The sequence below is a fragment of the Hevea brasiliensis genome, chromosome 18 (assembly GCF_030052815.1).
Source record: "Hevea brasiliensis isolate MT/VB/25A 57/8 chromosome 18, ASM3005281v1, whole genome shotgun sequence".
NCBI lineage: Eukaryota > Viridiplantae > Streptophyta > Magnoliopsida > Malpighiales > Euphorbiaceae > Hevea > Hevea brasiliensis.
The window spans coordinates 40,044,714-40,116,802 of record NC_079510.1 but is presented as its reverse complement, the minus strand read 5'-3'; the positions used below and the strand labels follow the sequence as shown (position 1 = coordinate 40,116,802).

At 33.0% G+C, this 72,089-nt stretch overlaps 5 protein-coding genes and 1 non-coding gene across 12 annotated transcripts; 3 read left to right on the top strand and 3 right to left on the bottom strand.

Moving 5' to 3' along the window:
- The first annotated feature begins 13,461 nt into the window (after positions 1-13,461).
- Positions 13,462-14,969, top strand: LOC110636886 (protein RADIALIS-like 1). The gene is made up of 2 exons (XM_021786763.2): positions 13,462-13,887; positions 14,654-14,969. The coding sequence occupies exons 1-2, from the start codon at positions 13,641-13,643 to the stop codon at positions 14,656-14,658; spliced, it is 252 nt and encodes an 83-aa protein (XP_021642455.1). The 5' UTR covers positions 13,462-13,640; the 3' UTR covers positions 14,659-14,969.
- A 13,194-nt stretch (positions 14,970-28,163) lies between these two features.
- On the bottom strand, positions 28,164-28,826 carry LOC131175875 (uncharacterized). The gene has a single exon (XM_058140556.1). It carries the CDS (start codon positions 28,824-28,826, stop codon positions 28,164-28,166), a length of 663 nt encoding a protein of 220 aa, XP_057996539.1.
- A 1-nt stretch (position 28,827) lies between these two features.
- On the bottom strand, positions 28,828-38,222 carry LOC110636883 (uncharacterized). Of its 5 annotated transcripts, none has more exons than XM_058140868.1 (4): positions 36,429-37,794; positions 36,149-36,334; positions 35,968-36,063; positions 28,828-28,852 (listed from the first exon to the last, which is right to left on the bottom strand). In XM_058140868.1, the coding sequence occupies exons 1-3, from the start codon at positions 36,525-36,527 to the stop codon at positions 35,971-35,973; spliced, it is 378 nt and encodes a 125-aa protein (XP_057996851.1). In that variant the 5' UTR covers positions 36,528-37,794; the 3' UTR covers positions 28,828-28,852; positions 35,968-35,970. The 5 variants fall into 5 exon arrangements, with proteins under 5 accessions (XP_057996851.1, XP_057996850.1, XP_057996852.1 ...); XM_058140867.1 differs by lacking the exon at positions 28,828-28,852 and adding an exon at positions 34,879-34,891; XM_058140869.1 differs by lacking the exons at positions 28,828-28,852; positions 36,429-37,794 and adding an exon at positions 38,019-38,222 and having other exon boundaries at positions 35,801-36,063.
- Positions 38,223-40,384: 2,162 nt separating this feature from the next.
- LOC110636885 (protein RADIALIS-like 1) lies at positions 40,385-41,407 on the top strand. The gene is made up of 2 exons (XM_021786762.2): positions 40,385-40,777; positions 41,128-41,407. Exons 1-2 carry the CDS (start codon positions 40,531-40,533, stop codon positions 41,142-41,144), a joined length of 264 nt encoding a protein of 87 aa, XP_021642454.2. The 5' UTR covers positions 40,385-40,530; the 3' UTR covers positions 41,145-41,407.
- Positions 41,408-44,876: 3,469 nt separating this feature from the next.
- LOC110636884 (uncharacterized) lies at positions 44,877-47,343 on the bottom strand. Of its 3 annotated transcripts, none has more exons than XM_021786761.2 (3): positions 47,194-47,343; positions 45,229-45,414; positions 44,877-45,142 (listed from the first exon to the last, which is right to left on the bottom strand). In XM_021786761.2, exons 2-3 carry the CDS (start codon positions 45,400-45,402, stop codon positions 45,050-45,052), a joined length of 267 nt encoding a protein of 88 aa, XP_021642453.2. In that variant the 5' UTR covers positions 45,403-45,414; positions 47,194-47,343; the 3' UTR covers positions 44,877-45,049. The 3 variants fall into 3 exon arrangements, with proteins under 3 accessions (XP_021642453.2, XP_021642451.2, XP_021642452.2); XM_021786759.2 differs by having other exon boundaries at positions 47,112-47,313; XM_021786760.2 differs by having other exon boundaries at positions 47,106-47,311.
- A 17,157-nt stretch (positions 47,344-64,500) lies between these two features.
- On the top strand, positions 64,501-64,607 carry LOC131176147 (small nucleolar RNA R71). The gene has a single exon (XR_009146272.1). It is a non-coding gene; the product is annotated as a small nucleolar RNA R71 (small nucleolar RNA).
- The last annotated feature ends 7,482 nt before the right edge of the window (positions 64,608-72,089 follow it).

Here is a 72,089-nt window from a genome sequence, read left to right as displayed (position 1 = left end):
AGTCAGACAAGAGCGCAGGCATTTGAAAAGTTATATGAGAAACTTGGAACTAAAGAATGAGAGAAAGATATTTATAGATTAGCAAGGAGGAGAGAAAAGAAATGTCAATATCTCAATCAAGTTAGGTGCATTAAGGTTAAAGAAAGAAAAGTGTTGGTGAAAAATGATGACATTAAAGAAAGATGGAGAAATTATTTTGATAATCTCTTTAACAATAGTCAAAGTGGTAATAGCATGAATATAAACTATATAACAATAGAAAAGAATGTAAATTATACTAGAAGGATTAGATTTTTAGAAGTAAATGAAGCACTTAAGAGAATAAAAGTGGGTAAAGCCTGTGGACCCGATGGAATACCAATTGAAGTGTGAAAGTGTTTAGGAGATATGAGAGTGTCATGGTTAACTAAATTATTTAATAAGATTCTAAATTCAAAGAAAATGCCTGAGGAATGGAGGAGGAGTATTTTAGTACCTATTTTTAAAAATAAGGAAGACATACAGAGTTGCTCAAACTATAGAGAAATTAAACTCATGAGCCATATTATGAAGTTGTGAGACAGAGTTGTGAAATATTGACTACGTCATGACATTTCTATCTCTTCCAATCAGTTTGGCTTCATGCCTGGTCGTTCAACTATGAAAGCGATCTTTCTCATTAGAAGCTTGATAGAAAAATACAGAGATGTGAAGAAAGATCTACACATAGTTTTATTGATTTGGAGAAGGCTTATGATAGTGTTTCAAGAGATGTCTTATGGAGAGTGTTAGAACAAAAGAGGGTATCTATTAGGTACATACAAGTATTGAAAGATATGTATGAAGGAGCAACTACTATTGTGCATACAGTGGGAGGGGACACAAGAGATTTTTTCCTATCTCAATTGGATTACACCAAGGTTCAGTTGTAAGCCCTTACCTTTTTATATTAGTTTTAAATGAATTGACAAAACATATACAAGAGAGTATCCCTTGGTGCATGATGTTTGCAGATGATATAGTTCTGATAGATGAGACGCAAGAAGGAGTCAATAGAAAGCTAGAGTTTTGGAGAAGTACTATAGAGTCAAAGGGTTTTAAGTTAAGTAGAACGAAAATAAAATACATGCATCGTAAGTTCAGTGAAGGCCGAACTAGTGATAGAGAATAAGTTAGTTTGGATGGAGTGGTACTGCCCTAAAGTAATCACTTTAAATATCTCGGCTCAATCCTTCAAGTAGATGAGGGATGTGAGAAGGATGTTAGTCATAGGATTAAAACCGGATAGTTGAAGTGGAGAAGTGCCACGAGAGTTTTATGTGATCATAAAATTCCCAATAAGTTGAAAGGAAAATTTTACCGTATAGTTATATGACCGGGCATGTTATATGGTAGTGAGTACTGGGTACTGAATGAGTTGTATATATTTAAGATAAGAGTTGCAAAGATGAGAATGTTAAGGTGGATGAGTTATACTAGATTAAATAAAATCCGTAATGAGAGTATTAGAGAAAAGGTAGGAGTGGTGCCAATTGAGGATAAGTTGAGAGAAGAGATATTGAGGTGGTTTGGTCATGTGAAGCGTAGACATAAGGAGGCTCCAGTTAGACAAGTAGAGCATATTAAGTTAAATGATAGAAAGAAAAAATGGTTAAACCTAAATTATCTTGGAGGATAGTAGTACAATATGACATAGAAGCATTACACTTTTTTGGGAATTTAATCCAAAATTATTTATAACGGATAAAGAGAATCCATATAGCCGATTCCAAATTCTTGAAATAAAAATTTAGTTGAGTTGAATTGAGCTGATAGTAATTTGATATAAGATCTCCTCTTTTTAAATGTTTTTAGGTTATATTTATCTGTTGAATTTCCTAATTTTCTTTATTGTTAGTGGATTAATTTTTGATATGGAAATAATTATATTGTATTAATGCAATAGATCTATTTATGCATAGATTAGTTGGTGTAATAGATTAAATATTTAAATTTTAATGATTGCATTAATTTTAATATATTAATAAGTTAATATCTTGCATATACTTTTTTGTTCTTACACTGGCAATTCTATTAAAAATTTTCAAATATGGAAAAAAATATAAAAAAATTATTATTTAATTTTATATTTTAAAAAATATATTATTTAATTTATGTATTTTGTTTCGATTAATCTATTAAGTTTTTTTGTTATTTATATTATTTAAATTATTATTTAATTCTTATATTTTAAAAAATATTATTTAATTTTTTTTATTTCAATAAAATTAATTAATTAATTTATATATTTTAAAAAATATTTTTATTTATAAAAATTTTACCATATGAAAAATATATATATATATATATATATTAATTTTTAATTTTTAAACATTATTTTTATGTTTTTCCTATTTAAAAATAATTTTTCTTAAAGACAAATAAAACTTAGTACTTGTACTTTCACGCTTTTTCTTTTTTTCAATTCAATGATTAAAGAAAATTTTATGATAAATTGAGAGTCGAACTATCGCTGTTTGCAAATTAAGGGAAAAGTGATTAGTGTCATTAAGTGTGTTAATATGTCATGCTGATATCAGTGTCATGTTTGATGTGATATGCTAATATCAATGTTGCATCAAATTATGGTTATGCTGATATCAGCATGTCATGTCAATAAAATGTGTTGACATCATTATGCCACATTAGCATTACGTCAACAAACTCAATAGTGTTAACTACTGAATCTCTGAAGTGTTAACGACACGATAGTTCAATTCTCGATTTATTATAAAACCTTCTTATATCCTTGAATTGAAAAAACATAAAAATATAGGTACTAAATTATATTTCATCTTTTTTTTTAATTATTTATAAATTTAAAAAAACTAATTAAATTTTTTGTGCAAATAGTTTATACAATTTTTTATCAATAGATAAAAACAAAGAGAGAATGAGGGGGAGATGGGTGTAGTTGTAGAGGAAAAGAAACATGGAGAGAGAAATAAGGAGGAATAAGAATGAAATAAGGGGGAGAGGATTAGAATAGTTTATGTATAAAAAATAATTATGAAATTAAATAGTAATATTTCAAATTACATAAACTAATCAATATGTTTTTCTAAAAATATTGAGATTAATTAATTAATTTCATTAAAATAAAATGATTAAATTGTACGTTAACCAATATTAATTAATGAAAAAGTTGACGAAGGGATTAAATAATTTAATAAAGGTAAAATGTATATATATTAAATAATATATTTTTTAAAATATAAAAATTAAATAATTAATTTTATTAAAATATATAGATTAAATAATAATAAAAAAATTGGAGGTTGAAACTGGAGTACCTGCAAGTGAATGAGGCTAGCAAAAGCTTAAGCCGATTAGTTAAGAGAATAGTCGGGGGCCCAAATGTCCTCAGAAGCCCACATCACTTGAATACTCAGGGTGTCTCCTCTTCTCTGTCTAGGGCTCTCCAAGATTGTAAGTTTTGTCCATCTGAATATGGATTTTGGTCCAAAATCATCCATTAGGAGTAGGAGAATGTCAGTTGAAACTACATCCTTATCAGAAACTTGACATTCTAATCAAATTTAGAATGGGAAAATGGAAACAGAACGTGTATTTCCATTGCCTTCTTTAGTAGAAAGAAAGACTGCTTTTATCACCCTTTGGTTACATTTGTGTCGATTTTTTTGTTAATTAATAAATGAGTCGACCAAGATTGAAACTTTAGATTCATATAAAGAAATACTCAACATAAAAACTCAAGTTTATAGGCAAATACTTGACCCTTGAAAAATGATTTTGAATTTTTAATAGGCAATGGAAACATAAATTTTAGCATTACAATTCTATACTCAGTGCAGCCATCATATGATAGAAGTTAGGAAGAATTGTTACTATTGCCTCCTCATTGCACTTTTCTTCTGAATAAAAACATTCTTCAAAGTGTCCACTCAAATGGGTCAGCAAGGGCCCTACTAGATACTCAATGTATGTCATATTATTCCTATTGCTAGATCAAAATTATTAACACTGCTTATTATGTTCATTTTTTAAATGATATTAGAATTATATTTAATAAAATATAAAATTACGAATTTGAATTAAAAAAACATTTATGATTGATAATTTTTCTAATGTCACAAGGAAGAATATCAATGTTGCTCACTAAGTATAACATTTGAGACATGAGAAAAGAGAATGCGGGTTTTGTTCTCTTCTCTAGCTTTTTCTCCCTAATTTTCCCTCTGCAAGCCAATTTTTATTTCCTTGATTTCAAGTGTTCCTGCCTGCCTACCTTTGTTTTGGCGGACAACAACCCTTTCCCTCTCTTGTTCTTATGTTTCCTTAAGTTTTGTTCTGAATTCTTCCAATCAATGAATTTTTTAATGGGATTATTTAGTTTCTTCTTCCTTTAGTAGAGATATGTTTCTGTTTCTTGAGTGAGATTTCACATCTTGAAAGAAGAGTTATCTATAAGCTACACAAATTCTTGAAAATCTTTATCTCTACTACTTATGGACAAGTTGATTATTGAACAACCATTAATTTCAATGTGAGCTTTTCTAATGCCATAAGTTTGCAGATGGTAGAGAATCTTTGATCTAATCTACTTTGAACAAAATTCTCATCCAAGTCCATGAATTTTTTTATGAGATTGTTTAGTTTTTTCTCCCTTTAATAGAGATATGTTTCTGTTTCCTAAGTGAGATTTCACATCTTGAATGAAAAGTTATTTACAGACTAAACAAATTCTTGAAAATCTTTATCTCTACTACTTATGGACAAGTTGATTTTTGAACAACCATTAATTTCAATGTGAGTTTTTCTAATGCCATAAGTTTGCAGATGGTAGATAATCTTTGATCTAATCTATTTTGAATAAAGTTCTCATCCAAATCCATGAATTTTTTATGGGATTGTTTAGTTTCTTCTCCCTTTAGTAGAGATATGTTTCTGTTTCCTGAGTGAGATTTCACATCTTTAAAAAAGAGTTATCTATAGGCTACACAAATTCTTGAAAATCTTTATCTCTACCACTTATGGACAAGTTGATTTTTGAACAACCATTAATTTCAATGTGAGCTTTTCTAATGCCATAAGTTTGCATATGGTAAAGAATCTTTGATCTAATCTACTTTGAATAAAATTCTCATCCAAATCCATGAATTTTTTTATGGGATTGTTTACTTTCTTCTCCCTTTGATAGATATATGTTTCTGTTTCCTTAGTGAGATTTCACATCTTGAATAAAGAGTTATTTACAGACTACACAAATTCTTGAAAATCTTTATCTCTACGACTTATGGACAAGTTGATTTTTGAACAACCATTAATTTTAATGTGAGCTTTTCTAATGCCATAAGTTTGTAGATGGTAGAGAATCTGTGATCTAATCTACTTTGAATAAAATTCTCATCCAAATCCATGAATATTTTTATGGGATTGTTTAGTTTCTTCTCCCTTTGGTACGGATATGTTTCTGTTTACTGAGTGAGATTTTACATCTTGAAAGAAGAGTTATTTACAGACTACACAAATTCTTGAAAATCTTTATCTCTACTACCTATGGACAAGTTGATTTTTGAACAACCATTAATTTCAATGTGAGCTTTTCTAATACCATAAGTTTGCAGATGGTACAGAATCTTTGATCTAATCTACTTTGAATAAAATTCTCATCCATCTGTCATCTCCAATATGTAAAAGTAGATAAAAAAAAATCTATATTTGTACTCGCCAAATCTTTGTAAGTGGTCTTTTAGAATTCTATTCTCTTCATATACTTTGCTTTCTTCAAACTTAATAGAAGAGTATAGATCTATCACTACAAAAAAAAAAAAGTTTTGCAATTGATTATTGCAACTAATTGAAATCAATTGCTATTAGCAATCAATTTTGAAATGAATTTGTGATTTCAGTTTTTTTTAATAAAATAGTTAATTTAAAAAATTTAGCAATCAATTTAAGAATTAATTGCTAAATCGATTGTTATTAGCAACTGATTTATAATTGGTTGCTAAAATTGGTTGCCAATAGCAACCGATTTTATAATTAGTTGCTAAATCGATTGCTAATCATTAGCAACTGATTTTAAAATCGATTGCTATTAACAACTAATTAAGAAGTTAGTTACTAATAGTAATTGATTTTAAAATTGATTATTAACAGCAACTGATTTAGGGAATCAATTATTAAATTAAATAATTATTTTAATTGGCTTCAGAGTTAGTAATTGATTTACAATCGGTTGCTAAAATCAGTTGTTATTTATAGCTTATTCATTGTTGGTTGCTAATAACAACCGATTATAAATGGTTGTTGAATTTTTTTTCTCTAAAAAATTCCTGTCCTTTTTTTTTTTTTTGATTTGCAACCAATTTGCGAATTGGTTATTAAAAGCAATCAATTTTTGCAAATGATTTTACAACCGATTTTTTTCTCCAAAATTCACCCAATTTTTTAGTTTTATTTTTTATAATTTGCAATCGATTTGCGAATTGATTGTTAACATTAACCAATTTTTGTAGTCGGTTATAATCAGTTGCTATTAGCAATCAATTTTTTTTTTCCAAAAATTTCCTCTCATTTTTTTTATTTACAACCAATTTGTGAATCGGTTGCTAATAGCAACTGATTTTGTAATCGATTTTTTCCCCAAGAAATTTCCACCCATTTATTATTATTATTATTATTATTATTATTATTATTATTATTATTATTTTGATTTACAGTTGATTTGTAAATCGGTTGGCAACAATCAATTTCTGTAATCGATTGAAATCGATTGCTATTAGTAATTGATTTTGGAACAAATTGCGAATCGATTACAAAATTTTCCTCACTAAAATTCTTGCCAAACTTTTAAAAGAAATTAATAGTCGACAATCAATTGCTAATTCGCTTATATAAATTACTACTCATTTTCTTTCCTATTACTCATTTTTTTCCCCACTACTCATTTTTTCTCTCTTTTCTCTTATTTTCTTCATCATCTTTTTCACTATCGTCTATTTTATTCATAATCTTTTCTTTTCTAACATATTTTTTTATCATTTTTTTCTTTCTTTTTTATTTTCTTCATTATTTTTTTTCTCATCTATTTTTTTCTTCATCTTTTTCTTTCTCATATATTTTTTTTATAATTTTTTTTTTGTTTTCATTTATTTTCTTTCTCATCTTTTTTATTTTATTTATTTATTTTGCATAAAATAAAAATTTTTGTACAAATATATTTTTTGTTAGTAAATTATTTGTAGTATTAATTTTTAGTAATTTTTTTGTTATAATATATATATGGTAATTTTTTATAATATTTTTATATTAATTTTATTAATAATTTATTATTTTAGTCATTTTTAAAAAAATTATTTATTTGAACTTTTATTTCTTATTTGGAAATTTATTTTTTTTTATAATTTTTTAAAATTAACAACTGACTTTTTTTTATTAAATTAATTACAAATAGCAACCAATTTATAAAATAGTTATAAAACTATAAAATTAAAAATACCAAATTTTTTGCAACGGATTCGGTTGCTATTAGCAACTAATTTTTGTTACTAAATCGATTGCTACTAGTAATTAATAATTTTTTTTTATCAAAAGTGTTATTTTTTTAAGTTTAATTAACTTAGCAACTGATTTGGTTGTCGGTTGCTATTTGCAACTAGGTTCATTGCAACCGACTAAATCGATTGCTAATTGATTAATAACCGATTCTAATGGATTAAAAAACAATTATGTGGTTGCTAATCTTTTTTTTTTTTTTTAGTGTATAAGTAGATTGATTATATTATTTTTTTTAGTTTTATTTTCATCTATACTTTAATTCTATTAATGAAATCTCAATCTTCAGAGAAAAAAAATTTTTGACTTTCCTTTTCTAGTGTAATTGGGTTCAATTGAACTCAAACTTTAAACCTTATAGAGTCCTGGAGACCACTTTAACACTATTAGCTATAGTTTGTTGGTAAAAAAAATCATTTGACTTGGTGCTGCGCTTTTGCAATAATGAGGACAAAACATCAGCTTGAGCATAGGAGAATCCATACCATACCCCCATAATAGCTTGGTTTGTTCTAAACGAATGTTCTAACGTTAGAATAAAGTACATGTAAAAGGATGCAAAATTACGCATAAGGTTGCAGTATAAATTTTATGCTTAACCAATAGAAAGGCAACTCTTGCGAACCTGTGACCACCATTCAGAAAAATTCTTGTATCGTACCAACTCCAAGATTCGCCTTCTTCCGGCTTCACCAATATATCTGTAATGATTTTTCAAGCAAGTTGTAAGAAAATTCATTGGTGCTTTCTATGAACATGAGTAAATGTTTACATTATCTTATCCAACTTATACAACCGCCACAGATACATTATCAATTTAGAGAGCTATATCTCACATAGTTTCAACCATAGTTGCCAGGATTGAATCAACTCAATTGGTTGAATCAATTTGATTAAAACTTGATTAGTGATGGATTCAATTTAAATTAAAAAAAAACTCTTTTTATAAAAATTAGAGTGATGATTTAGGAGGAATGGTGATTGATAAATGTCCTATCCCTATCAAACATTAAATAAAAACTCTTTTACTTAGGGGAGAGCAGAATTCCGTTTAAACCGAAAAACCAAACCGAACTGAGTTAATTCGGTTCAATCAGTTCGGTTTTAAAATTCAATCGGTTCGGTTCGATTATTTTCACAAAAAATAAAAAAACCGAACCGAACCTAAATTTTATATATATATATATATATATATATATATATATATATATATATATATATATATATATCAAGGAAAATCAAAGAAAACCAAACCGAACTCTAAGATTTTTTAGTTTTGATTTCTAATTTTTTTTGTTTTTATGTTTTTGTTATTTAGATTTAATGTTGAAAATATGAAATTTTATAAAATTCGGTTTGATCGTTTTAAAACCGAATCGAACCGATATTTATCGATTTGATTCGGTTTGATTTTCTCTTATTAATCGGTTTGTGTTGGTTTTTAAAATTTTTGATTTTCGATTTTCAGTTTTTTCAGTTCGATTCGGTTCGGAACCGAACCGACCATTTGCACACCTCTAATTTTACCTAAATCAAAAAGTGTTAGCTCCATTTGGTGGAGTCAGTTAATGATTTTAAGAAAATAGATCGGGTTTAATTCACTTCTCAAAAGTTATGTCAAAAGGAAGAGTATCCAAGGTCTTAAAAGTGGTGTATTACCTCTATCCCAAATTAGTGTTCATATTAACACACCCTTCATACTCATACTTAGGATTAAACACTTAGAGCATGAAATACTTGTGGAAGATCTAACATTCATCAAGGGATACCATCTTTAGAAAATAAGTTGCACCTAACTTATTTTTAAAAGCTAACTAATAAGAGTAGTGCCCAAGACTTTATAAAGAGTACTACTTTAATCCCAAACTATAACAAATGGCCTACTAGGTCTGTGTCTTATTGATTTTGTCATCTTGATCGTAAGTTATTCGACCTATTCTTTTTTTTTTTTAATATTTCTATATTTGTTGTCACTCTTTTGATCCATTATTCTCTTTTAACTGTCCATAAAATGTGATTTTATCTTGTCCAATCGCTATATGTTGCTTTCTTATCAACCGCTCAATTTTGTCCTTCGTCACCTATAGGCCATCTAAATCTAAATGCACAAAAAAAAAATTGCCTTTTTCAAAATTTTCCTCTTTATTCAAAGATTCCATTAAAAAAAAAAGGTTTAAAAAAGGAGTGCCTTTTTGGCCTGCAAGAAACGGTCTGCAGCCATAGCTGGGGAAAAAAAGTTGGAGATCCTGGTTCCGTCGGCTCTAAACGATAAAAGAACTTAACCTTCAGCAACCCAATTCACATAAATTCACTAAGTAAATCTTCAGGCAAAAAGAAAATAAATTAGTATTGCATTGCATTAGTGCAAGTCCAAGACTTGTTAGCTCATAGGGAAGGACCACATGCAGAGGAAAATTTAGTCCTGATAGAGAGAACAAAGAAAGGAATCCATAGATATTAGCCTCCAGTGGGGATGGAATTAATGATTTGGATTCCAAATGTCGGCAAGAGGTGTATCTATAGGCATCACTTTTTTCTCGTCCAGATTTCTAGAAAGTTAGACGAGTAATTGTCAACTAATCATCACCGCCATCCCCATTAGCGTGTGGCCAGAATCCTATGACCATGACCTCTGCAATTTGACACCAGAGGCCTGCATTTATCTAAAAAGTTAAAATAAATATGTTTGCTAAGTTTAACAACTTGTGCATCCAATCAGAAATCTGATTACCTGGAGATATTTGAAGGTTTCCAGGAAAAGGGTTTGGTAAGAAACCTGAAAATTTTCAGGTCTTTGCTCAAGATATTAAGTTGTGTGCTTCTAAATTCAAGTTGTTGGAAAGAAACATTTGGTATGTCATTTCTTAATCACAGAAGATTCCTAATCTTGCCATTGTAATTTCCCTTTCAGTTATTAATTTTTAAGATGTGCATGGTTCTTACCATTCTTGAACAAGTTTGTATGATTTTACACATCCTACGCCTATAGGTAGGGGATACTCTATAACCCCACTTGCACTCTAAAGCCATGGTATATATCACACCACAGCTGCCGCCGCCACCACCACCACCCCTCATAATTCTGATGCTCCTTCAAATTTTAACCTTTTTTAGATTTTTATTAGCCTCACCGGACCCTGACAATCTTGTCGTTTTCTTGATTGAATTATCCATAATTGGCACGATAAAAGGATTATTGCTGTTGTAGTTTGACATTATCTTATCAGAGACCAGATTAGACATCCTATGGTTCTGACCATTACTACGTATATAAAGCAGACAATCTAAATCTTGGAAATTGTATGGTGTACAAATAATGTTGGAATTATCAAGAAAAAAAAAAAGCAACTTTCCTTAATATCTTAGCTAAGTATTCCTATTAACATATATTGACAGGTTCAGGAGTCAATATAAGTTATAGCCTACTGTAGCAGCATAAAGTTCTAAAGACGAGTCCAGTATCTATTACATTTTAATTGTCCATGGCGGACCAAATTTTTTATATTTTATTTTTCAGTTATGATTGTCGATCTTCATCACTGACAAATATGTATAAGTCTGAAACAGATCTTTTCTCTTTCATTATTTAACCAAAGCTCAAATTTTATAAAAATTTGATATAGGATAAAGAAAAAAAAATTCTGATAAAGCAGAGCCTTGTTCACCTATCGCCATTTCCGTGCAGCAACAAACAAGGTTTGACGCAGACCAAAGCACAAAAAAAGATACAAGGACCACCCACGCCACCAAGGCATTTGTTCGCCCCAGAGAAGAAAACCATTTAATCATTTTTCATTTTAGTTGACAGATTAACAAAAAACACTATCATTTCCAAACTATAACAGGTGAAAAATTAAGCAACAAGTAGGCAAACTCAATGAACCAGTATCTGTGGCTCCAACACACGATCCTAAGAAAAACAACACAGCCAAGCAATTAAAAATCACCTACTGATATACTTTTGTTGCATTTATTAATCATGTCTAACATGGTGTTTTTCTTGCACTGACTTTGATTTTTTCATGGTTAAACCAATCAATATATCAATGTTAAATACAGTAGTCAGTGGTGGAATGATGTGTGAAGGAAACAGCAAAGAAGAAATCAACAAAGTTACATTTTGTTGCATGCAGGATAAGCAAAAAAAACCAATGAGATAATCCTTTATTATATTTAACCAATTCATTTAGGATGATATTTTATTTTTCCTGCAACAATGACAAAAAAGAGCTTAGAACAAATCATGCAGGAAATATATACCCAACATCCAGGAGTGGGGACCCAACTGCTAAAAGGTTATGCAACATTATATATGCTGACCTTTCCTTATAGAAAAGTACACAAGATAATCATTGCACGGAATTAGATAAGCCTGCTTGCTTGCTTGCTTGTTAGTTTTGCTATGGAATGTTGTTCAAGAGGTACAACATTAAATAAGATCATACAACTTTGTAATGAAATAAAATATAAAATTTAACACTTGTTTATATATAATATTTTTATCCGTCACATGGATTGAAAATAATACTCTAAAAATATATCGATCCATCTGATAATTTATTGAAAAAGTGTATTATAAAATTATTATAATCGCTTGTAATATGTGAGATGCAAGAGTAAGTAATACTTTGAAAAAAATAAAATACTTCTCTATTATCATTAATTAATTTTATAAAAAAATGTTGCATATAATTTTTAAAAAATCTTAAATTAAATTTATTCAAATTGAAATAACGTAAGATTACAGGTTTGGAGTGCGATTCTACCACTAGAAATGATGGATTGGTGCTGTCTTACATAAGAGAGGTAGAAGATTTTTTTTTTTTTTTTAAATCTTTTTCCTTTTCATTTATAAACATGAAATCGACAGGTGATCGAGGAAATGTAACTTGGAACATTTATATGCTATTTGTTTAAAATTATGAATAATAATCAACGTAAAAATTGCAAATGGGATGGATACCTTAATGTACGTATTCGTACAAATGGACAAAAGCATAAATGGAATCTAATCGGGTATGCTAAAATTGACATCACCACTCTAAAAGTTGAATATAATTAGTAAAAATAAAATAGGTCAATTTTAAAAATAAAAATACCAAACCTATAGGTGATTTTACAATTTTATCTTAGAGTTTTAATTTTAATTAAATATCCTCACATTTTACATTGAGTGTAATTATATCCAAAATTTAAAATCAATTACTGAAATGAAAAGAAATTGAATACATGACAAAAATTCAAGTGTATGTTCTATATATAAGGCTGCATTCAATTCAAGAGATTTCAAATTTCAAGAGTTAATTGTAAATATTAGGTTTATATCCAATATGAAACATTAGATGCCTAATCCAAAATTGAAACCTTATAAAAAATTGTAAAATGATATAAAAGTTTTATTTTTTTTTTCAATTAGCCAAATAAAAAGTAGATAAATTAAAATTGATATTATAAATATTTTTAAATTATTTAAGTGATTAAAACTTTTCAATAAAGCATAGAAGGTTTTTTTTTTTAATTGGTTCCATTTTAAATTTTCATAATTCTGAAGAAGACTCCAGAATATGTGTATTTTTTTTTTATCCCTTCATGTTTTATGAATCCACAAATTTAGGTATATTTTCCATTTACTATAATGAGTAATATAGTTTTATAAATGCAGAAAAGGACTTATTTAATGGTGTAGTTTAATTAAGCCCTTGGAGATACTGGTTCATCACACTATTCTTCTTCTTGTTGTTTTCATGCTTTTTATTTATTTTTATTTTTTTTATTTTTTTTTGTGGTTCATAGGGAGACAAATCATTGAAATTCTATTTTGCAAGATTTCTTTTTCACAACCGGCTCAACCCCACCACTCCCCTCCCACCCCCAACCCAAAAACTTCTGCTTATAAAGAGCAGGCATTGCACCCTCTTTCCACAAATCTTCTCTTCTCCTTCACTTGAAATCTTTCCTCTTTTGAACTTTTACTCTCTTAATCCTTCTCATTACTCCTTCCACTCCCTTGAAGCCATTTCATAACCTTAAAGAGCATAAACAGTTCCCTTTTTTCTTTTAAAAAATCTGTGCGTTCCACTATCGTTTATATATTATAAGAAATGGCATCAAGCTCAATGACCTCTCGTGGTTCTGGTTCCTGGACTGCACAGCAGAACAAAGCCTTCGAAAGGGCTTTGGCTGTGTATGATAAGGACACCCCTGACCGTTGGGCCAATGTCGCCAGAGCAGTTGGTGGCAAAACTGCTGAAGAAGTGAAAAGGCACTATGAGCTTCTTGTTCATGATGTCAAGTATATTGAATCTGGCCAAGTTCCCTTCCCCAATTACAGGACCACCGGTACCAGAGGTAATTAACTTCTTTTTCCCTTGAAATACTTCAGGGAATGTATGCCCTGATTTTTCATCCATTATCATGCAAGAATCAAAGCTTATAGTCTTTTCTTTTTACTCGGATTCTCTTCTTTATAACCCTTTTCTTTTTCTTGCTTTCAACTTCTTTAAACAAAAGAAAAAAAGTAAAAAAAGGATTCTTTAGATTGTTTTCAATAGCTAAATACTATTTCAGATTTTTTTTTTTTTTTTAAAGAAGTCAAAACTGAGCATCGAATGGGTGGTATAAAATTATTAGAAGAGAGGGGAGAATACGCAAGGATAAGGAGTGCTTTACCCTTATTTTAAATTAATGTGAGATTTTAACACATTCTTATTCAGAAGGAACAATATTTAAAGTTAATTCAAGGAGAGAGGTATGCACAAAATCATATAAGGGGCATAATAACTAATGTCAAACTACAGTAATGAAAAATATTTTTTTAAGATGAAAATAAATTTAAATGGTCTTAAATTACGAAAATAAAGCTGCAAAATCTAATTTTTTTTTTTTGACCCCACAAACACTTTTCACGTGGCTTCTATAAATAATGATTTTGACTCTTGATTGTGTTTATAACTAAATGGATCTATCAAATTTATTACACAAGCCAAACTTAATATGATTGGTCTTGTTTTTTTATGAGAGTTAAAAATTTCTGAGTTGAATATTAATTTTAAATAAATAAAATATTAATTATGGCTAGAACGAAATCGATTTTAATTTTTCTTTTCCAATGCAGGATGAAAAATATGAAGCTGCTGTGAGCTAGAGGAGAGCTGAAGAATCATCAACAGCAATCAAGAAGTTCACTTTACTCTATTTTCCATGATTTTATTTGAAGCCGTGCTTGTTTAGTATATGTTTTATTAGTAAACCTACTTCAAGAATCTTCTATGCAGATTCTACAAGTCTTTTTATTAATTTCTGTCTTTTCCTTATATATATATGTGTGTGTGTATTAGAAGAAGGAAGGCACTTTGAATCCTGTGATTCTTGTATTCTCATGTGCTTTTCACTGTATAAGCATGCATAATAAATATTTTGTTTAATTATTAGTGTGGGTTTTCAGAATTTTTTTTTTAATCTTTTGTTCAACTTTAGATGCAATGGGAAAATTAAAATTTGAATACAGAATTGAGATATCAAGAGAATGGCAAGAAAAATAAGCAATTTCTTGAGAAGGACAGAACCAAAGGAATTGTGGATGGAACAACGGGGTAGTAGGGCAGGTGTAGAGACTGGAAATTGGTTACTTAAAAAATAAAAAAAATATATGATTTTTTCATATTGTTGATTTTTTTTTTCTGTTTATTTAGAAATATAATCTCCCATAAGCTGCTTTAGTAATAGTAATAATAAAGTTGTTGGTGAAATGATTTTATAGAGCACGAAAATTCTCATAAAATCACTTAATTTTAATAATAAAATAAAAATAATTAAACAATTGTCACGTCAATATCACAATGTCTGGAAGCCTTAAAGCTTGCCTTGATTATGGGAGTTAGCTCTCCTATCATTAAATCAGATTCAGAATATCTCATATCAATTCAAAAAGGTGCAAATCAGAAGCAATTATGAGAAATTCAAGCTACCATTTTAGCTATTCAGAATCTGGGGATGCCCAAGAGACCTTGTAAATGTTTTGGCAGCAATTAAAAAAAAAAAAGAAGAGTCCCTATGCATGCTCACATAAGTAATATAATTCCATTATCTCCTTACATTTGCTATAAACCATAATTATTTTCTATCAATCATTACATTTCCAATAATCTTATTATTTTAATTTTAATTTCACTTGTGATTATGAGAAATGGATTTATCATTTTTAATACCAAATAAATATAATTTTTGTTTTTTAAAGCAAAATTATTTAAGCTTAATTAGATTTTGATAGAATTTATCAATTTAACAACCAAGTATAATTTCTTTAATAGAACATGTAAATCAATAAATTAAAAGAAATTATTTCTTAGGATATTAAAATTTTAGCTAAAATCAATATTAGGAGACTTTTTAAATAAAAAAAATTAAAATTTAATAACCACCAGCAAAATTAAGTGTATTTTTTTAGCCTATGAACATTCCAACTTGTTGATTAGTTACAATGGCCAATAACAGTTAGCTTGAATGAACAATTCGGTTTGTTCTATTGTTTTGATTTTGGATTCATATTTGATATACGTTCTACTAAATAATGAAAGGTGACATCATAAATTAATTACCCTTTAGAATATTAATGTCCCACTTAATTAAGAGTTCAATAGCTAAATACATAAAATATTTAACCTAATCAACACTATTGATCATGATTCGTGCGTTTTCAAAAGAAATCAAGTGTATTTTTTTAGCCTATGAACATTCCAACTTGTTGATTAGTTACAATGGCCAACAACAGTTAGCTTGAATGAACAATTCGGTTTGTTCTATTGTTTTGATTTTGGATTCATATTTGATATACGTTCTACTAAATAATGAAAGGTGACATCGTAAATTAATTACCCTTTAGAATATTAATGTCCCACTTAATTAAGAGTTCAATCGCTAAATACATAAAATATTTAACCTAATCAACACTTTTGATCATGATTCGTGCGTTTTCAAAAGAAATCAGTCCAATTCAAATAGATTAGATATCGAGTTATCATAAACTCACTTGATAAGACTCGTACTAAATGAGAATTATACGTTAGAATTTTCAATGATATCACTTCTGTCTATCTAAAATGGATTTACTTTTGATAAATACTTTAAGTCTCTCAAATATTTCAATAAATTTGATCTATTATCAAATCACAAAGCTCCTCCAATCAAAGCAAGATATTTGGATCAATCAAAATATCTGTCTTTCATGGATAAAACTTCCTAAACAATCTAACAAAGGGGGAAAGCTCTAACTCAAGAAGTTACTCTAAAATTTTTTAAGTTTTTTAATTTTTTTTTCTTATTTTCTTTTTAATATTACCTACGAAAAGTATTTCGTTGGTAATTACCAATGAAATACTTTTCGTAGGTAATTTTTTTTTAACTTTTTAGAATTTTTTCTCTATTTTCTTCAAAATATTACTTACGAAAAGCTTTTCGTTGGTAATTACTGACGACAAATTTTTCGTAAGTATTTTTTTTAATTTTATTTTCTATTTTCTCCTTAATATTACCTACGAAAACCATTTTACTGGTAATTACCGATGAAAATAATTCGTAGCTAAAATTTTTTGAGCTTTTTAAAAATTTTTTTTCCTGTTGTCTTCTTAATATTACCTACGAAAAGTATTACCAACGAAATACTTTTCGTAGGTAAAATTTTTTTAGTTTTTTAGAATTTTTTTTCTCTATTTTCTCCTAAATATTACCTACATAAAGCTTTTCGTTGGTAATTACTGACAAAAAATTTTTCGTAGATAAAATTTTGTTACTTTTTTAGAATTTTTTTCCCTATTTTCTCCTCAATATTACCTACGAAAAACTTTTCGTGGGTAATTACCGACGGAAAATTTTTTTTAGGTATTTTTTTTAGTTTTAAGAAATTTTCTTCTCTATTTTGTCTTAACATTACCTACGAAAAACTCTTTGTTGGTAATTACCGACGACAAATTTTTTGTAGGTATTTTTTTAAAAAAATTTATTTTCTATTTTCTTCTTAATATTACCTACGAAAAGCATTTCATTGGTAATTACCGACGAAAAAAATTAGTAGCTAAAATTTTTTTAAGCTTTTTAGATTTTTTTTTCTCTATTTTTTCCTTAATATTACCTACGAAAAGCATTTGTTGGTAATTACTGACGAAAAAAATTCATAGGTAAAATTTTTTAGCTTTTTAGAAATTTTATTCTCTATTTTTTTTCTTAATATTACTTACAAAAAACTTTTTGTTGGTAATTACCGATGAAAAATTTTTCGTAGGTATTTTTTTAAAAATTTTATTTTCTATTTTTTTCTTACTATTACCTACGAAAAGCGTTTCGTTGGTAATTACGGACGAAACATTTGGTCGTTATTTTTATTATTTGGTCGCTAATTTTGCCGCTAATGTTAGGCACCACTTTTACCTACGAAATTACATCGTCGGTAAGGTTTTCGTCGGTAATTAGTCGATAATTTCGTCGGTAAAAATTAGTTTAAATTTTATTTCTCTTTTTCGTCGGTAAAGCGTCGGTAATTCGTCGGTAAATTACCAACGAAATTCTGTAGTCGGTAATTTTTATAGTTATTTTTAACATTTCTTGTAGTGATTAAATGCCTTCAAGAGGCAGAATTTGAGATACAAAAAGAATTTGAACTATGGGATTTTACAGAAAATTATTATCACCAATGGTCTTACCAGCTAATTTGTGAGCAAGCATATTTCTTATTCTTATGATAAAGTTAAAAGAACAGACATCTAATTCATCCCTGAAAACAAAAATATCTTGAATGATTCTTTGGATATGTTGAGAAATAGTAGCTCCACCTATTAAATTGATGACTACTTGAGAGTCTCCTTTAATCACTATTTTGCTGAACATTTTACTTCTTGCTAGTTGTACTGCTTCTCGGCATGCCATCCCTTCGAGGATGAGAGGATCACAAATACCAGGCACTCTTTTACAAATCCACCCCATCGGTTGGCCATTAGAGTTTCTAGAATTAGCTGCAATGGCTCCAAATTTTCGCTGAACATTGTAAGTTGCATCAAAATTAATTTTGATCCATTCTTGAGGTGGTGGGGACCAAACCTGAGCGTGATGATTCGACTAAAATCTACTAACAAGTTCTCCTTGAGATACAATGAATTCCTCAAACTGGTTTTGGGCTAAGGAGATGAATTGTTGGCTAGGAATATCTTGACCTTGAAAAACCTTTTGATTCCTCGCTTTCCAGATTTGCCATAAGAGAAAAACTAGGTGCTGCAGCAATTCTATCCCTTGAACATGGGATTGAATGGTCTCAAATATTTCAACCCAACAATCCATCATAGAGTGCCCTGATAACAAAGTAGACCTGATCCTAAAAGTAGAGTTTATCCACACTTCTCTAGCCTTCGGGCACATGAAGAACAGATGCTTTAAAGTTTCTCGCTCCCCACAAACCAATCACTCATCTGGCAAATCTTTAAATCTGCTTTTAATAAGCGTCTTACAAGGCAGCCTTCCAATTAACAATCTCCATAGGAATACATCACTACAAGAAAATATCAGAATAGAAACCGAATTTAGAAACGGACTTCTATCGGTTTGTAATTTGAAACGGCTTTTGAAACAGAAATTGAGTAGAATGGGTGAAATATATCAAAAACCGATTAGCAACAGCTTTGAAATCGATATTTGAAATGGAAACATATCGGTTTCTAAATTACGAGCCAAAATTTGTCAATAAATTTAGCATCGATTTAGAAACTGATTACAAACCGACTTCTAAAACTGAATTATATTCCGTTTCTAATTTGAAAACACAAAACTAGTTCCATTATATTTAAATCATATTAGAAACCGATTCTCATCGGTTTCTAATTTCTTTAAGTTTAATTTAGAAACCAATTGCTTTTGGTTTCAAAATTAAGGCATTTTCTATTTATATTTAGAAACCGATTTATATCGGTTTCAAAATTTTGTAAATTTCTATTTTATTTATTAAATTTTAAAGCCAAAATAGAAACCGATAGCTGTCGGTTTCTAATTTATCTATTTACACTTAGAAACCGATACATTTCGGTTTCAAATTTTATCTATTATTTATTTTATTTCATAAATTTTAAAGTTAATTTAGAAACCGATTCTCATTGGTTTCTAATTTCTTTAAGTTTAATTTAGAAACCGATTGATTTCTGTTTCAAAATTAAGGCATTTTCTATTTATATTTAGAAACCGATTTATATCAGTTTCAAAATTTTGTAAATTTCTATTTTATTTATTAAATTTTAAAGCCAAAATAGAAACCGATACTTGTCGGTTTCTAATTTATATATTTACACTTAGAAACCGATACATTTCGGTTTCAAAATTTATCTATTATTTATTTTATTTCATAAATTTTAAAGTCAATTTAGAAACCGATTTTTGTCGGTTTCTATTTCCCTTTATTATATTTAGAAACCGATTTCTGTCGGTTTCAAAATAAATCTATTATCAATTTTATTGATTAATTTTTAAAGTCAAATTAGCAACCGATTTAAATCGGTTTCTAATTTATTTGGTTATATTTAGAAACCGATTACTTGCGGTTTCAAACTTAGTGAATTATGAAGTCAAATTACAAACAAATTTTGATCGGTTTCTAATTTTTTTAGTTATATTTTAAAATTGATTGGTTTTGATTTCAAAATTAAGCTATTATCTATTTTATCTATTAAATTTTAAAGGAAAATTAGAAATCAAGGCCTATAAGTTTCTAATTCATTTAATTATAATTAGAAACTGATTTATTACGGTTTTAAAAATTAATATATAGAAACCGATTTGTTTCGGTTTCAAAAATTTAATATTATTGATCATGTAAATGTCTACGCAGCTGCCCCCTCTTTCATTTTTCTGCTAATCCAGTAGCCCTAGCCGCCGCACACCCGACTCACTCTCGCCGCACACAGCGAAGCAGCCGAAATTAATCAAGAAAACTACACTCTCTCAAGCTCGCACTCGTGCTTTGTCCGCTTGTATCTGCATTTGGACTGCTCTCTCTTTTCTCGCGTTTTCTCAGCTGCCAAACGCAGTATTTTATCTCACACTGAAGAAGGTGCACTTCTTAAAAGCATGAAATCAGCTGTTCAATTGGCATTTTCTTCTTCCATTATTTCCGTTTGCTTTTTTAGTTTTCTTTATTGTTGGGTCTGGGCAATGGACAAAAGGCGAAGCAAATTTCATTTTCTTTTCTACATTGACAATGGTCTTTTTCCCTTTCAATCTCTTCTTGAATGATTTTCCTTTATGGATTGCGCATACTATATTATTTGATGTTTTTTTTTCTTTGGTGAGTGTGGTTTTAATGCAGTAGAAGGAGTTGAATTTGATTTCTGAGCTATGGTTGTAGCTGTGGTGGCATTGATTTTGGGTGTCTTATTGGGAGGTTTTATTTTGATTCCTCGACACCTTAAATCTGGTACCTTTTCTCTTCCTTTCCTTGCTTGCGTTTCCTGTCTATTTCTCTTCAAGGTATCGTCGATTAGAAATTAAAGTTTCAGGGAGTAACAGAGAAGGTACTTTTAATCTTTTACTATGTTTTGATGGGTAAATGTTTGTTCAATGCAGCTCAAGGACAAAAGGGGCACTCGACTACTAGTGAAAAGAAGGTGCATGTAATACTGGAACTTTAAGGCTTTGTTTGAAAGTTCCTTAATTATTCAATAGAAATGAAAAGAAAGGAAGTCTTAAAAGACATTATGATAGTACTTGCATTACATTCTCAAGTTCTCAATTTGTGCATAACTGTTTAAAAAGTGTGCTTTTTGAGGTTTAGTCTTATTGATTGTAGTCCCCTTTTCAATAATAGAATTGGTTTGTGATGTCACCACTTAAGGGGAGAAAGAAGAGGATTGAGACTCATCTCAATAACTATTTCTGGGACTTTTGCCTTTGAGCAAAAAGTATAGCTGTCATGGATTTCTTTGATTTTGTCTTTTAAATAATTTTACAAATGTATCAAGTTTAGCACCGCCTTGGTTCCCTTATTATTCTTTTCTTTGCTTAGTGCTTACAAAAAGAATAATATTAAAATTTCATGTTATCAGGTGAATAATAATAATAATAATAATAATAATAATAATAATAATAATAATAATAATAATAATAATAATAATAATGTTTGGTTTCTCTCTCTCTTTCTCTCTCTCTCTCTCTCTTCTTGGAGGGATCTTCACTTCTAGAAAGTCCAGGAGGTGAAGATTCTTCATCAACTATGGACGAATCATTAGATCCAGATGCAAATGCTGAGGTGAAAGGAAAGGATGGGTGAAAGTAAAGGATACTGAGGTTCTAGACTGGTATATAGAGAAAGACGGAGATATTGTAATTTTGTATGTAAGAATTTTGGTAAAAAAAGATTTTGATATGGATGAAACTCATGCAATTGAAGAGGGATGATGTTCTAGTAATTAAAAAAGGGTTAAGCCTATAGATTGGCCATATTTTGGCTGAAGCAGGGAATTTTCAAATCTTTGTATTAGTTATTGTCACTTCATTTATCTATTTTTAAAATATATATGCTTTTTAGCCATGATACATTGAATTTTTATTTGAGTTGGTATGAGTGGCTCCACCCAAAAATGAGACTATCTAAATTTTACTAAAGAACAAGAAATTTGAGCTAATGTAGTTTAAAGTCTTGGTGGTTTGCTACTTCTTGACTATCATAATGAAGTGATACTCTTACAGTGTTATCCTAGTTAATTAATTATGTATTGGGATAAAATTTTACTTATTTGCATTTTTTAGTGTGCTTGGATTGGTATATTATATAGAGGTATTTACATAATCAAATTGGTTTATAGTTTCTGATCCTTTTGGCCAAAATTTGATGGAATTGCTAATCTAACTCGATCATCTTTATGACAAGAGTACATATGAGGAATTAGTTTGTAGAATTTCATTCCTGAGGATTTGAAAAGTCAGGCTATTCTTTTAAGGAATTTCAATTTCTGACATTGATATATATATATATATATATATATATATATATATATATATATATATATATATATATATATATATATATATATATATAATTTTTCACACAAATGATTTCATTTGTGGGCAAAACTTGTTGCTATATTGTTTTAATATTATTATATTCATATTATATACCTTTTTTGGCTGTTCTATTTATTTAGTTTTGTCATTTGGCTTATTACAAGTGGAGTAGCAGTATTCAAGTATCATATGGTTATTTGCTCTATACATAAGTGGTATTTTATTTGGAGGTTAAGAGATCAATTGAGAGTTCTTATGATGATTTTGTTAGGAACTCCATGCATCAGATTTCTATCCTGGCTCATCACATGCATCATTTAGTACTGCAACCCAATGAGCTTAGTCAAAGGTAGTGGAGGAAGAGATTCGACAATTGCACTCGACTATTGCGACTCTAAAAAATAGTTTGGCTACAATGGATGAGAGAGACCAACAATGTAAGCAGATGCTGGACATATTCTACAGCCCAAGCTTTGCATGCTGCTCATCAGGATGATGCTAGAGATACCGATGGTGGTGATAACATTGTTAATGATGATTAGCTTGTTTTTTTGTTTTTATGATAATTCATTTTTCCATGCAATACATTATTGTTGTAACCTTTCACTATGATATCTATATTAATATTTATTCATATTTGATAGCCTAATATCGTAAATATTGTGATGTTGAGCATTTAAAATTAATAATAAAATATATGCTTTAATACAAGTAATAATGTATTAAATAAATGAATAAAAAGCATTCAGTTTCAAATAAAAAGGAATTTAATTTATATTTTACTATATTTAGAAACAGATTTAAAACGGAAATTCCGTTTCTATTTAGAAACCGAATTTATATCGGTTTCAGAAAGTGTTTTATTTTTATTTTACACGTTAGAAACTGATTTGAAACAAAAATCTGTTTTAGATTATTAGAAACCGAAGCAAATCGGTTTCTAACTAGAAACAGATTTAGAAATGGAATAAATTCCGTTTCTAATTTTGAAACAGAAATTTTGATTTCAAATTGGTTTCAAAATTAGAAACGGACGTCATATTCGGTTTCTAATTTATTTAGAAACCAGCGAATTGTAAACCGAATATTTCGGTTTCAAATCGGTTTCTAATTGAAATTAGAAACCGATTTGCCATGTTTTGAAACTGAATTTTCGGTTTCTAATCTCATTTTTTCTTGTAGTGCATTGAGCTTGGATGGGGGCATAATTTTCCATATGTTTCTCCAAACCATAGAACTGTTGCTTACCGTTGATGGACCTAGTCCTGCACCTGAAGATATGCTGCCTTGTTTCAATTGGAAAGCCAAATGGTAACCCGATTTAACTGACAAAGACCTATCTCTAGTATAATGCCATACTAATTTGTCTTCCCTGCTCACCAAGTTAATGGGGATTTGTAATATATTCTCAATTTCATCATCACAAAAGACTTTCTTGAGCACTTGAATATTCCAGGCATGCCGATCCCAATCAATAAGTTGAGAAACCTAGTGCACTTCCACATTAGCATTCCCTTTGATTCTAGGCAATAGGGGAAAGGAGGTGGGAATCCATCTTTCCTCTTTACAAAGGATTGAGCTTCCATTATGGACTTGCCATCTTAATCCCCGACTCAACACTGTGAGATCCCACAGTAAACTTCTCCATCCCTATGAGCGGTTACTACCTTCAGATGCACTTAAAAAGGAAGGGTGTAAAAAATACTTTCCTTTAAAAACACGAGCTAACAAGGAACTTGGATTGCTGAAAATTCTCCATCCCTATTTAGCAAGCAATAGGGATTAGAAACCCTAATCTCCCTTGAGATTTCCTTAAACACATACTGCTCCAGGAGACCCAGTGTTACTTCTTTTCCTCTTTTTTCTGCCTCCACCAAAAATTAGAAACCATCCTATTAATATCTTGGCAGATTGAAAAGGGCAACTTAAATCAGGCCATCACATACACAGGTATGGCTAAAGTAACTGCTTTTATCAAAACTTCATTCCCTCTATAGGATAGCAGTTGCTTTTTTCCATCTAGCCAATTTATTTCTAATCTTTTCAAGGATGGTTTCAAACGTTTGCTTCTTAGACTTCAAAATCACTGATGGCAGACCCAGAAGCTTATCTTATCCCCTAATATAGTGAATCCTAAAAAAATTAGCAATTCAACACCTCACCTCTGCCAGTGTATTTCTGCTAAAAAAGGGTGATGACTTAGAGTAATTAATAAACTGCTCAGAAGCTGTAACATAATTCCAAAGAACAACCTTAATTTTCTGCGCCTTCCCTGAAGTGGCTTTGGAGAAGATCATAAAATCATTAGCAAAGAGTAAGTGAGTAACTGTTGGAGCATGCCAAGCAATAGAAATGCCATTAATATTAGAGTTAGGCAGCAAATGAGATAATCCTTTTGCACACAAGAGGAAAAGATAAGGGGAGAGAGGGTTGCCTTGTCTAAGCCCTTTAGATGGATGAATAAGACCAACCCTATGACCATTTATCTGCAAGGTGTAGGTCACAATGGTGATGCATTTCATCATCCAGGACATCCAGCAGTTATGGAATCCCAATTTCTTCATTATATGTTGTAAAAAGGTCCACTCCATAGACTCATATGCCTTGCTTATATCCAATTTAGCGGCTATTCCATATTTGCTGCTCTTCCCTCTTGTCTTTAAATGGTGCATCACGTAGTGGCAAATTAGAATGTTATCTGATATGAGTCTCCCTACTGTAAATGCATTTTGCTCATTACTAGTAATAGACAACATGATGGGTTGCATTCTAGTTGTTAGCACTTAGTAATCATCTTATAGAACACAGAACATAGTCTAATAGGTCTTAAATCTTTCATTGTTTTTACGTGTCGTACCTTAGGGATGAATGAGATAAGAGTGTGATTCACCTTTTTTGGCATTACACGTACATGAAAAAATTATTGAATAGCTAAACAAACATCATCCTTAATTATGCTTCAGTATTTCTGGAAGAACAAGCCTGTCAAAGCATCCATCCCTGGGGCTTTGTTAGGATGAATGGAAAAAACAGCTTTTCTGATTTCGTCCTTGCTAACTGGTTTTATGAGTTCCTCATTCATATTGCTGGTAATTCGCGAAGTAATTCCTTTAGTGACCAGGTTGAAATTGGTCAATTGAGATGAGTAGATAGTTTGGAAATAATCAATAGCTATAGCTTGAATGTCCTCCAAACTGTGTTTCCAATTCCTAGCATTGTCTTGCAAACCAGAGATAATGTTCTTCCTTCTCCTTTGAATAATTGTTGAATGGAAAAAAGTTGAATTTCGATCCCTAACTTTAAGCCATTGCTGTCTAGCCTTCTGAGCTCAATATAATTCCTCATTTTTAATCTCCTAAACAAGTTAATGCTCAATCTGTCTCACCCTCTCCCCATTCCAGTATGACAAGTTTCGTTTTGCCTCCTCCAATTGTCATTTTAGCTCTTTAATTTTGCGAGCAGAATTGCGATTGACCTTTTTACTCTAGTCAATTAGAGCAGGCCTGCACTGGCTCAATTTTTGTTGAGTGTTTCGCATATCATTTGTATTCACCCTATTCCTCCATGATGCAGAAATTAAGTCCTCCACTTCCTGTTTTTTTGTCTATCTTGCATCGAAGTAAAAATTCCTTTTTGGTTTGCTAATTTTTGGTATTGTAATCAGCAAAAATTTATCAATGGTCCGGCCCCCGATCATCCAAGTGCAAAACATTAGATAGAGGAAAATTAGCCAACCAGTTAGGACTAAAAGACTCGATCAATTCTTTCTTGCACGTTTTGTTGCCCATCTCTCCTATTAATCCCTGTCATCATTGGCCCAACAAAGCCTAAATCCACAATTTTCATATCTTAAACAAAGCAGTTGAACAAATCCTTTTTAGCTCGAGAATTCTACTCCCCAACTTTTTTCTTATGCAAGTAAAGAAAAGCATTAAAATCCCCCATCAAACTAAAATAAGCAGTAAGCTGAGCCTTATAGTTGACTAAAAAATAAAATTGAGCTCACATAGTATCAATATCACAATAGATATAAAACAATAAAAGATCCCATTTCAATTGCAATTGAACATCATAAATTCGTACATGGATGAAAAGGGAATCAGATAAGACCAGTTCTACATCACAATGATCCTCCCAAGCTAAACATAGCCTGCCTGAAGTACCTCTAGAATCTACAAAATAGAAATTAGACATCTTGACAAAGATTCTTTATTCTTAGTTTCCATTAAGAACACCAAGCTTGGGGAATGGAGTTTATAAATTCCTTTTAGATTATGCATTGTCAGGGGTTCCCCACACCCTGACAATTCTAACTCAAGACACTCATTTATCTGGTTGGGCCCATTTATGGCTAGCAACCTCCACCAATTCATCATTAGATTCGTTCACAAATGCCTTCTTTCATTCTTGTTGAGCTCCCTTATCATTTCTGCTTCGTTTATTAGGCAAGATTAGTGCTACATCATGAACTTTTTGTGCTTGTTCCTATATAACAGTAGGCATCTCCTCAATTGTTACCGCTGAATATTGAGTACAAGCAAGACGTTTCCATTTTGGCTTGGACGTAGCTCCTATTGTTGTCTTAGTTGCAAGACCATCATTGCTGGGGTTCAAGTTGGTGTGGGCATCATTTCCATATGGAACATGTTCCAAGTTTATTGGAGACGTGGGCTTAAACAAATGCATTACAAGATGGACCATTGTATCCAATGGAACCCATTCCTTAAACTTAATTCCTCGTTATGGAATAGAAACCACAGGTTTTACAACAATTGGGCAAGGAGTTAGGTTTTCTTATTAGTGGGTTGGGTTTGTGATATTAGGCAGATAAGGTAAGGGTGTTGGGCTTGCAGTAAAATTTTAAGATGGTAAATGGGCAGGCCTTTCTATGTTCTCATTTCCTAGTCTAGGTAAGGAAGTTGTATTTTTCAATTGTCCCAAGGGAAAGAGATTCTCTTTATCTTCTAGTTGGGAGGAATGAGAAATAGGGTTGAGGTTTTTCAGAGCAATGAATGCTCCTTGTTGAAACAAGAGAGTGAGAAAGGGAAATTTTTGAAAAAGATCTTTTATATTGATATTTTTCATACCCGAGAGGGAAAGATATTCATTTAGCTTCTACGACAATTTATCTTCAGGTAACAGATCTACTGCTTTAGGTTCAGAGGTCGAGCTCAAGGCAATACCAGAAAGAAAAGCTTCCTGAATGGGTGATTGATTGGTCAGACCATGTTGACTACCTTTTTGTCCATGCTGGAAATGGAAATTTTCGGCATCCGGTGGTTCCTTCTCCTTGACGCTCCCATTATCCATTCGCAGAACAGGGCAACAAAAATTGTGGATTTTTCCAGTGGATTGTGATGTTTTGTGGTTTGGTTGGTGTTTGGTTTGTATATCAGTGTATCATCATGGATGCAAAGGGGACAACTAGGTTTTTTTACTAGTGGCTCAGGCAGAAGAAAAGGATTTTTGGTCCCATTTATTTGTTATTGTTGAACTTTACTCGATAGGCCTTGTCAATAGTCAAAGGAGCTACCCAGAATGGATGATGTCCCACTACTACTCAATAACACTTGTTGTGGAGCTGCCACCTTCTCTTAACTAAGGCTCTTCTTAGGATAGTGAAAAAGAGACACTTTAAGCCAAAGCCCAAACATCGACTTCATTGTTTTGGGTTGTTCTTTCTCAACACAAGCTTCTATGTTCTTGCAGTCCCTTCCAATATGCCCAATTAGCCCACAGCTATAACATACATTAGGCAATTTCTCATATTTAAGCCGTATCCATTCTATTGTATCATCTGCCTTGCTGTTATAAAAACCTGGTTTGATGGGTAGATCTAGATGTATCTCTACTCTGATTCTCAAGAACATATAGCAGCCTATTGCTCCATCTTGAGTTAAATCTACTTCAAGATATTTGCCAACAAGATCACCAATCAATTTAGCATTATATAGATTCAGTTGATTAGGAGAAAGGCCATGAGCTTGGACCCAAATTGGGGTAGAGTTGAAGCTAAGTTTATCAAAAGGAACATTAGGAGGCCATTCTTGTATAGCTAGTAATTGATTATGCACACACCAAGGCTTATTACGAAGAACTTGCTGGGCATCCACCTTATGGCCAAAAGTTATAAGAAAGATGTTGGGCCTTTTATGAATAATTTGAAAGTGTTGCCTGGTTACCCTGGACTTTGAGAGAGCTGCTTTAAGGGTAGACACACTGAAAGTTCTTTGCAAACAGAGTTTAACGACTAACATTCTTTTGTATACATTTGTTGGCTGAACCACTTTCTACGTTCAAAGGAGCAATCATAAGAGTTAGGGCCAAGGATTTGCAAGGACTAATTCAAGCATATATTGATCAAGTATGGTAGTCGAACATGCCAGGAATTCATGAGGAGCACAAGTATGGCATGTTGATGCAATTCGATTTTCAAAGTCAACCGAACCATGGTCCACCAAATTAAGCCGAACCAAGGTCCAACCAAGTGCACCAAACCAAACCTCTTCCATCCCAAAGAGATTCCAATTCTGTCCATTCAGTAGTCTTGCACTTTATAAGCTTTATTCAAGTTGCAAAGGAAAGTGAAAGAGTCTTTTGTCCAAGATATAAAGGAAAAGCAACATTGCCATTTTTAGCTGCAAGACAAAAGAAATTTTTGTGATCAGATTTCAAAAATCAGATTTGGTTTAGATTTGTAAATGTGGTTTTTACCCAAAATGGGGGTGAATATATTTTATCCAATACTTGGAGAAACTCTTGGATAAAGACTCCAAATGTTGGCAAAACCATAAGCAGCCTTATAAGGCTTTCTTCTTTATTTTGTTAGTTCAGTTTTTAAGATCTGCCATTGTTAAGCTTGTAAGCTTAAGAACTCCTTTGAGAGAGTTTTATGTATGTTCTCCCTAAGTTCCACTAAGAACTTAGATTCAATATAAGTTAGGCACTTATATTGTCTCATTTTGATACTTGACTTTCTTTTACTAATCAAAGTGGTTATTCATCACATATTAGTGTTTATGTCATCTTGTTAGTAAAAGAGTTGTTTAAGTTGTGATTATTGTTTGCTTTTGGACGTTCAAGGGAAAATCATTTCAACAGACTGTGAGCTTGCTTCCAGCCTAGACGTGAGCTTGCATCATTTGGTATCAGAGCTCTTAGCCTTCAAAACCAAGTGAGTTTTCATCTTTGTTGTGTTCTTTTTGTTGCCCTTTCTTATTGGCTTTCTTTAACCTATTTTGCATCTTGTATTATCTTTTGAATGTATGTGTGCTGGGAGTTAACTAATGTTTTGAAGAGAATCTAGCTTGGTTAGTCCTGGAAGTGAAATTGGCAGATTTAACCTAATAGGAGGTTTGTGAATGAATTTTGAAAACCTGAGCAAACCCACCCAAAAAATTGTGAAACTTAGTAGTTCAACTAGACACCATCTGAGGAGATACCACGTAAAATTTCATGTTGAAATTCCCCTATTTGGTAAGGTACCAAAATCTGGCTATAAATTGGATTTTAAATTATTCACAAAGTAAACCCACCCAGAAATTTCTGAAATTTTACAGGCTATCTAGACAGTTTATTGGGAGTCTCCATACCAAATTTCAAGATAAAATTCAATCATTTTCTTATAGAACAAATTTTAGGTACAAGACCATGGGTCACACTGTTTCATATAGCAAACCAACTTAAAATGAGCTGAAATTTTATAGGATGTCTAATTTCTATGTAGGGAAGTCGGTGGTAAATTTTGAGAAAGAAATTCTGTCATTTGCTTGAATCTCTTTTCAAACAGTTTCTCAAAATTATTTCTCTTATTTGTCAGAACATCCATTTTGGAGTCTGCCTTTTTTCTTTGCTTCTTGTATCATAATACATATGTTCTAATTTTCGTATTGTTTTGTCTTGCTTGTGTGGATATCAATCTTAGACAATGTTTGTGAATTTCTTGTATTGACATATATGAGTTCCAAGGGAACCTTGGATTGAGCATATTGAGAGGAAAAATGTCTGAGTGTTGTGAGCATAGCAAGAGAGTAAAAGCCAATTGTGTTAGAGATGAGTGGAGTGAACCTTCTTAAGAATGAACACATAAGGGAGTGAAGCGAGGGAATTTTATTGCTAACTTTGTTTCTTTGTAGCTTACACCATGTCACAAGAAAGGAATGAAGCAGAAAGTAGAAGGAGGAGAAGTGAAGGGAGGAATGAGGAAGCTAGTAATCCGTTGAGAGAGCAAGCAATAGAGCAACAATTTGAGAGAATGTTTGCCTTGATGAGAGATGTAAGGGACAAGTTAGAGAGGCATGATGAACAGTTTGAGGAATTGAGTAGAGAAAGGAAAAGTGAGAGCAGATCTAATGATGTGAGGCAAGGTAGAAGAGGGGATTTAGGAATTCATATTGGGGAAAATAGGAGAGATAGGAGGGAACATGAAAAAGCAGAACCTTATGATCTAGATTGGAGGGATGACCGGTATGAGGAAGAGTGGGAGATGATGATTTTGATAACCATGCCTCTCAAGCAAGTGGGAGAGGAATTCGGCCACCACATCCCAGAGGAAGAGGGATGAGAGGTATAAGGAATGGTAGGATATCAAAAGAAAGCAATAGGGAAGAGATGACCTTAAAGAGAGAGAGATGGTTATGGTTATGGAAGAGAGAGGGAGAGAGTTAATAGAAACATAGGAAGCATTGAAATGAAGATACCATTATTCTATAACAAAAATGATCCCGATGTGTATTTGGAGTAGAAAAGGCAAGTAGAATTAATTTTTGAGTTTTACCATTATTCAAAAGAGAAGAAGGTGAAGTTGGTAACCATTGAATTTAAAGAATATGCTATTTTGTGGTGAGACCAGTTGCAATCTAGGAGAAGGAGGAAGGGAGGCCAAATGGTAGAAACTTAGGAGGAGATGAAAAATTTGTTGAGGGATAGGTTTGTACCTCCACATTATTATAGGAAGCTTTACCAAACGATGCAAAGATTGGTTCAAGGGTCCAAAAGTGTTGAAGACTACCATAAAGCTATGGAGATTGCCATGATTATAGCTAATATTGAAGAGGATCTAGAAGCTACCATGGCTAGATTCCTTAGTGGGTTGAATCAAGACATAGCCAACATAGTGGAGTTACACCACTACATAGATGTGAAAGAGATGGTGTTCATGGCCATGAAGGTTGAAAAATGACTTAAGAAGAAGAATTTGACTAACTATGGTAGTACAACCTATTCAGCTCCTAAGCCTTCATGGAAGCCGAATAGTGAGAAGGCTAAATAAGATAAGTTTGTTCCTAAAGAGTGGAAAGGAAAGGAGAAGGTGGAAGGGAAAAAAAAAAAAGAATGTCACTTTAGTAGCTTCAAAAACCACTAATAGAGCTAGGGACATCAAGTGCTTTAGGTGTTTGAGAAATGGACATATAGCTTCACAGTGTCCTGAAAAGAGAGTTATGATCTTGACTGAAGATGGAGAGTTGGAGAGTGAAGATGACAAGAGTGAGCCAAATGTGCATAATGAAGAGGATGATGGGGATGAGCATAAGTTTGAGGATGTGGATATGGCTTGCACCTTGATCACTATGCATACTTTAACTACACAAGCTGAATTAATTGATAACGGGGATTTGGAGCAAAAAGAGAACATTTTTCACACTAGGTGTCGTATGGGAGTTAAGGTGTGTAATGTGATTGTGGATAGTGGAAGTTGTTACAATGTGGCTAGCACTTTGATGATGGAAAGGTTGGGCATAGCTGCCTTGAACCATCCTAGGCCGTCTGGTTTACAATGGTTGAACTCTTGTGGGAAGGTCAAGATTACCAAGCAAGTGGTGATTCCTTTTTCAATAGGCAAGTACTACGATGAGGTGCTTTGTGATGTGGTGCCTATGCAAGCTACACATCTACTACTTGGGAGACTATGGCAATTCGATAGGAAAGTTTTGCATGATGGCCAAAGTAACACTTACTCCTTTTCTAAGGATGGCCAAAAGGTTACCTTGAACCCTTTAACCCCATCGTAAGTTTTTGAAGACCAACTCCACATTAGAAGATCATGGGGTGAGAAGAATGAGCAGGGGAGTGAAAAAGCTATAGTGCCCGAACTAAAAGAAAGCAATAAAAGTAAGAAGAGAGAAAATAAGAAGGGAAAAGAAAAAGAAAAGAAAGAAAGTTTGGAGCAAAAGGACAGCAAAGAGAGAAAATAAATTTGTATGTCAAGGGGAGGGATGTGAGAGAGTCCTTATATAATGGTATACCATTGTGTTTACTTATGTGTAGGGAATCTTTATTGACTATGACTGACCTTGACCCATCTCTTCCTAGTGTTGCTTGCTCTCTTTTGCAGGAATACAAAGATGTAGTCCTAGATGAGATGCCTCCTAAACTTCCACCCATTAGAGGCATTGAGCATCAGATAGACTTCATGCCTAGAGCATCTCTTCCAAACTGTCCTGCATACAAGAGTAGTCCAGAGGAGACCAAAGAGCTGCAGAGGCAGGTAGAGGAGCTATTGGCTAAGAGTTATGTTAGGGAGAGCATGAGCCCATGTTGGCACCAAACAAGGATGAGACATACCACATGTGTGTTGATTGCCGTGCCATTAATAAAATAATGGTAAAATATTGATATCCCATACCTAGACTTGATGACATGTTGGATGAGCTGAATGGCGCATGCATTTTCTCTAAGATAGATCTTAGGAGTGGTTACCACCAAATTTGCATAAAATTAGGAGATGAATGGAAAATCACTTTTAAGACTAAACATGATTTTTATGAGTGGTTGGATATGCCATTTGGGCTTACAAATGCCCCTAGCACATTTATGAGACTTATGAATCATGTTTTGAGATCTTTTATCAGGAAATTTGTGATTGTTTATTTTGATGACATTCTTATGTATAGTAAGAACATGAATGAGCATATGCATCACTTGAGACTTGTTTTTTATCTGTGGAGAAAAGAAAAGTTGCATGCAAATGTTAATAAATATTCTTTTTGCATGAAGAAAGCTGCCTTTTTAGGTTTTATAGTAAGTGCGAAAGGAGTAGAGATAGATGAGGAAAAGATCAAAGCCATAAAAGAATGGCCTACTCCTAGGAATGCATCTGAAGTTATGAGTTTTCATGAACTAGCTAGTTTTTATAGGAGATTTATACAGAACTTTAGTACACTAGCAGCACCATTGAATAAGTTAGTTAAGAAGAATGTTGCATTTGTTTGGGGTGAGGAACAAGAAAATGCATTTAATTTGTTGAAAGAAAAATTGTGTTTTGCACCTTTGTTGATTTTGGCTGATGTCACTAAAGCTTTTGAGATTGAATGTGATGCTTTTGGGAAAGGTATTGGTGCTATTCTTATACAAGAAAGGAGACCGATAGCCTATTTCAATGAGAAGCTTAGTGGGGCAGATTGTGGTGTTTTGTGGTTTGGTTGGTTTTTGGTTTGTATATCGATTATCATCATGGATGTAAAGGGGACAAGCAGGTTTTTTAACTGATGGCTCAAGCAGGAGAAAAGGATTTTTGGTCCTATTTGTCTGCTGCTATTGAACTTCACTCGATAGGCCTTGTCGGTGGCCAAAGGAGTTACAAGGAATGGATGATATCCCACTACTACTTAATAACACTTGCTGTAGAGCTGACACCGTTTCTTGGCTAAGGCTCTTCTTAGGATAATGAAAAGGAGACACTTTTAGCTAAGGCCCAAACATAAACTTCGTTGTTTCGAGTTGTTCTTTCTCAACACAAGCTTCTATGTTCTTGCAGTCCCTTCCAATTAGCCCACAGCTGTAACATACATCAAGTAATTTCTCATATTTTAGATGTATCCATTCTATTGTATCATCCGCCTTGCTGTTATAAAACTCTGGTTTAATGGATAGATTTAGATGTATCTCTGCTCTGATTCTCAAGAACATATGGTAGCCTATTGCTCCATCTTGAGTTAAATCCACTTCGAGATATTTGCCAACAAGATCACCAATCAGTTTAGCATTATGTGGATTCATTTGATTAGGAGAAAGGCTATGAGCTTGGAACCAAATTGGGGTAGAGTTAAAGCTAAGTTTATCAAAAGGAACATCAGGAGGCCATCCCCGTATAGCTAACAATTGATTGTGCACACACCAAGGCCTATTACGAAAAACTTGCTGGGCCTCCATCTTATGGCCAAAAGTTATAAGAAAGGTGTTGGGTTTTTTTTATGAATAATTCAAAAGTCTAGCCTAGTTACCCAAGACTTTGAAAGAGCTGCTTTAAGGGTAAACAAACTGAAAGTTCTTTACGAAAACAGTTTGGTGACCAACATTCTTTTATATACGTTTGTTGGCTGAACCACTTCACATGTTCAAAGGAGTAATCACAAGAGCTAGGGTAAAGGCTTTGCAAGGATTAATTCAAGCACATATTGATCAACTATGATAGTCCAACATGTAAGGAATTCACAAAGAGCACAAGTATGGCTTGTTGATGCAATTCGATTTTCAAAGTCAACCGAATCATAGTCTAGCAAATTAAGCCAGACCAAGGTCCAACTAAATGCACCAAACCCAACATCTTCCATCCCAAAGAGATTCCAATTCTGTCCATTCAGCAGCCTTGTACCTTGTGAGCTTGATCCAAGTTGCAAAGAAAAGTGAAAGTCTCTTGTCCAAGATATAAAGGAAAAAGCAACATTATCATTTTCGATTATAAGAGAAAAGAAACTTTTGTGATCACATTTTAAAATTCAAATTTGATTCAGACTTGTAAATGTGATTTTTATCTAAAATGAGGGTGAATATATTTTATCCAATACTAGGAGAAACTCTTTAATAAAAACTCTAAGTGTGGGTAGAACCATGGACAGCTTTGTAAGGTTTTCTTCTTCATTTTATTAGTTCAATTTTAAGGATATGCCATTATTAAGCTTGTAAGCTTAAGAACTCCTTTGAAACGATTTTATGTATGTTCTTCCTAAGTTCCACTAAAAACTTAGATTCAATATAACTCGATCACTTATATCGTCTCATTTTGACATCTAATATAATCTTGCACAAGTTATCCTATTTGTATTAGATCCTTGACATGTTATTTGTCACATGTTGATGTTTATATCATCTTGTTAGTAAAAGAGTTGTTTAAGTTGTGATTATTACTTGGTTTTGAATGTTTCATGGGAAAATCATTTCAATAAAATGTGAGCTTGCTTCCAACCTAGACATGAGCTTGCATCTTGCTAAGCACCCACCTCATGGCCAAAAGTTATAAGAAAGATGTTGGGCTTTTTAGGAATAATTCGAAAGTCTTGCCTGGTTACCCAGGACTTTAAGAGAGCTGCTTTAAGGGTAGACACACTGAAAGTTCTTTGTGAACAGAGTTAAGCGACTAACATTCTTTTGTATACATTTGTTGGCTGAACCACTTTCTATGTTCTAGTCTGACACCACAGTGCGGAGGGGCAGAGAACTTTCGACTTCTTTAGCTTCACCACTCCTTTCTGCAACAATCTTTGACATTCCAAACATCTGAAATTGAAGATCTTCGATTATAAAATGAAAGCTTCCAGACAAGGAGAAAATTAGTATTGGATTTGTAAGTGGGAATTTTAACCTTTTGGATGGTCTTCTTAAAGCAGCTCTTGTGCTCATCCATAGATGCATGAATGAATTCATCAATGTGATCCTTCAAATCCTCCATAAAAGTGGCCTCCTCATTCTTCTTCTTTCGACATGAAGAGACAACAGGTGATTGTTGTTTTTGCTGTTGACTATTTTGTTTTTCCATATTTTGTATTTCCTGGAACACATGAATTAATTTCCAAATATAACATCACCAAAAAGTAGAGGGGAAAATGAGAACAATAATACTATCTATCATGGTCTCACTCTACCCAATTTCCAAGATTTGTCCAAAGCCAGGCAAAAGAATCTTCATAAAAACACCTAGTCTGTGAGTTTCCAAAGGGTAATATACATAAAATTGATTTCATTGACGAACAACCATTCTACTATAACATCTCACAAGGAAAAAAAAAAATGCTATCATCACAATTTTCCACCCCCTTCTCACCTAGTCACAAATCAAAATAATTCGAAATATAGAGGCATAGCAGGTTCTTAAGTTTAAGAAGATGAAACCTAATAACCAAAATTTTCATTCATTGGAAATTGAAAGCTTCATCACTTATTCCTGAGAATAAAATCATTTGCATTTGTATTTACTTGAGCAAACATATGACAAACTTAACCACAACATTTTTCTGCAACAAGAAGATTGCGACTTTGCATAAAATTCACCAATGTCAAGAGCCTTCTTACAATATATTTACATATCAAACTATGTTTAACAAATATAGGATGTCTTATTCATCAAACAACTTGAACTCAACTCAGCAACTCTCACTACACTGCTACGATACATGATTCAATACGCTTTTATGTTGTATATAAAGTTAATTATATATTGACACAAATAAATCATGTTTGCTTGCCTTGGAACAAAAGATTGCATGAAATAATAGTCCTAATTCGATACATATGAATTTTTAATTCCAAAAACAGCCACACTTATGCAATGCCAACCAAAGATATCAGGAAAGGCAAAAATAAGAGGAATTGACAATCTCCCAGGCAACTACTAATCGTCATATAGATAGTTAATGTGAACCCATCAAAATTTAAGAAAAATTTAATTACCCAACAAGTTGATGGGGAAAAAATGTGGTTTTGTTTGTCACTAGAAGTTTAAAAATCACAGCGTAATAAGAAATCTATAAAGCTGGGTGTAAAAGAACTAGAGAAGAAAGAACGGTTGAGCCATTGCCCCAGCTTAATTGATGGGAAAAACTTAGTATACCTAAATTACCCTCATCTACTACTCTACTATTACTAGTTATTTTTATTTTCCTTGCACTCTTTTCCAATGTACGCAGGTTTCAATGACTAGAACAATTGCCTAATATTTGCATTCCAGTAAACAAAATGAATAAGCTAAAACTGTTGCAGTGACGTGAGCAGTTAAAAACTAAAACAAAAATAGCAGAACAAGATCCACAGATTCATATAATACTCTAGGTCCACAGATTCATATAATACTCTAGGCTCCAGCAACAAAAAGGCAAACAAAATTTGCAGAACCCGCTAGTGCAACAGTTAATCAATAGAAAATAGAAAATCTAACACTATGTAACAAATTAAAATTCTTTCAAAAAAAGAATCAAAAGCAGGGAATAACATTGAGACATTTTATCGAACAACTGATGTACAACATCCAAGTTCATCACAAATTTTACCAAGCACAAGGCATATCATAGAACAAGGTGCTTCATCAGACCATTAAAATTTGAGAAATTTGGATATAGCAGCGGTCAAAAAGAAATCCATAAAAAAGAGAAAGACGATGATAACGACAAAAACATGAAGATTATAGGGGAAAGAAAGAATATGCATAATCTGAAATCAAAACTATGAGACACGTATACCCAGAGTTTCTTTGAATTGAAAATTTTGCTTGCGTGAAAAATCAGACGGCCAAAGAGCTAGTTCGGGGGTGATGTGAATTACGTCTGCGCTCGAAAAGAGGATTCTCTGGGCTGGTTTTTGACAAATACGACCTAAACTACGTATGGTCTACGTGTTGTCACGTAGAGTAATATTTCTCTTTCTTGGACGGCAAGCTTGGGCTATAAAATATATTTCTTTCTTGTGGTTGGATTTATTGGGCTTCTTATTTGTTTTTTTTTTAATTATTGTAAGCATAGTTTAAAAAATAATTGAAAAAGTAATTTAAGTATATTAAAATTTTTATGATAGCATATATTAAATTTAATTTAGAATTAATATTAATGGTTTTTAACTAATATATTTAAAGTTATATTTTTTTAATAATAACTCAAATAATAATATTAAATAAATCCTTAAATTCACTTAAATATATATTCATCTCACACTAACAAATTAATTTGTAGAGCTATGGTCAAGAAAAATTCAGAATTAATTTACAAAAGTTGAACAGAACTTGCTATGGAATGTTGTTCAAGAGTTACTACATTAAATAAGATCATACAACTTTGTAATGAAATAAAATACAAAATTTAACACTTATTTACTGAAAATAAATTCGTTTATATATATATATATATATATATATGGATTGAAAATAATACTGTAGATACTGATAGACCCATCTGATAATTTATTAAAAAGGCATATTATAAAATTATTATAATTGCTTATAATATGTGAGATGTAAGACTCTCCAACTCCTTTAAGAAATAAAGTGCTTCTCTATTATCGTCAAAAAAATATGGCATATAATTTTAAAAAGCTCTTAAATTAAGCTTATTCGAATTGAATTAACATAAGATTACAGGTTTTGGGTCATGTTCATCAATAGCTTTAAGGTAATATTTAATATTTTGACTAAGATCAAAATACTACCTCTTGTTTATATTATTTAGTGACATAATATTTATACTAGTGTTTAAAGGTTAAGGAAATAATTTTTGAAAAAAATTTTTGACTATAATTAATAAGATTTTATTATTATTTTTATATTTAATAATTTATATAATAGTTATTTTTATCAAACATTTATATTTTAATAGTTATATAAACAATTAGCTACTAATCACTAACGGCGAATAAAATAATTAATAATTATTAAAATAATTGATAACTATTAAAATAATTAATATTGTCCAATAAATTCTTATACCACTAAAAATGATGGATTGATACAGTCTTGCATAGGAGAGCTAGAAGATTTTTTTTTTTTTTTTTAGTCTTTTCTTTTTTCATTTATAAACATGAAATCGACAAGTGAGGAAATGTAACTTGGAACATTTATATGCTATTTGTTTAAAATTATAAATAATAATCAACTTAAAAATTGCAAATGGGTATGCCAAAATTGACATCAGCACTCTAAAATTTGAATATAATTAATAAAAATAAAATAGGTGAATTGAAAAAAAAAAAAAACACTAAACCTTTAGGTGATTTTATAATTTTATCTTAAGGTTTTAATTTTAAATTAAATATCCTCATATTTTATCTGGAGTGTAATTATATTCAAAATTTAAAATCAATTACTGCTGCATTTAAGAGATTTCGAATTTCAGGAGTTAATTTTAAATATTAGGTTTACATCCAATACAAAACATTAAGATACCTAATCCAAAATTGAAACTTAAAAAAAAAAAATTATAAAATGATATAAAAGTTTAATGTTTTTGTCCAATTAGCCAAATAAAAAGTAGCTAGATTAAAATTGATATAAATACTTTTAATTTATTTAAGTGATTAAACCTTTTCAATAAAGTATAAAGTTTTTTTTTAATTTTTTTATAATTAATTTCAATTAAAATTTACATTTTAAACTTAATAATTCTAAAGAAGACTCAATATAATTGAGTTAAAGCTCATTCCTAAGCACAGATTTTTTTTTTTTAGTGCGAGAATAAGTTTTTTTTTTTTTTTTTTAATCTTCTCATGTTTTATGAATCCACAAATTTAGGTATATTTTCCATTTAATATAATGACTAATATAGTTTTATAAAGGCATAAAAGGACTCAATTAATGGTGTAGTTTAATTAAGTCCTTGGAGACACTGGTTCATCACACTATTCTTCTTCTTCTTGTCATGATTTTTTTATTTTTATTTTCATGTTTTTGTGGTTCCTGGGGAGATAAATCATTGAAATTCTATTTTGCAAGATTTCTTTCTCACAATTGGCTCAACCCCACCAGACAGCCCCCACCCCCCCCAACAAAAGCCCAAGAACTTCTGCTTATAAAGAGCAGCCATTGCACCCTCTTTCCACAAATCTTCTTTTCTCCTTCACTTTTTACTCTCTTAATCCTTCTCATTACTCCTTCCATTCCCTTGAAGCCTTTTTCAGAACCTTGAAAGGGCATATAGCAGTTCCCTTTTTTCTTTTAAAGAATCTGTGTGTTCCACCATTATTATTTATATATTATATATATAAGAAATGGCATCAAAATCAACGTCCTCTGGTGGGTCTGGTTCCTGGACTGCACAGCAGAACAAAGCCTTTGAAAACGCTTTGGTTGTGTATGAGGAGGACACCCCTGACCGTTGGGCCAATATCGCCAGAGCAGTTGGCGGCAAAACTGCTGAAGAAGTGAAAAGGCACTATGAACTCCTTGTTGAGGATATCAAGAATATTGAATCTGGCCAAGTTCCCTTACCCAATTACGAGCCCACCATTACCAGAGGTAATTAACTTCTTTTTCCCCTGAAATACTTCAGCGAATGTATGCCCTGATTTTGCAGCCATTTGCATGCAAGAATCAAAGCTTATAGCCTTTTCTTTTTACTTGGATTCTCTTTTTTATAACCCTTTTCTTTTTCTTGTTTCAACTTCTTTAAAAAAAAAAATTCTTCAGATTGTTTTCAATAGCTAAATACTATTTCAGATTTTAAGCTTTTTTTTTTTTTCTTTAAAGAAGTCAAACTGAGCATTAAATGGGTGGTAATAAAATAATGAGAAGAGATGGGAAGAGTAACCAAAGCTATATAAGAAGTACTTTATCCTATTTTAAATTAACGTGAGATCTTAACACAGGACGAGCCAAAATGTGAAGCTGCTGTTAGCTGGAGGAAAGCCGAAGAATCATCAACAGCAATCAAGAAGAACACTTTACTCTATTTTCTATGATTTTATTTGAAGCCGTGCTTGTTTAGTATATGTTCTACTAATAAACCTACTAGTCTTTTTATTAATTTCTGTCTTTTCCTTTTATATATATGAAAAGAAGGAAGGCACTTTGAATCATGTGATTCTTGTATTCTCATGTGCTTTTCACTGTATAAGCATGCATAATAAATATTTTGTTTAATTATTAGTGTGGGTTTTCAGAATTTTTTTTAAAATCTTTTTTTTCAACTTTAGAATGCAATGGAAAAATTAAAATTTGAATACAGAATTGAGATCTCAAGAGAATGGCAAGAAAAATAAGCAATTTCTTGAGAAGGACAGAGCCAGAGGAATTGTGGGTAGAACAACAGGGTGGTAGGGCAGGTGTAGAGACTGGAAAATTGCTTACTCGAAAAAAAAATTGATTTTTCATTTACATTAAATTAATGTCATTGTTGATTTTTTTTTTTTAGCTAGAAATATAATCACCCAATAGGGTCACCACCTTACATAACAATAAATAAATTTAAAAAATGTTAAATAGTTATTTTTTTATTTTATTTTTTATAATTATTATTTTTTAATTTATCATTTCATGGAGATTATCTTATAAAAATTATCGACATATTATATAAAGTATTGTAATTAATGTAATAGTATTATTGGGTGTCTAATTAAGCTCTTGATCTTTCTAGTCATTATTGAACAGTCTAAATTTGGTTAATAAAAATATTTGCATTTTTTTTAATTAAGATTTAATTTTGTTAAAAATATACTTTTAAAAATTTTAAGTATATTAAACTAAAGGAAAGAATTATGTCCTTCTAAATTATTTTTCAAAAAAAAAAAAAATCTCATATGCATAAGCTGCTTTAGTAATAGTAGTAATGAACCTGTCGGTGAAATGATTTTAAAGTGCATGAAAATTTTCATAAAATCACTTAATTTTAATAATAAAATAAAAATAATTAAACAAAAAAAAATTATTTGTCAATTGTCATGTCAATATGACAATGTCCCTATGCATGCTCATTTACGTAATACAATTCCATTATCTCCCCACATTTGCTATGAACCATAATTATTTTTTTTTTATCAATCATTACATTTCCAACAATCTTATTATTTAAGCTTAATTATATTTTAATATGGTTAAAGTTATTAGATTTTGATAAAATTTAGCAATTTAATTAATTACCAAGTATAATTTCTTCAATAGAACATATAAATCAATAAATTAAAAGAAATTATTTCTTAGTTAGGATATTAAAATTTTAGCTAAAATCAAAATTAAGGGACTTTTTTAATATAAAATAAAATAAAATTTAATAACCCTCTATTTTACCTTATGAAAAATTTAATTAATTACCACTGTAACTTGCTGATTAGTTACAGTGGCCAACAACCGTTGCTTGAATAAACCATTCGATTTGTTCCATTGTTTTTTTCCTTTGTTTTGATTTTGGATTCATATTCGATGTGCGCTTTACTAAATAATGACAGGTGGCATCATAAATTGCCCTTTAGGATATTAATGTCCAATTTAAGAGTTTAATAGCTAAAAACATAAAAATATTTAGCCTAATTAACCTTCACGATTTTGATTCACACGATTTCAAAAGAAATTAGTTTAATTCAAATAAATTAGATATCGAGTTATCATAAACTCACTTGATAAGATTTGTAATAAATGAGAATTACAGGTGAGAATTCTTATTGATGCCATTTCTATCTAACCACAAATGGATTTACTTTTGATACATATTTTGAGTCTCTCAAATACTTTAATAAATCTAACAAAGGGGGAAAGCTCTTACTCAAGAAGTTGCTCTAAACATAGAGGCAATTGCTCTCACTTACACTACAGAATCCCTTGTACTCTTCTGTCACACACTGATTTAATCAAATAGAAGCTCTTAGAGGCTCCATGCTGGACAGTAACTTTCTCTTCATCTTGTAACAGAAATAAAGAGTTCAAATATATCTTGTCTCAGGTACCACCACTTTGCAAGCTCTCAGAATCTGCTGGCTTTAAACCGCATCAATACTAAGAAAAAAAAAAAGTTGTTGGATATGATAATTCAAAAAGAGTAATATATATATATATATATATATATATATATATATATATATATATATATATTTCACAAAAATTTATAAATTTTTTATTCTGATCAGTTTCATTTTAATAAATGCAAATATTAATTTGTAAGAACTCTCATTGGCAATACCTTTACACCCTCGAGATGGAAAGTTCGGATATCATAAACAATGTAAAAGCCAAAAGCCAAGATTCAGTGTAAGGAAGTGTGGAAATCTAATATTTTATCTATTTATTTATTTATTTATTTTAATTAGTTTATAATAATTTAATATATTTATCTAAATAATAATAATAAAAATAAATTTTTAGAGTAGTTGTAACTATTCAACGAAACAAAATGAAATTAAATTCACACATTATTGAATAAAAAAAAGTATTTTTATCTTGAAAATAGAATCCAAGGTGATGAATAGAGAAATAAAAATTTAGGAATTCTCTACGCACATCAGATTATAAATCATAAATTATATATATATATATAACAATAAATAAAATATAATGAAATACCTGTTGAGAGTAGGCAAAGCACGGAGATGGTTCAAAAAGTAATGATATATAAAATGAGAGAACTAATCACTAGAGCGCCTTTTATTGAGAGAAATCTCAGGAAGTCACCCGTACTAGAGGGAGTCCAACTCTAATACCACATTGTAATGGCCCGGCCCATTGGCTAGTATTGTCTAGCTTGGCTCAATCCATACTAGGACTCACAAATTTGTCCCTTAGGCTTTTACACCCAAAAGAGTGCTAATCACTTAGGAAGGCTCACATATATATAGCTCAAATCTTTTCTTTCCGTTTTCGATATGGGACACAAAGTTTTCACCCTAGTGCGTAGCTAGTTGAACAAGCACGTCCCAACTCTATCCCTGGATGTGAGAGGAAGGATCCTACCGAACAGACAAAGGCTAATCTTTGTTGGGGAACGACTAGAAAATAGGAGTACCCTTGGTGACCATCACATTAAGAAAAGAAGAAGTCTCAAAGCTCAGCCCATAACTGATCGAATGTGGCTCGAATCAACTTAACTTGATTTAATCCAGTTTCATTTCTTTATTCCATTCTATTTTATTTTATCTCCTATTAACGTTGATTTATTCAATTTCTCATTTTTCAAAGCACAGCCAACTCACCTATGCTCCCTCCTAGTTAACCAAACTAGTTAACTGCACAGGAGACTTTTTGCTGATTCAGATAAAATTGGGCCCTCAAGCTCCAAACATGGTTCTCACCTTCAAATTCAAATGGAAGCCAGTAGGTCATGCACTTAGGAATGCTCTCGACCGCTTATTCCCAAATACAACCTGGTACTCCATTTTATTATCTCAAGATGTTCTCGACTGCTTATTTATGATCTGACGTTGCACATTACGTAATCGATATGACTAGTGGCATCCATGTGTCCATAGCCATAAACTACGTCAAAAATTTTTTTTCTCCAACAGCTAAATTGCATGCCCACAGTCCATGCTAGAAACGAAGCAGAAAACAAAATCATGGTTGTTAAAGTTGAACTACCCAATTCATTGCTTCATGAAAAGGCCCTCCTCCATTCACCCAAAATTCAGTTCAGTTGAAGAAATATGTTGCCTTGTTCTTAGCCAAGCTTTGCTCACTTAAAACTCAAATCGAATTACAGTAACATAAACTTTCACAAGACTTGAGAGATTATTTAGCTACTGGCTAAACCATGTTGTTCTACAACTAGATGCCAAGCCAACCAAAAAAAAAAAGGAGCGGGAATTTCTAGTCTGATACTACAGTGCGAAGGGGCAGAGAACTTTCAGCTTCTTTAGCTTCACCACTCCTTTCTGCAACAATCTTTGACATTCCAAACATCTGAAATCGAAGATCATTCAATTATAGAATGTAAGCTTCCAGACAAGGAGCAAATTAGCATTGGATTTGTAAGTGGGAATTTTAACCTTTTGGATGGTCTTCTTAAAGCAGCTCTTGTGCTCATCCATAGATGCATGAATGAATTCATCAATGTGATCCTTTAAATCTTCCATAAAAGTGCCCTCCTCATTCTTCTTCTTTCGACATGAAGAGACAGCAGGTGATTGTTGTTTTTGCTGTTGACTACTTTGTTTTTCCATATTTGGTATTTCCTGGGACACATGAATTAATTTACAAATATAAGATCACCAAAAGTAGGAGAGGAGAGGGGGGGAGGGGGAGCGGGATGACAACAATAGTATCATCTATCATGGACTCATGGTCTCGCTCTACACAATTTCCTGGATGTGTCCAAAGCCATGTAAAAGAATCTTCATAAAATACCCAGTCTGTGACTTCCCAACAGTGTAATGTACGCAAAATTGATTTCATGTAGGAAAAAACATTCTACTATAACATCCCACAGGGGAAAAAAAGCTATCACAACAATTTTCCACCCCCTTCTCACCTAGTCACAAATTAAAATAGTTTGGAATATAGAAGCATAGCAGGTTCTTAAGTTAAAGAACATAAAACCTGATAACCAAAATTTTAGTTCATTGGAAATTGAAAGGTTCATCACCTATTCCTGAGAATAAAATCATTTGCATCTGGATTTATTTAAGCCAACATGTGACAAACTTAACCAAAACATTTTCCTGCAACAAGAAGTTTGCGACTTTGTATAAAATTCACCAATATCAAGAGCCTTCTTACAATATATTTATATCAAACTATGTTTAACAAATATAAGATGTCTTATTCATCAAAACAACTTGAACTCAACTCAGCACCTCTCATTCCACTACTACCATAAATGATTCAATATGCGTATATTGACACAAGTAGATCATGTTTGCTTGCCTTATAACAAAAGATTGCATGAAATGGTAGTTCTAATTCAACACATATAAGTTTATAATGCCAAAGCCAGCAACGCTTATAAAATGCCAAACCAAAGATACCAGAAAGGCAAAAATAAGAGGAATTGACAATCTCCCAAGCAACTATCAAACGTCATGTAGATAGTTAATCTGAACCCATCAAAATTTAAGAAAAATTTAATGACCCAACAAATTGATGGGGAAAAAAATGTGGGGTTTGTTTGTCACTAGAAGTTTAAAATTCACAGCATAATAAGAAATCTATAAAGCTGGGTGTAAAAGAACTAGAGAAGAAAGAAGGGTTGAGCTATTGCCCCAGCTTAATTGATGGGAAAAACTTAGTATACCTTAATTACCCTCATCTACTACTCTACTATTACTAGTTATTTTTATTTTCCTTGCACTCATTTCCAACGTACGCAGGTTTCAATGACTAGAACAATTGCCTAATATTTGCATTCCAGTAAACAAAATGAATAAACTAAAACTGTTGCAGTGACGTGAGCAGTTAAAAACTAAAACAAAAATAGCAGAACAAGATCCACAGATTCATATAATACTCTAGGCTCCAGCAACGAAAAGGCCAACAAAAGTTGCAGAACCCTCTAGTGCAACAGTTAATCAACAGAAAATAGAAAATCCAACACAACAGGAAAGACAAATGTAACAAATTAAAATTCTTTCAAAAAAAAAGAATCAAAAGCAGGGAATAACATTGAGACATTTAATCGAACAACTGATGTACAATACCCAAGTTCATCACAATTTTTACACAGTAAAAGGCATATCATAGGAAAAATCATATTGGTCATAAAATTCAACAAGGTGCTTCATCAGACCATTAAAGTTTGAGAAATTCGGATATAGCAGCGGTCAAAAAGAAATCCATAAAAAAGAGAAAGACGATGACAAGGACAAAAGATGAAGATTATAGGGGAAAGAAAGAACATTCATAATCTGAAATCAAAACTATGAGACACCTATACCCAGAGATTCTTCCAATTGAAAGCTTTGCTCGCGTGAAAAATCAGACGGCCAAAGAGCTAGTTCGGGGGTGATGTGAATTACCTCCGCGCTCGAAAAGAGAATTCTCAGGGCTGGGTTTTGACAAATACGACCTAAACTACGTCGTCTACGTGATCTCGCTTGGAGAAATGTTTCTCTTTCTTGGACGACAAGTTTGGGCTATATTATTTATATATATTTCTCGATGTTGGATTTATCGGGCTTCTAATTTGGTTGTGTTTTTTTATATATATAAAAAAAATCATTTAAGCATAGTTTAAAAAATAATTTAAAAAAGTAATTTAAATATATTAAAAAATTTTATGATAAAATATATTAAATTTAATTTAAAATTAATTTTAATAGTTTTTAACTAATATATTTAAAATTATATTTTTAATAATAACTTAAATAATAATATTAAATAAATCCTTAAATTCACATAAATACTTATTCATCTCGCACTAACAAATTAATTTATTGAGTTAAGAAAAATTAGGAATTAATTTACAAAAATTGTATAATGAATTATATAAATTTAAATAAAATTTTCAATAAATGAATATCAAAATTATAAAGCACAAATGGCATAATAAATAAAAGTTAATTTCAAGATATATGCAAATAATAATATTAGATTATCGATTTATAGGTGCCTTAATGAAGATGAATACAAATATAGCATAGCTGGTATTAGCTCCCCTAAAAGAAATATACTAGGGAGAGAGTAACCTTTATTTCTTCAATTTCTTTCTCAGGCTTTTAAAAAAAAAAAAAATTCATTTGTGGCCTTTTCTTGCCCATTCTGAATAGGAGAAGGTTTTCTCTTCCAGTCAAGCTGTGAGTTTACCCTCCCCATCTACGAGTTGGGTATATATATGGTTTTGTGGTTGTTCTACATGCAGGTCGAATGGTTCTCTAGAGAGGGGAATCGTTTTTGAAGACCTATTTGTGGTTGTTTGATGGTGTATCTTTTGGGTTTGGAGCTATTGAAACTTTGAGGGAGGGCTCTCTTCATGGTTGAAGCGGTAAGCATCTCGGAGTCACAGAGCCCTTTGACCTATTGGATGGTTGATCCCCAAAGCTAAAAGAGATTAGAAGCCGGTGAGTTCTGTTCAGCACCACCCTCCCGAAGCCTTGATCTTTGTCTATGTTTACTGGTCTTAAGGTTGTAATGACGGCAAGTATGCTGGGCTTTAGTTGGTGGTTGCTAAAGGTTTCACTAGCTCAGATTGAGCTCTTGCTATGGACATTGGCATCTTTTCTCCCCTATTGGTGACCTAGTTTCGATTTAGAGAGGGCGACGATGTGGAGGAAGACTTGCATTTTGTCCTTGGGAATCCTTACGTTTTCTAATGTTAGGGGTTAATTTATCTTTTTTGAATAAAAAGAGCAGGGATTGATGAGAAAAGTGAGAGAATAATTCGTTACTTGCTGTAAAGATAAAGGGACGACCAACATTAAAGTACATATATGTGAATATAAAAAAAAATATACAAAAGAAGCCACCGAAAAAATTGAAAAAGAAAAGAAAAAGAATCTATTTTTAAGATTTTACACTTTTCACGTATTCTTGTATTGATCATCTTATGATTATTTTTTTGTTAAATCTTTATATTATTATTTTTTTAACACAGAAATTTAAAAAATAATTAAATTGAAGAAAAATATTTTACTTATAAAAAATTAAATGAAAGAAAATAGGAAAGAGAAACAGAAATTAAAAAAAAAAAAACCCATAATATACATAATTTATGTGCAGCAGAAAATTGAAGAAAACCCTTTAGCCAAATCCAAATAAAGAATCCAAAAGGTAAAAAGGTAAATCACAACTTAGTCTTTAAATTTGGTAAAATCTGTAATTTAGTTTTTATATTTTCAAAAATAAATAATTTAATCTTTAAAATTTGAGAAACCCATGATTTAATCTTTTTATCTATTTTTTTCATTTAATTGACTATTAGTTATAGTAAAAATGACATAATACTCTTAACTCTATATATTTTCTAATTGAACGATTTAGTCTATAAGATTTTGTATTATAAATAAAATAATTCCTTAATTTAATTATTTTGTTTATAACACAAAATTTCATGAATTAAATTGTTTTAGTTATAAAATATATAAAATTAAGGGCGTTTTAGTTATTTTTACTATAATTAATGATAAATCTGATAGAAAATTAGACGAATGAACTAAATTATAGGTTTTGCTAAATCTCATCCACTAAATTACTTAAGTTTAAAAATATAAGAACTAAATTATAAATTTTACTAAATTTTAAGTACTAAATTATAATTAATTCAAAACAAATTTTCAGATAAGGAACCCAAATCCACAATAAAAAATAATAATAATAAAAAAAACTAAAGAACAGAAAGCTCACTAGATTGCAGAGAAATCAAGGAATCACGATAACAAATTTAAACTTTAATAGCATGTCTTATATGCTATTAAAAATTTAAAATATGTTATTAATAAGAATTATCAACAAGCATATAGTGATGTTCATATGTCCCGTAATTTAAAATTTTTAACAACACTTTTATAATAATTTATAGCATTATTATATATGATATTGTGTATATTATTTATTATATTATATGTTATCTTGATGTCAAAATACGTTACTTGATGTTATTTATTACTTTAATATTATTTTAACATTATTTATAAAATGATGTTAAAAAAATATTGTTAAAACCTATATTTGTTGAATGCAGCCTTCACCGGAATCAAAAAAGAAGAAAGGGAATTCAAGCCATTTTCAGCTCAAGCGAGTGAAAAAGAGGGATCAAATTAATTGAAGGTGAGGTCTTACTTCGCAGGCAGGCGAGAAATCTAACTCTGGGAGTCAAACCACAGAGCGCGCAATGGCAAAAAGGTTTGGGTTATGCTATGCTTATAGGGATTATTGAACCCCTAAACATAAATATTAAAAATTAATTTAACTTTAAATTTAATATGTTTCAATTATAAAAATTTTAATATAATTAAAATATTATTGTTAAGAGAGTGCGTGTTAAAGGCAAAATTTGGTGGTGCATAAGAGCACATCACATTATTAAACAATGAACATGCAATTTCTTTGCTTTAAAGCCCCTATCAATGATTTTAACTCAAGTATGCTTTAAATTATTTTTACAATTAGTTATAATTTCTATTTAATATTCATATTAATAAATTAATGGTAATTTAGATATAAATATAAGGAATTCACTCCATGATTTGAAAACATGAAAAAGGTTAATAAAGGGAAAGAGACGGTGATTGAGCAGAGAACATTGGGGATCAAATTTGCTGGCAACAATATTCTGACGTTACTTCAGAGGAAGGAAAATTTTTAATATGCACTTGTTTGTGTGTGTATGTGTGTGTGCGCCCATGTAATATGTATTATTTATAAATTAATTCCTTTCTGAGTTTTTTTGAGTGACGATAGATGAGTTTTTTCACTAGTGATTATTCTTTTTTTGTGCTTTTGGGGAGTATTTGTTGTGATATTTTCTCTTTTGTAAGAATTTATTATTTCTTCCTTTTGATATAGATCTCTATTTGTTCTCAGTCTATTCTTATTAATAGATCTAAGTTGTCTCCTCCTTTGTGTCATGACTTGATTTTTAGGCTGAATCAGCACTGAGATTTGGATTAGCATAAGGCTCTCAAAACCTATAATAAGCCTAAACAGTCAACTACCCAACAATGAAGCCAAAAAAAAAAATCAAGGAAACAAACGAACAGAGTCCGCAATCCAACAAGGAGGAAAACTCATCGAGTATGTAACACAATAAAATCTATAATTTAGGAACTCAACTCACTCTCAAAAGTCATAATCATATTTAAAACAACAATGGCGAGCTCCGCTCACCCTAAATTCAAAGTCACACATACATAATAAATTTAACAAGTTAATTTTTACATAATAAGGAAGAACTAATATAGTCACTACTTAGTTTTTACATAATAAGGAAGAACTAATATAGTCACTGCGAAGTTCTAAATTTAAATAAGTTAAATAACATTTAATATATCTACAATTTTGAATTTCCTACAAGAAAGAAAGCAAGTTAATTTTTAAATAATATTCACCTGTCACCTGAAAAACAAATAATTGAACAGGGGTGAGCATTCAACTCAGAGATTTTAGATATTGATTATAAATAAAGTTTCTATAGCTATCTACAACTAATGCATCCCTAAGTATGAAATGTACACTGAAAGTAAATTATTCAATACTCGCACAAGAAGATAATTTAGAGCTACACACGCATTCAGTAAAGTATTTTTCATATATAACTATGGGTGTTGATCCCCTATCCAGCTCTCTTAATCTAAGACCCACCAGCGAGTTCAACTCAAGCTGAACTTTCACTTAAATCTAAGTGTAGGGGCTAGCGAGATCAACTCAAAGTTATGCCTTACCCCAACTTTATGATGTGGCCCAACCGCAAGTGCACGGGTCGTACAAGTAATATAGTAAAGATATCGTTCCCACGAGGAGTTGTGTTAATGATTGAATTTTTGATATAAAAAGTTGACTAAATTGAACTAATTTCAAAATTAAAACAATAGATTGAATGGGTATTGGAGTATGAAATTTATATATGCAACATTGATAATCTATTCAACTATGTAATGATTTAACTAAAATTGCATCAAATTGAAATAAGCAAGTTCAAATATGGCAATATTCAAAATGGCAAGCAATTAAATTTGATTGGAGATTAATAATGATAAAAAGGTGATTCCGGAGTTCGGGATTTCATATTCGAGCTATTTTGGGATTTTAAATTGGTTATCCAATCTTGTGAAACTTATGGTTTTAAGGAGACTAATTCTTAAATCCTTCGAATACCCTTTCGAGTGAGACAAAGAGTGCCTTAATCAAACGAATCCTACTTTGGTGGAGTTAGAATTAATTAAGACCCATTAAGTTCTTTAATTAATCTGTGAATCCTCTTAATCCTTAGTCTATTTCTAGATCTAAGTTAATTAAGTCCAATTTCTTGATTATCTATCACAAGGCCTTCTCCTTTCGGTGCTTCAACCATGGATTAAGAACATTACTTAATGGGATCCTACACTAAGCATGTCATTAAGCACACAAGAAATGAATAAAACTCATTAAGACCACAAAATATGGATTACCCAATCAAAATCCACAAAATATCTCAAATATTACAACCCTTACTCCAGAATCAAAAGTAAACTACTCACTATCCATAATGCTTACAAGATATTATGAGTTTAAATGGAAATAAAGCTTTAATCTAAGCTAAGGAATAAGAAATTAAACACTAGAAATGTAGAAAAATATAAGGGAAGAAAGAAATCTGCAAATCTTGGTTGAAAATGGTGTGGAAGGTGAAAGTGACTCTTCAAATTCTGCCTCTCCTCTCCTTTCCTTTTCTGCTCCTTCTCTCCTCCTTCTAAAATGGGAAAATGAGACTATTTATAGCATTTTTCTGACATGGAGTCCTAAAATGGTGTGTTCTAGGAGGAATTATCTGAGGGAATCTTCTGCCAGCTCATTAATGAACTCTTTATGGGACTGCATAAGTTATGCAGTCCCTTATGCGCTTTTTTGGTTACGGTTCACTTATGCGAAACTGCATGACTTGGTGCATAGGTTATGCACAATTCCGTGAGAGTGCATAAGGGAGGTGTGAATGTGCATAAGCTATGCACTCTCCTTATGCACATTTCGGTTGGTTCTGGAATAGTGATTTTTCTCCTTATGCAGATCTGCATAGCTTATGCGGCAAGTTATGCACAATTTGGTAATGCATATTTCAGCTTGAAAACTTGTTTTTGACATCTTTGGCTGTAGAAGTCACTCCTCAATAGCAAAATTTCTCTTCAGTCCTTCAAAAACACCATTTTTCCTACAAAACAAAGTAAAAATTACAAATTAATCCAAAATCGACAATTATGAAAAACTAATTAATTAACTAATGAAATTAGCTAAAAATGACTAATAATCAAATAAAATGGTTATGAAATTAGACCTAAATGACTATGCAAAATGTATGCATCAAATACCCCCAAACTCAAGCTTTTGCTTGTCCTCAAGCAAACTTTAAAATGTGGTGCAAAAATTTTAGGGGTGTGTCGACACCATATTTTGGCCGATCCTCAAAATCAATAAAACTTTGGAACTGACCTCAGTACTAAGTCTCCTTTTGACAGCTAATCACATTTCCGATCTCTCTTTGATAGACAGTCACATTTCCGATCTCTCCTCACAGAGAATTAAATCAATGCTAAGTCCTCACATCAGTCAGAGCCTTACCAGTCTATTAAATCGCTCACCGATCTCTCCGACCCGTTGTAGTATAAACGAAGTGAACTTGATCTTTTCTTACCAGTTTTATTGCCGATCTCCCTTTCAAAAGTTTAAGAGCTAAGGTTTTGGTCCGGTTTAATGAGGATTCCGATCTTAAGTGTCCAAGTCTAATCAAGTCCCGTTCAGCATTTCTTCCTTACCGATCTCATGCTCATTGTGTTTTCCGATCTCTCACACTTAGGTTAATAATCATCTTCAGTTATTTCAACATACTCAGACAATCAAGTGTTTAATAAATGAGAAATTTTCAGATCATAACCATTCATCGAACAAAAAAGGGCATTCCACTTCATTTCATTTCAAAAAATTTGTACAAGTCATTCGGCTGGGGGATCACCCCCAACCTGATCTACATTTTGCTCATTTTCTCTCTCACCCTCGGCCTCCTCTTCGCTTTCCTCCTCGCCTTCGGGAGCCAGGTCGGCCATCCAAGAGAAGTCCTCCTCTGGGTAACGCTTCTGGAGCTCGGCCAAGAGATCCTTGTGAGCGTTCACATAGGCACCGGCTATTCCTGTCACCATCTCTTCATCTTTTGCCTTAAGCTCCTCAGCAAGATGAGCGACCTGAGCAGCTTCGTTGGCCCGGAGTGCCTGGACTTCTCTAAGAGCATGATCCCTTTCAGCCAGAACATGAGTCTGTTCGGCCATCTTATCCTCATAGTACTTCATCCGGCCCTCAATTTGAGATATGTAATCCCAAGCGGATGAGAGTTGGGATCGGAGGGATGCCACCTCTTGACTCTTCTTCTCGACCTCCTTACCCAGGCGGTGTGCCTTTTCCCGGACTATGTGCTGGTTCACCAAGCACTCTACATTCAGACTCATGGATCGGGTTAGGATGTCGTCAAGATTGTCCGGAGACAGTCTGTCCCGATCCTCCCGAAGGCAGATAGAAGACTCCAAAACTTTGGCAAAATCGGGGTTCTCCCGAACGGTCCGGTTGTTCTCTAGGGAGGCAATCAGTACTTGGGCGCCACGAGAAGGGAGCCTCGTAGGAGGTCGAGAACGACCCCCTTCTGTGCTTGGAGCAACTGGAGGAGGTGGAGGCGGCTCTTCCTGTTGAGGAAGAGATCGGACAGCTTCAGTGATCGGTGGCCCCGAAGGTCGGGGCGGGCCTCTTTGCGTCTCCCCTAGTTCATGGCCGGGAGTTTGAAGTAGGGCCGAACGCTTCATCTCCTTTATTTTCCGGAAAATCTCTCTCTCCTTCTTTCGCTTCCTGGAACCTTCACCACCCGCCATACCTACACAAAAAAGAGGTCAGTGAGATCTCTAAGGTCCAAAGATTTGAGAAATAGAAAATACCGATGCCAAGATCAGAGAGCTGAAGCCCGCGCTTTTCACCCGTGATCAACTCCATCGTCCAATGATGCAGCTCGGCAGTCACTGCATCTAAACAGGAGTACTTTTGAGTGGCAGCTTGATTCTTCAGCTCCATCACTATTAGGCTTTCCTCCTTGTTCAGGGTAATACGCTTCGGAATCAAGGGCCCCTGGTGCCACCAGCTATGGGGGAAGTCCTCGAAGCAGGTCGGATTTTTGCTCCTCAGAATGAAGAAGCGGTTCTTCCAATTCTTAAGGGAGGAGGGCAGATCGGTGAAGAGCCCACAATGAGGCTTCGCCTGAAAGAACCAATGCTCGTCGTCCTTTCGGCGAGTCAGCCTGTGCAGTTCGGCGAACACCTTAGCCGTAGGTCTGATTCCCTTAGCTCGGCACAGGCCTCGGAAGGCTACCAAGATCCGCCATGAGTTAGGATGAATTTGGGCGATGCACACTCAGTGGAATTATAGGACCTCCTTGAAGAAGTCGTCCAGAGGGAACCGAACATCGGCCTTTAACTGTTCCTCGTATACCATCACCATGTCATTCTCTTCAAAGGAGTGATCGGCTCGGTGATCGCCGTGACACCGGATAAGTTCATATGAATCGGGCTCTATGTTGTACTCCTGGCTAAACGACTGCAGATCGGATTCTTGCAAGATCGACGGTAGCTCGTCCATAGGAAGATTCTCCCTCCCCGAAGAAGGTGCATGCCTTGATGGTGCGATCCGCCTCGGTGAGCGGAGACCCTAAGAGGTTCTGGTTGTGCGCTCGGCCCGACCACCTCTTCTTCATCAGACGACCATGAAACATGGACTGAAGGTGGGCTTGCCGCTCTCTGACCTTCGGCGCCGCTCATTTTTAAGGAAAACAAAGAACTTAAAGCTAAAAGAAGGATTAAAACCCTTACCGGAGCTTGAACGGAGTCGGAAGAGCTTGAAAATCGGGAGAGTTTTGGAATTGCTTGCGAGAGACAGAAAATGGCATAAGTAAGAAACTGGCTAACCCCTACCCCTATTTATACTCGTTCGAGCATTTAATGCTCACGATGTCCCAGGCAATGCATCGGTTAACGGGATTCGCCAGCTGTTCTGACACGTCTCTCAAATTCCATAAAGAGAACGGCTAATTAGAGATCGGCATATTAAGATAAATGTTTCGAATTGTGGATCAGTTAAGGGTTGTTCAGTTAGGAACCAGATCGGATAAACACATCAGAGATCGGAAAATAATCAATGCAATAATAACAAGATGAGAATTGACTTTTATTTCCAAAAGATCGGATTACATCATTTGGGCGATCTCTAGGGATCGGAATTATAGAGATCGGAACATGGGGGATCAGCATGAGAGATCGGAATAGGAGCATGGGAGGGATCGGAAGGCAAAAAGAATAAGACAAATCCCAAATAACCGTCGTCAGAATCAGAGCCGAGGTAGTTAAAGCGTGGCAGACGAGATCTCCACCGCACGCCTAAGAATCGCCCGCAATGCTGACAGGTGCCAGGGTATGTCATGACAGTCCTGTACATCCCAATCTCCATCATTGATTTCACTTGTAAGGACGAACCCGGAGCCCTTGGATCAAGAGAGGAGACGACAAGACCAGCGCCTTTCGCTCTTAGCCCTCAGATCGCTCCGGACAAGAGGATTTGAGACCGTCAGATTGAAAGAAGAAAAGGACAAATATTCTGAAGAATAATCTCAGCCGTTCATTTTGGTTCTCTTTAATTCTCAAGCATCCGATCATGTCCTTCAAAATCTTGACCCTCCATCTCCCTCAAAATAAATCCTGACCCTTCATGGGGAGCACCCGATTCCTATAAATACCTGCATGAAAAACTGTTCAAGGGACGGGCAAAAAAGAGAGGTAGTTATTATAGCGGAAGAACTCTGAAACTTGATTCAGTTTGTTACTCTGCTACTTAGAAGCGTTGATTAGAAAGACTTTTGAAACTAGTTTTCTAAAGTGTTTTCTTGAAAATGATTCTGAATACTGGAACTCTACATTTTCAGTTTGTTCATTATCTGGTCACACTCTCACTTTCAGCCCTTTATCATCTCTGTTTTCATTCCCATTGTCCAAGCTCAACTTCATTCCACTCGGTTTTTATCTTAATCTGATTGCATTTTAGCTAAGCATCCTTCGGTTCACGACGAACATCAGCCCTCAGGCTAATCAATCCGCTGTCTTATCACTATTTGTCACCCTGTAGTTATTTCAATAGATTTGGCTCCTTACAGGTAAGAGCTCATATTGTTGTTTTATTAACTGTTTACGTTTACTTTTCGCACTTTCTTTGTTCTTCTTACGTATGCAATTTTCTCCAAGTTCATTTTGTGCAAAAGAACCCCAAAGAAAGTTACTCTCGAGTTATCTCTTTAGTGATCAGTCCATCATTTTATTAATCTTCGTCATTTCTGAATGCAAGCTTTCTAGCTCCTAGTAGCGTGTAAGTGGTTGGGTAAAACGTAGGTAACTGCAACTTAAGGGCCTCTTTTAAAAGAGAGAGCCTGAATAACACGTCAGGAAAATAGCCAAACTATTAGGCTGACGTAAACGGCAATTCGGCAAGATGCCATAAAGTGGAATAAAACCAAAGTAAACGAAACAGAATAGATCGGACATTAATAGGTATTGGTAAGATGACTACATGGAGGGTCGGTAAATCAAGTCTAGTATCCCCCATTTAGTCACAAGGTATCAAGAAGCCTTATCCCCAGCATCTTTGAATGCCAGAATCCTTAGCTCTAGGCTCTTATGACATGTAGCTGAAATTAAAATTCGGGAGATTGGAAAAGTCCCTTTCAGGCTCCTTTTATTCTAAAAGAGATCGGAGGAGAGTTCTTATCCGGTCTCAGCTTAAAATTTTAATAAATATTAAATAGAGATCGGAGGAGAGTTCTTATCAGGTCTCAGCTCAAAATTTTAATAAATATTAAATAGAGATCGGAGGAGAGTTCTTATCCGGTCTCAAATCAAAATTTTAAAATAAATACTTAACAGTGATCGGAGGAGGGTTCTTATCCGGTCTCAACTCAAAATTTTAATAAATATTAAATAGAGATCGGAAGAGAGTTCTTATCCGGTCTCAACTCAAAATTTTAATAAATGTTAAATAGAGATCGGAAGGGAGTTCTTATCCGGTCTCAACTCAAAATTTTAAATCTTTAAAAGAGATCGGAGGAGAGTTCTTATCCGGTCTCAACTCAGAATTTTAACAAATATTAAAGAATTCGGAGAAGAGTTCTTATCCGATTCTTAAATTAAATTTTAATAAAATATTCCTTTCAAATAAAATTAACATACAACAGTAACTCACTAAGGTGGTCTAATTTACTTATGTATCTGGGTGATCCAAATTTAGTGAAAAATCAAATGTTCCTTTAGTCAAAAGGATTAACATGTCTATTCAAGCCCTCCTAACTAATGCAAAATTAAATCTACTTACCCTTATTAAGGGACGAGGTGGGGTGCCTAACACCTTCCCCACCCATTTACGGACCCCGAACCTAGAATCTCTGTCTTGAAGTGGTTTCATTTCAATCTATTTTCACAAATGGTTTTCTTTAATTCCCCTCAAAATTAAAGTGGCGACTCCTCACTCTTACCTACTTCGGTGAGGGTTTGTTCAGGAGACCGCAAAACCCCTTGCGACAGGGTGCCTTATCCAAAGAGCTATGAAAATCACCTATTAAAGTAACTTAACACCCCTTTAGCCATACCAGCAATCCATATACCCATCCTTCAAAATGCAAAGAATTTAATGCTTATCCAAGCTTTCACCGCTTAGCCATCAAGTCAATTATCATTCAAAATCCCCAAACCAACCAATCAAAAGAGAGAGTCATGCTCAAAAGGAATTCTAGGACCGTCAATAACCAAAGTGTCTCTATATGGAATGATGGAATTGAATGAATGAATGAATAATTTTCCAATCCCATAGGCAAATTCCCTACTCCCATCTCCACTAATGTAACAAGTACTATCAAGAGATCAAAGGTCTTTTTAGGGATGTAATGAGGCCATGGGGTTCAAAATGAGGCTAAGAAGAAAGAGGGGTAAAAAAGGCTTCAAAGCATGAGAATATTTTCAATTTTGAAACATAAGGTACACTTTATTATATATATTTTTTCTTTTTCTCTCTTTTTTTTTTATATAGGAGAGAGAAATACACAATGAGGATTGTCAAGTGCTAGCATATTTTACAAAACACATAAAATGGAGGGACATTTTAATACTTTAAACTTGTATTTTGCATTTTCTTTTGATGCTTGTCTCTAAAATTTGCCACCCCCAAACTCATTTCTTTTAATACTTTGGGTGGATTTCTTTCATTTTGAATGACAATGGTGAAAAACACATATACTAGCACTTTTACAAGATGACAAGCACTTCTTCTCCCTTTTATTGTATATTTTTTTTTAATTTTTATTTTTATTATTTTTTTAGAAAGTGTACCTAATATTCAATATTATTCTCATGAAAAGGGTTGGAGTGTTTGGTTCATTGGCTAGGTAACAATAAGGTTTTCAAGAAAAATTAGGAATAAAAAGGCTCAAAGGGGTTTGCAAGGGTAAATTTTAATTAGGAAAAAGGGCCAAAGGTTTAAAATGAGAATGTTTTAAATCAAAGAATGCCTAATCATCTCTCTTTTCAAGTATAAGCTGGTATTTCGCCTTGAAAGGTTTAGAAATTTTGTTCTAGGATTGGTGAGACATCATTTGACTACCTTATATCCAATAACTCCCTCTAAACACTTCCTTCTCCAAATGACTAGTTGGGTGGCTTTTTGGCTAAGAAGATATAGGCAAGGGATAGACACTTCAAAACCTTGCACCTTTTAGGAAACTTTCAATCCACAAACCCAACTAAAAGGTGGGTCAAATCACTCTCATAGGCACATTTTCAATACTCAAGGGATTTGGCAAAAGATTTTAATGCATGGTGCATGATTCCTAAAATGAGTAATGTATTAACTAAATGGAGGAAGTCTATTTGTATGCAATGTGTACAATTTCTAAGTGATGTATAATGTGTGTGTAAATGTGTTATGTATATGTATGTATGGATGTATATGTAAAATATTTACAATATATGTAAATGAAATGGGATGAGATGTTCCTATACTCAAAATGTGAAAAATGAAGCAAAAATCAAAATGTGCACCCCCAAACTCAAAATTAGACATTGTCCTCAATGTCTCAAGCAGTGTATTATAAAAACTCAAAGCAAAGGGAATAATCAGGATTAATGAAATTTAAGAGCAAAAAGAAAGAGTTACCTGGTATAGAGCAGATGAGAATTCAAAATATAATGGGGATGCATAAGAAGCTGCACAGGTTATGCAGAGTAAAGTGCTATCCAAAACAGGTGCATAAGTAGGGTGCATAAGCCGTGTGGTTCTGCATGAGTGGCAATAAGGACTGCACAGGCTATGCAAAATATTTGCATAAGAGGATTCACAGCCTGTGCAGTATATTCAAAAGGAAAATGGGTGCCGAAAACAAATTTTGATTTGAACAGGACATGTGTAAAACTGCATAAGGGGAGAATGAGTGTGCATAACTTATGCACTCTCTTATGCAGGTTTTGGTGGAAGATAAAGAGTGTGAAAAACTGATTATGCAAGAGTGCATAGCTTATGCGCTGACTTATGCAAGTTTCGGCTAAAAATGGAAGTGTAGGAATTGTGGTCATGCAAGAGTGCATAAGCCGTGCACTCTCCTTATGCAAGTCTCGGCATGTTTTGGTTTTTTTTTTCTTTTTTTTTTTTTTTTTTTTTTTGAGAGTGTGGTCATGCGGAAGTGCATAAGTTATGCACTCTCCTTATGCAAGTCTCAGCAGGTTTTAACTTTTGGAGAGTGTGGTTATGCGGAAGTGCATAAGTTATGCACTCTGCTTATGCACCTCTCGGCAGGTTTTGAAATTCAGAATTGATGGTTATGCGGAAGTGCATAAGTTATGCATCCTGCTTATGCACTTTTCGGTGGGTTTTGATTTTCAGGGTTTGTGGTTATGCAGAAGTGCATAAGTCATGCACCCTCCTTATGCAGGTCTCGGCAAGTTTTGGTGTTTGGAAAATGTGGTCATGCAGTTGTGCATAAGCTATGCACTCTGCTTATGCACCTCTCGGCAAGTTTTGAGATTTTGGGTTGGTGGTCATGCAGTTGTGCATAAGCTATGCACTCTGCTTATGCACTCCTCGGTGGGTTTTGGAATTTTGGGTTTGTGGTTATGCAGAAGTGCATAAGTCATGCACTCTGCTTATGCACCTCTCAGCAGGTTTTGGGTTTCAGAGTTTTCGGTTATGCGGAAGTGCATAAGTCATGCACTCTCCTTATGCAGGTCTCGGCAGAGAGAGAAAATCAGAGTTTGTGGTTATGCAGAAGTGCATAAGTCATGCACTCTCCTTATGCAGGTCTCGGCAGAGAGAGAAAATCAGAGTTTTTGGTCATGCGGAAGTGCATAAGTTATGCACTCTGCTTATGCACCCCTCGGCAGGTTTTGATTTTTGGAGTTTCTGGTTATGCAGAAGTGCATAAGTCATGCACCCTCCTTATGCAGACTTCGGCAGAGAGAGAAAATGAAGAATTTGAAGTTATGCAAATGTGCATAAGTCATGCACTCTGCTTATGCAGGTTTCGAAAAATATGAAATTTGACAAAATTAGGCTATGCAGAGTTGCATAAGCTATGCACTCTTCTCATGCACTTTGCAATATGAATGAAAATGGCAAGAATTGTGGTTATGCAGGATTGCATAAGCTATGCAGTTGCTTATGCACAATTCAACAAGATTAAGATTGCAATGGAACATGATTTGCAAGTGTGAAAAATACCCTAGAATGAAGAAATATAATTCCATGAAGCATAAACCATGAGAAATTTTCACCAAAAACACATCAATATATACAAAGTTCATAAAAAATGCATCACACAAGCTTGTAGAAGATGGATCCTGCATAAAAGGCATTTGTGACCCATGCCATTTTAACTCAAATTCTGCAAATCAACATTTAGCACATTAAAACTCAATAAAATCTGCATAAAGTTGTATCTATTCACAAATGATGAACTCCCCAAGTCATGCTAAGAAAAATGCAGCATTTCCACCTTAAATCCCACAACCCAAATAAGCTCATAACTGCAAAAATGGCTTACTTACCACCATATTAACATTAAAAGCACATTTACTTAAAAGTTACACACCCAACCTCACCAAGAACGTAAGCCATCTACTGCAGACACCCTCTTTGCTGCAGAATGTCATTTTTTTGCTCTGTATAAACCAGGTAGCAACCCAAGGACATAATTCATCTGCTGCAGACCTTTCCTTGCTGCAGATTTCATTTTTCCTCTCTGCATAAACCAGGTAGCAGACCCTGCACTAGTTATGCAGCAAAAATCAATCAATTTGTAGGAGATTTAAAGAACATAATTTGTGTTAAGGGTCACTCCAGCAGTTCACCAACCTTCCTCCATTGAAATACATCTACAAGGGACAAAATTCAACAAATGTCAAAAATTGAATTTGGGGAGATTCAAGATAAAAACAAAAGTAATGAAAGTAAAAGTAAATCAGCAAAATAAAAATAAAAGGACTTGGGATGCCTCCCAAGAGGGCTAATTTATAGTCCTTAGCTGGACTTTTGTCATTTTTCATGGTGGCTGGAATTGGAATTTATTGCCTCTGTTTCCAATAGGTGCTTCAATGAATCTATACTTCATTTTCTTTCCATCACATGAGAAGATCCTTGTTGCTTTGTCTAAAAATCCGACCATTTCTTTCTTGACAACCTTTGGTGTATCTTTTTCTTTGAGAGATGGTTGCTTGACCTCACTTTTCTCCACTTGCTCAAATTGAAAGATTGATGCCATATGACAAGGTGGATTACCCTTTAAATGTTGTGCAAATGCAGCCTCTTTTGGATTTTCATCATTGATACTCCCTTCATGGATAAGACAACTTTCAAGAGAAGCCTTCAGATAGCTCTTTCTAAAGTGCTCTTTTACTAACTCATCAACTATATCAATTCTCAAACAAGAGTCTACATCTTCATGTTGCTTCTTCTTATCATTGCCAATATTGAAGACTAAATGATCCTCTCCGACTCTGAGAGTAAGCTTCTCACCTTTCACGTCAATCAAAGCACCAGCTGTAGCTAGGAAAGGCCTCCCCAAAATGATTGGGATATTAGAATCCTCTTCCATGTCCAAGATGACAAAGTCAACAGGTATATAGAATTTCCCAACCTTCAGAGGCACATTCTCTAAAATCCCTTCAGGATACTTAATTGATCTATCAGCTAACTGAAGATAAATGTGAGTTGGCTTAAGATCTCCCATGTTGAGCTTCTCATAGATGGAGAGGGGCATAAGGCTTACACTAGCCCCTAAATCACATAAAGCTTTTATAGAACATGATTCCCCAATGTGGCATGGAATTGAAAAACTCCCTGGATCCTTGAGCTTTGGAGGAAGTTTTCTTTGGAGGATAGCACTGCATTCCTCAGTTAAGGCTACAGTCTCATAATCTTCAAGTCTCCTCTTATTTGAGAGAATTTCTTTTAGAAACTTAGCATAAGAAGGCATTTGGGAAAGAGCATCAATAAAAGGCACATTTATGTATAGCTTCTTCAAAACCTCTAAGAACTTCCCAAATTGCTTATCAAGCTTGGCTTTTTGAAATCTCTGTGGAAAGGGAAGCTGTGGCTTGTAAGGCTCTGGAGGTATGTATTTCTCTTCTTTCTCTTTTCTTGCACTCTCTTTCTTTTCACTCTCTTGTTTTTCATTTTCATCAACATCTTCCTCATTTTCTCTCTTCTCACTTTTTTCACTCTTCTCATTATGTACTATTTTACCACTTCTCAGTGTAATGGCATGACATTGCTCTCTTGGGTTTTCTGGTTGACTTGGTAGTTTTCCAAAAGACTTAGTACCTGAGGAAGATGCTTGTTGTGCAATCTGATTTTTCAGCATTCTGTTATGTGTCTGCATCTGTTCTAGCCTTGCTTTCATCTCTCTCATCTCCTCATCATGCTTATTTTGGTTAGCAAGAATCTGTTGTAATAAAGCTTCTGTGGTGGAACTTTGTTCTTGCTGTTTTGGAGGAGGATTCATATTTTTCTGCTGAAAATTAGGCAATGGTTGCCTATTTTGCTGATATGGAACTCCTTGCTGCTGTTGTGGTTGAAAATTCTGATTTGGAACTTGACTTTGCTGATTTCCCCATGAAAAGTTGGGATGATTCCTCTAATTTGGATTGTAAGTTTGAGAGTAAGGATTCCCCATTTGCTTGTTTCCATAATTACCTACATATGCAGCTTGCTCTCCGTAATCTACTCCACAGCTGGTAGTTCCCTCTGCATAAGCCACTTGTTGTGAACTTCCAGATGATGATGATGAACTAACCAACATACTTAAGTCTTCCATCTTCTTAGCCAAGACATTTGTGAGTGCATCAAACTTTGCATTAATCATGTTGAACGGATCAAGATCATACATTCCAGCAGCTTGCCTCCTTTGAGTTGGAGCTGGTCCTCTTGGACTACTCCAAAGATGAGTATTCTTTGCAATTTTCTCCAATAGCTCATAAGCTTCATCTTCATGCTTCATAATAAATTCTCCTCCTGTTTGAGCATCAATAATCCCTCTAATTGCAGGAGTGACATTTGTGTAAAAATTCTGGTTGATCATCCATTTCGGAATGGCATGATGTGGGCATAGTCTCTCTAATTCCTTCCATCTCATCCATGATTCATAAAGAGTTTCATCCTCTCTTGGTCTGAAAGGTGTCATTTGATTCCTCAGTTCTTAAGTTTTTCCAGGTGGAAAATATTTTGCAAGAAATGCATCAGTGAGTTGCTCCCAATTTGTAATGGAGTTGTGAGGTAAAGAATCAAGCCAATCTAATGCTCTATCTTTCAAAGAGAATGGGAATAGCTTCAATCTTGCTGCATCATCAGACACTCCAGGTTGTTTTTGCATGTCGCAAATCATAGCAAACTTCTTCAGGTGTGTGTGTGGATTTTCAGAAGGATGACCCCCAAATTGAGAATTTTGAATCATTTGAAGAACTCCAAAATCCATCTTGTAACTATTTGCATCAATTCTTGGTCTTGCTATGCTCTCTCTCAAGTCATCAAAACGAGGAAAAGCATGATCCATCATACTTCCCCTAGGCACGTTTGCATTAACAACTTCTTCCCCTTGGGCTGCATTTTCATTGTTTCGATCATTTCCAGCATTACCAACACCAATTCTAATTCTTTCATCAGCCATGTCTGCTTCTAATTCAATTTCTCTCAAAGCTTCTTTCCTTCTTCTGGTTTCTTTCTTGTTGGCTTTACAAAATTTCTCAATTTCAGGATTAAACAATAAGGATGTGTCACTTGTGCTTCTAACTCTTCTCATAAAAGATTAAAAGTACCTGAAAAATAACAAACAAACACAAAATGAAAAGATAACAAAAACTAAAATAAAACTATAGACAATTAAAATAATCAAGAATTCAATCTTAAACAAACAACTCCCCGGCAACGGCGCCAAAAACTTGATGTGGCCCAACCGCAAGTGCACGGGTCGTACAAGTAATATAGTAAAGATATCGTTCCCACGAGGAGTTGTGTTATTGATTGAATTTTTTATATAAAAAGTTGACTAAATTGAACTAATTTCAAAATTAAAACAATAGATTGAATGGGTATTGGAGTATGAAATTTATATATGCAAAATTGATAATCTATTCTATGTAATGATTTAACTAAAATTGCATCAAATTGAAATAAGCAAGTTCAAATATGGCAATATTCAAAATGGCAAGCAATTAAATTTGATTGGAGATTAATAATGATAAAAAGGTGATTCCGGAGTTCGGGATTTCATATTCGAGCTATTTTGGGATTTTAAATTGGTTATCCAATCTTGTGAAACTTATGGTTTTAAGGAGACTAATTCTTAAATCCTTCGAATACCCTTTCGAGTGAGACAAAGAGTGCCTTAATCAAACTAATCCTATTTTCGTGGAGTTAGAATTAATTAAGACCCATTAAGTTCTTTAATTAATCTGTGAATCCTCTTAATCCTTAGTCTATTTCTAGATCTAAGTTAATTAAGTCCAATTTCTTGATTATCTATCACAAGGCCTTCTCCTTTCGGTGCTTCAACCATGGATTAAGAACATTACTTAATGGGATCCTACACTAAGCATGTCATTAAGCACACAAGAAATGAATAAAACTCATTAAGACCACAAAATATGGATTACCCAATCAAAATCCACAAAATATCTCAAATATTACAACCCTTACTCCAGAATCAAAAGTAAACTACTCACTATCCATAATGCTTACAAGATATTATGAGTTTAAATGGAAATAAAGCTTTAATCTAAGCTAAGGAATAAGAAATTAAACACTAGAAATGTAGAAAAATATAAGGGAAGAAAGAAATCTGCAAATCTTGGTTGAAAATGGTGTGGAAGGTGAAAGTGACTCTTCAAATTCTGCCTCTCCTCTCCTTTCCTTTTCTGCTCCTTCTCTCCTCCTTCTAAAATGGGAAAATGAGACTATTTATAGCATTTTTCTGACATGGAGCCCTAAAATGGTGTGTTCTAGGAGGAATTATCTGAGGGAATCTTCTGCCAGCTCATTAATGAACTCTTTATGGGACTGCATAAGTTATGCAGTCCCTTATGCAGTTTTCGGCTGGTTCTGGTTCACTTATGCGAAACTGCATGACTTGGTGCATAGGTTATGCACAATTCCGTGAGAGTGCATAAGGGAGGTGTGAATGTGCATAAGCTATGCAGTCTCCTTATGCACATTTCGGTTGGTTCTGGAACAGTGATTTTTCTCCTTATGCAGATCTGCATAGCTTATGCGGCAAGTTATGCACAATTTGGTCAATGCATATTTCAGCTTGAAAACTTGTTTTTGACATCTTTGGCTGTAGAAGTCACTCCTCAATAGCAAAATTTCTCTTCAGTCCTTCAAAAACACCATTTTTCCTACAAAACAAAGTAAAAATTACAAATTAATCCAAAATCGACAATTATGAAAAACTAACTAATTAACTAATGAAATTAGCTAAAAATGACTAATAATCAAATAAAATGGTTATGAAATTAGACCTAAATGACTATGCAAAATGTATGCATCACTTTACCATATCCATAAGGGTCGGGTCCCAGCAAGACAAGCTCAAGCTGCGTCTATCTGTTCAATCCATATCCATAATATACTCCACACACACACACATATCCAAATTATCCTTAGGCAACAACCACAAAGGATTAATAGGAAATAAATATGCAGCAATAGAGTGCTCCAATATATTTAACTACTTATGCATTTATGTTTATGTGGATGCATGAACATATCAACGATATTTAAATAATTAAATAATAATGTTAAAATTACAAATATAATCAATATCCAACTCACAAAGCGATCCAATGCCTATTGGTTCTGCTGAGAAGACGAAGATGCTGATTTGGATCACCTAAGCAAGCATATTAAATAACTATCAAGAATTGACTAATAATAATTTGTAATGAGACAAAAGACTCCTAGGTCCATGCTGAAAATTCAGTAGAGTTTCTCCTATACCTAGGACCTAACCTCCCTACAAGAAGAACACAACTTATATCTCAATAATTCAAAGGCCTTAGGTTCACAATACAACACAACATAATATCCATTTGGGGCCTACCAAAACAACCTAAAATAGTGTAATTGTTCCATTCTAGTCTAGGTGTTTAAACTTCACTATTGATTAAAATTATCCAAATCAACTCTGAAAATTTTATAAATATTCTTGGGGTCCTTAATAATTTTATATTAATATCACAAATGAAATTACTCTATTTCAATCATTCACAAATATTTTATCAGTTAATGAGCTAAACTCAACTTAAGGCAAAAAAGGTCAATTTGAGTTCGTAGTTATCTATGCTAATTCTGACACCTATAACACTTTCGGGGCATCTGAAAATAGTAAGAACGATTGTAATATTGACCCACTTTCAAGGTAGGTCCCGAGGTCCGCGCGTCTTAACCAAAATTACAGTCCTAGGCACGGGTAAAATTTTTCCAAAACGAAAGTATATATATAAAGCCCACAACACCAGGAGTTAAAATATAATTTTATTTAACAAAAAGACAACCTTAAAGACCCAAAATCTCACTAGCAAGCCTGTGGATCTCAGAAATATTTCAATGTCAAAAAATTCTCGAATTGGTATCGTTTCGAAGCTCTCAGGTGTACAACACACTGGTATACTCAGATTTTCAAGAAAATTTTCGATTTAGGAGAAATTTATTCAAAAGTCAAAATAGGAAAAAAATTTCAAAGCTTGATTCGCGCAAATCGGGAATTGACTATGCAATGCCCATAAGGATAAGAGCATTTTGATACCAATAACATTGGAAATGGTGCGGACGATGAAGAAACGATCGGAAAACCAAAATTTGCATTTTATATGTATGGGACGATTTTTTGGCCAAAAGCTCATTGGAAAAAGTGCACTAATGGTTGCAAGGTGTTGTGGGGCGTGGTGGATAGTGGAGATAGGTGGTTGGCTGGAGGGGGAAGGGAGGAAGAAGGAAGAAAGGGGAAGAAAAGAAAAAGAAAAGAAAAGAAAAGGGAGGGAGAGAGAGAACGTGGGTCTGCTAACATTTATGTTTTATTTTTTTTTTTTTTTTTTTTTTTTTTTTTTTTTTTAACTTAAAGCAAAATTATTAATTGATCTTTAAACTATTAAAGATTCTTCAATTAAGTCTAACCTTTTTCAATTAGGTCTATTTCTACTAAAACTATTTTCAAACAAGTTTCAAATAATAATAATAATAATTTTTTTTTTCAGGTTATTACACTCTGAGAGGATTTGTTGTCTTTTATTTTGTGAATATTTGGTATTTTCTCCATTGTGAGGATTTGTTGTTTTCTTCGTTGATGAGTCCCACATCGGTTCTGCAGGGAGGTCTTGGGTGTTATATATATGGGTTTGCAAACCTCCCCTTGTGAGCTAGCTTTTGAGGCGGAGTTAGGCAGGTTCAAATCATTTGGTATCAGAGCCTCACTCTGTATGGGTCGGTGGGCCATGTACAAAGGTTCCCTAACGTTCTTCGGGAGAAGTCGGGGTGAGCGAATCATGACCCTAGTTGCTTCACGAGGACGTTCAGTCTAAAAGGGTCGGGAATGATGAGTTCCACATCGGTTCTGCAGGGAGGTCTTGGGTGTTATATATATGGGTTTGCAAACCTCCCCTTGTGAGCTAGCTTTTAAGGCGGAGTTAGGCAGGTTCATATCATTTGGTATCAGAGCCTCACTCTGTATAGATCGATGGGCCATGTACAAAGGTTCCCTGATGTTTTCGGGAGAAGTCCGAGTGAGCGAGTAATGACTCCGGTTGCTTCACGAGGACGTTCAGTCTAAAGGGGTCGGGAATGATGAGTCCCACATCGGTTCTGCAGGGAGGTCTTGGGTGTTATATATATGGGCTTGCAAACCTCCCCTTGTGAGCTAGCTTTTGAGGCGGAGTTAGGCAAGTTCATATCATTTGGTATCAGAGCCTCACTCTGTATGGGTTAGTGGGCCATGTACAAAGGTTCCCTTACGTTCTTCGGGAGAAGTCAGGGTGGTCGAGTCATGACCCCGGTTGCTTCACGAGGACGTTCAGTCTAAAGGGGACAGGAATGATGAGTCCCACATTGGTTCTGCAGGGAGGTCTTGGGTGTTATATATATGGGTTTGCAAACCTCCCATTGTGAGCTAGCTTTTGAGGCGGAGTTAGGCAGGTTCATATCATTTGGTATCAGAGCCTCACTCTGTATGGGTCGGTGGGCCATGTACAAAGGTTCCCTAACGTTCTTCGGGAGAAGTCGGGGTGAGAGAGTCATGACCCCAGTTGCTTCACGAGGACGTTCAGTCTAAAAGGGTCGGGAATGATGAGTCCCACATCATTCATTCCAATGATTTTTTTTATCATGGAGTTCTTAGTTATGTAAGTACAGATTTTATCCTCAAGAAGATATTAAGGTTTGATGGTTTCTATATTGGTCTCATAAAAAGACTGTGGAGCCAACAATGGTAGATTACCATCAAGTGGAGTGTGCTTCCGGCCAAATGACTAAATCGAATATTCTGTCAATATAATTTAGGTCTTTAAAATCAAGATGAAAGCTATTATATTTTGTACAAAATTTTTATTTTAAATTTTTTTATACAAAATTACAGTAGATGAAATTTTGCACTCCAAATTTATTTTTTGTCTCTATTTTATAAAATTTTCATTCTCCAAAAATAAATAAATTAATTGAATATATACATTATAGCTTTATTCTTCTTCCTTTTATTTAAATAAATAATTCATATTAAGAGAGGGGATTATGGGCTGCTAGCCTAGAAATTAAAAGAGAAAAATAACCGCTTTGATTTTCTTGCTTTTCAAAGTTTTAATTTTATTTCGTTACAAGTGCATAATTTTATTAAAAATTCAATTCATATCATTTTATTTCATATTTTTTCTATTATTACTATGGGATAATGTAAAAAAGAATAATAATAACTTTGAGTTTTTTACAATTATACCACAATTTTTTTTTAAATAAAAATATTATGAACTTTTAACTTCTTTACAATTGCACCTTACCGTCAATTAATCCATTAAGGGGGTGTTTGGTTTACCTGTTGGGTGCAGTTGATAGCTGATAGATACCCAAACAGGTAAATTATAGTGTTTGGCAAGCTTAAAAAAATAGAGCTGATAGCTAATGGGCAACTGATATGATACCCATCAGCTGCAGTTTATATCAACTCTAATTTTAGAGCTGTTTCTCATTAGCTGATAGCTGATTTGGTTTTATTTTTTATTTTGACCATATTATCCTTTTTTATTTAACTTGAAAATTAATATCATTAATATTTTTATTTTTTTATTTGTAATTTTAACATTTTAATTAATGTATTTCAATTTTGATAAAATATTTTTTATTAATAACATAAAATATAAAATATTTATTTATATCTAAAAACTTAAAATTAATTATAAATTTTTCTATTAACAATAATAATTATTTTATTATTTTATTTATATTTTTAAAATTATTTAATTATCTTAAAAAATAATTATTTTCTTATTTCAATAATAAAATAAATGATATAATATAAAAGATTAATAATTATATATTTATTTAAATAATATAATATATTAATTTAATAATTATATATTTAATTTAATAATAAAATAAATAATATAATGTAATAAATTTATAATTTTATATTTATTTAAATAATAAAATAAATTATATGATATATATACCCTTATTAGTCATTTCACATATCAACAGCAACAGTTAAATATAATTTTACCAAACACTTAACATAAAACAGCTATCATCAGCTATCAGTTATCAGCTAACAATAATAGCTATCAGGTAATAGCTATCAGTTGCATTCAACAGTTAAACCAAACAGACCCTAAATCTAACAGCTGAAGCTATGTCAGCATGTTTAATCCCCCAAATTAAAACATAAAAAACCCCTAATACAGAGAAAAGGAAAATTTTGTAAAAACTAACGTTTCCTCCCGCCTTCAGGCACTCCCTTGTCCATATAAGAGGCCCTCCAAAATGACACAGCTTCCATCTCCTCCTTCCACATTCTCAGCACGTGAAATGACACTTCAACACACTAACTCCTTCCCTACTAGTCGAAGACCCCATGTCTTCTCACTTCCTCAACAATCGACTGAACATAGCTCCAAACCACCAGAGTCCCTCCATCGAAGACCCATTCACCACAATCGTCTCCTTTATCGAACCTTTACTGCATCAATCTAGTGTCAACACCTAGTCCAAACCACATGCAAACCACCATTCCTCGACAATCACCTCCCCTTACTTCAATCCCGTCTCCATCACCTCATTCTCATATGCAATAAACCCAACTTTCTCGCCCACCAAACTTCAACACTCCATTTCAATGCTCCTTCAACATTAGGCCATCATCATCTTCACCTTCACACAACAACCCAATCTCAAGCTTGAACTGCTTCAGTGAGTTGGTGGTTTTCAGAGAATTGCTTCAGGCGTGAACTGCTTAAGAGAGTGCGATCTACTGTGGGAGCAGTTGTTGTATGGATTTGTGAAGGCTTGATTAAAATACAGTGGAAGAGAAAGGTGATGGCTTCTACTGTGGTTTCCAAAAAAGAGGAGATAAAGGGTGACTAAATTTGTGATACAAAACAAAATGGGTCTTTATTGGAGTGATAGGAACTAGTGATTTGATTATATC

What these genes read in the sequence shown, in the direction of transcription:
- LOC110636886 (XM_021786763.2), top strand. Translation starts at nt 13,641, where the DNA reads ATGGCATCAAGCTCAATGACCTCTCGTGGTTCTGGTTCCTGGACTGCA.
- LOC131175875 (XM_058140556.1), bottom strand. Translation starts at nt 28,826, where the DNA reads ATGTTAGTCGTTAAACTCTGTTTGCAAAGAACTTTCAGTGTGTCTACC.
- LOC110636883 (XM_058140868.1), bottom strand. Translation starts at nt 36,527, where the DNA reads ATGAAATCAATTTTATGTATATTACCCTTTGGAAACTCACAGACTAGG. An exon ending in GGACAAATCTTGGAAATTGG is followed by an intron (nt 36,335 to 36,428) that starts GTAGAGTGAGAC and finishes CATGTGTTCCAG; the next exon opens with GAAATACAAAATATGGAAAA. An exon ending in TTAAGAAGACCATCCAAAAG is followed by an intron (nt 36,064 to 36,148) that starts GTTAAAATTCCC and finishes CTTCAATTTCAG; the next exon opens with ATGTTTGGAATGTCAAAGAT.
- LOC110636885 (XM_021786762.2), top strand. Translation starts at nt 40,531, where the DNA reads ATGGCATCAAAATCAACGTCCTCTGGTGGGTCTGGTTCCTGGACTGCA.
- LOC110636884 (XM_021786761.2), bottom strand. Translation starts at nt 45,402, where the DNA reads ATGGAAAAACAAAGTAGTCAACAGCAAAAACAACAATCACCTGCTGTC. An exon ending in TTAAGAAGACCATCCAAAAG is followed by an intron (nt 45,143 to 45,228) that starts GTTAAAATTCCC and finishes CTTCGATTTCAG; the next exon opens with ATGTTTGGAATGTCAAAGAT.